Raw genomic sequence first — 71,760 nt, forward strand, 5'->3', positions numbered from 1 at the left:
GGACCCTCATAAGACATCGTGGTGTGGTCGAAGGACTCTATTCAGGAACTAAATCACTGTTAAGGATCCTGAGCAGATTTAGGTAAACTCACTGGCATAGTGTCATGTTACATTAGTTTCTGTGAAAATATGGTCATTCCTTGCACAGAAATGTGTACAATCCTTACTAATAATAGGCCTTGGATCAGTAAACCCATCAAACAAGTAGTGAATCAGGAGAAACTAACCTTTTATCAGGGGGACATCACTCAAAAAGGAGACGTCCAGAAGTGTGTTCAGAGGAAGATAAAAGCCAAAGTATAAAGACAAAGTGGTGCAGCCTGGATCTGTGGTTGGTGTGTGGTGTGTTCTGATGTGTCTGACACTGAAGGAGTTTCATCTAAGGTTGCCGAGACAGGACAGAGGGTGTCAATCTTTTAGTCTCATCAATGGGAGGAAAAGTCCTGGTCCTGAACGCTCTGGGGGTAAATACCTGAAAAGCTGTGGTAGACAACTACGTGTCATTTACTCCTATATCTTCATCAGTCTCGTTTGGAACAGCAGACCTATACTTTGGGGGTTGAGAATGCTCTAGCAAACAGAACAGAGAGTTGGAGTGAATGGTTCTCTACTGCACTCATCTTCAACAGGTTCTCCTCAGGGCTGCGTCCTTTCCCTGTTTTTATTTGGAATCATTTGGCTTATTATAAGGACAGGTAGAGTTTGCGAATGAGTCAGTAATAGTGAGCCTTCACACACTGAACGAGTCTTCTCTTGCTCCCATCGTCATTAAAGGGGAGCCTGTGAGTATATTACTTTTACTTCCACATTTTAATTCGCTTCCATCAAGGCGGAGCTTCGACCTCCCTAGAGGCGACACAAAGAGATTGATGAGCTCTTTAATTCCATCAGCTATTTGCTTTTTAAACCGAATGTGAGTTGGCCTGTTACTGCAGTAGCTGCAGATGTGATATGGCGCCCCCCCCCCCCCCCCCCCCAGGTTTCTGGCTTTTTTTTTCTTACGCTGCTTTCTCTGATGGTTTTTTGGTGAGAATGACAACAGTGAGTTGGCGTTCACCTGTGTACTTTTTGTGTTTAGTTGTGTATGTATTGTATGTATGAATGTATTGTATTGATTGACGTTTTAGTCATAGCTGTATTCTTTTTGGATCTACTATTATTGTCTGATGTCTGAAAGCCAAATTGCCCCTCTGGGACATTAAAGCTTCACTCTACTCTACGCCTGAGCAGAATTTTATGGAAGAATAAGCACCGGCTGTGTCTCCACCTCAGCCGCATAAATATAAACAGTAGTGGATGTTGTGCCTGTATTTTTTTTAAATTGTATTTTATTTGAGAGCAGAGCAGTTTTGCGACAGCGAGAGGAGTGAGGTAAAATGTTCCGGGTGAAAAATTATAACCTGTTTCATACCGTGACAGCATCAATTAAGCTCAGCGTCCCCCCACCCCCCACTTTTGGCAGCCTCTCGCAGGGCTCTCTGGGCAATAACAGAGGGCCAATCAGAAATAGAAAAATCGATCGGGCGCCGGCTGGCTTGGATGCATTTACAAGCAGCTGTAATGACTGCAGACTCATTTCTTCAGCTGCTGGTGCAATCACACAGCAACCCTTTTTCTGTGGAGCTGTGAGCAAAAGAGCAGTATTATTCTGTGGAGTCTGTTCAATTAGATGTGCTGTCTGCCTCTCGGGGCACGGCATGATACTCTCATAATGTGAACTGCTCTCTCATTTCAGTTCTTCTCTCCTTACCTTTCTTTTGAACAGGAATTGACTTGCACCAAATCTAAAAATAAGCCTTTCCAGTGCTGCTGCTTAGCTGTTTAGTGGTCATGAAGGGCGCCAAATGTGGCGGTCTAAGTGATTGATGGGGGCCGGGGCCGGACAGGTCCTTTGGAACATGCCAGATATTATAGATATTTACTGTTTTCAGGGGGAGCGCTGGTGTTGGTGATCAGCAGTGAAGTCTCGTGGGGCCAGACATGCCTCTGTGATTTCCTAATGAGAATTAATGACTGAAAACAAGTAGTTTGCAAGTGTGCTGGTGGACGGTAGTGGTGGGACAGGTGGTCAAATCTAAGTAGCAAAAGCACAGTGGAAAAAAACTCAACTAAAGGCGTGGTTCTCAAAGGTGTTGCCTTGTAAACAAGCAAAGTTGCACTGTATTTATATTCAGCGTTTCTGACCAGAACACATAGTGTGCACCCTTGAGGGCTAACAAACATGTTGAACGCATTTCCTTGCAGCGCAGATTTTTAAAATATTTTCCATCCTGCATTTTCCGGTGCACTGCAGCGTTTCTTATATTAGTGTCAAACATTTAAGTGTATCACTGCACTGGCGTGTGTTCATGACATACAAACAAAAGAAGGGACCCATTCGTTACAAAAATACAAACAAAACAGCCTGGGATAAGCAGTGTGGCTGTCAGCTGGAAATAGAACTGCCTCTGTCCTTTACACATGCCAGATCTGTTGCAGAATACTTGCAGTACATCACAACAGAGTAGACGTGGTCTTAAATGAAAGCAGTGACAGTGACTGCATTGAAGCTTACAAGGCTGTCGCTGATCACTGAGCGATGTGCTGCTGTGCGGGCGGTTAGTCCCCCCAGTGAAGACGTGAGCTGTTTCTCACTGTTTTCACTTACACATTAACCATATGGGGGGGGGGGGGGGGGGGACGTGGAGAGAAGGGAAAGAAAAAAAGGGATAAACAAGTCAAGAAAAGGGAGATAAAAGGAGAAAGTGAAGGAGGAAAAGATGAGCGCGAGCTACAGCATAAAACACAGATGTGTTCAGATAGCGTGCCGTCCCAGAGACCATAATTCTCACTGATTAGTTGCCTTGTCTATGGAAAATATGTTAGGATTATTGATTGTTTACACAGAATGGTTCTCATGGTCTGCAGCTCCCCTTGGCTCTATGGAGCAGGCAGTGGAAGCTCTAAAAACCCCACTGTACACTACCTACTCAGCAGCAGACAGCAGACAGATACAGTTAGCGGACTAGCTGGTGAACGGAGTGGAGTGTTTAGCAGCTAAAGAGACAGACATTTCCCTCAGGAGTTGGACTTGTATTTACCAGGTGGTCAGACACACTGACTCCAAGTGAATGCTAATGTTGCTCTGCGACTGCTGGATGTGTAAATAAGCTCTTTGCTAAGAAGTTTGTCATGTGTTTCCACTGTCCCCAAGTGACCAAATTTTTTTTGCAGATTTAAAGCAGGTGGTACAAACACTGCTATTTACCTATCATCATCTGACAGCAAGTAATCCCACAGATGTCTTGTGTCCGCCTGGAAAGATCAAATGGGGATATTTACTGGTTTTCTTAGTCTTTTATTGTAAAATTGAATATTGGAACGTTTGGACTGCTGCTTGGTCAAAAGAAACAACATGGCTTTGGATAGTAGTAGTAGTAATAATAATAGTAATAATAGAGTTTTTATCTTTTTACATTGCATACATTTTATGTGCAAAATACTTAATCGAGAAAAATAATCTGCAGATGAATCGATAATGAAAACAATCTGAATTTTTATCAAGCAGCATATCTGGTCCTAAACTGTTGTACCCGCAGTCAGATTGTTTTAAGTACGATTTAATCAAATATTTGTATTAAATTGCTGTAGTTCTTTTTTTTTTCCTGTGGAAGAGTAGCTGTAGCCCTGGTGATAGCTAATAGGGATCCAATTAGAATGAATAAATAATGACATATTATGATATACAATAACACATAAGAATTTAAATGTGGAGCAGGGCAATTGTGCAGTGCTAGAATAAGGAGTGGTATTGATTTTCATCGCACTACAACAGAACATTTCTTATCACCCAGGTGTAGTAAAGAGTCGCACTTCCAGCAGTTGTAATCCACAGCTCCGTGGCAGAAATGAGATCCAGCGAGGATGTGATGCCTTGCTCTGTATCAGCAGACTGATGTGTGAACTTCAGCAGCCGAGCCCGCAGGAGACGAGGAGGGAGGCTGCGGAGACGGGGGCATGAGAGAGTCCTGCAAGCGAGACGGGGAGTTGTCCGAACGTGTGATCTTTCCATTGGGGCCCCGAGCGAGCCCTGCGCGCCGGCACTGTACAAGTCACTGCACTGCATTGTGGGATATATCCATCACGCAGCTCGCGGGGGCCTCTGTCGGTGCGACATGATCGCTTGTGAAGGGGAAATTCTCGCTGAGCTGGCTGTTTGCCTTCCTGACAAAAGCATGGGGCGTGCCGGTATTTTTAGATACTTTCTCTCTTTTTCTTTCGTCACCAGCGCAGGAAATATGAAAGTGAGACAGCTGTAATGTGGGGAGGCGGTATGGCATACTTTTCCAGTCACCCCTTGTATTTCCCCTCAGTGAAGCGTGAAGAGATTTAGGTTGTTTCCCAAGCTGCCTCCACCTCTCTGCATATCATGTGCTGCATGCCTCTGCCTTATATGGGAATTGTGGGCCCTTTTGAGTCACATACGTAAATTCTAGACATTGTGTTTCCTGACGTAACATTACTCCAGCTCCATCAAGGCGTCTGATTTTCCAGACTGAGTTGAACATTGTAAAGCCTCCTTTTGAGCAGAAAACCTGCTGAATATGTGGAGATGTGTCATCAACTATGTTTGATCAAATCTCCCAAAGATAGACAGAGAAGTCGCACGAAATAGTTAGATTATGCTTGTGGGAACACGAAGTGGAGGCTAAATCCTCTTTATGTAAGTATATTAGAGAGCAATGTCCTTTGCCTTATATTATGTGATGACTTTTAGGCTAGAGCTCCGTGGCCCCCACCCCAGTCTCCCTGTTTTATCTAACCACACACCACTTCTACTAGAGGGATACGCATCGGAGCCCCAATCAACGTAATCGCCAAGTGTAACACACCAAGGGGATTTGTGGATGTTCTCAGGACAACTTTTGCATTATGTAAAGATAACGGGATTTAATATAGGCAGTGCAAAAGAGCAGCACAAGACATGCGATGAACAGTGAATATATCTTCATTCATAATTCTGTTTCTGTGTGAAGATGAGGCAATATGGCAGACCCACAGCTCACCTACACATATACGATCTGTAAACACAAACGCTGCCAAAGTTGTAGTTATTTTTATGGATTCATTCAGTACATTTGTTATATATGAGTCACACATTTCGAAGGATGTGTGATCACCATGTGTTGGATGCAAGGTGGCACGTCAGCCAAGGAGTAAATGGGGGTGGGGGGGGGGGGGGGTTGACAGCTGCCTGTGCTGGTGTGTTTCACTGGGTGATTAGAAAATGTCGTACAGTACGTCGGATGTCTGTAGGAGAAACGTTTTAAAGAGAGAGAGTGAGATACGGAGAAAGGAGGATGTTTGAAAATGCAGAGGAAAGATGGAGAAGGGGAGATGAAAAGTGAAAGCCAGAGGGGTTGTAACCTTGTCGTCGGTGTGTGTGCCAGCAAGCAGCTGGAATAGACTGATGCTCCTGCCTCTCCCATCTGCCTCTCACACCCCCGACTCTCCTGAGCTCCACATGATCGGAGCTTTCTCTTTTGTTTTTCTCACCGTGACATGACTTTCTTCCTCTCTATATCACCTTTTTTTTCCTCTTTTTTTTTTTTTTTTCTCGCCCTTGCTATTTTTGCACGGATTATCCTCACTGTTGACACTCTCTTGGGTCCTGCTTGGCCTTAAGAAAACTCCTGATGGCTGTCCTGTGTCACTTCGTTAAACCCAAAGTTGTGGCTTGCGTGCCTGCACGTAATAACATTTACTGTAAAATTGTCAAAAGCCACTTTCATTGACCATCTTTCTGGGAACAGTGCGAAGGAAAGAATGATGACTGATGGGATAGGATTTGGCCTGTGTGACGAACTATCCGACCTACGTCACTGTAGCGTCTAACATGAAGTCACTGTAGCATCACAAGCTGCAGCATCACTCTCAATTATTACAGTTTTAGGAGGGAAATGATATTTTGTAAATGTAGGTATGACTCTGTTTATATCTACATACATGATAAATATTTGTTTCAGATCTAGTAGCATTCATGCAGTTTAGAATGCTAGCTGACATTATTCCATCATTTAGCCTAGCAATGTTAACTTAACCTTTGGTAATTTGAGGTATATTGTGGCTGGTATTTGCTCTTGATTATACACAAAATATTTTGAATAAAACAACATTTCAAATATCCAAATACTCTCAAGCTAGTGATGCCCATGTAGCAGCTTATCTCTTCTTTTAATCACTCATTTCTCATCACAGAACACTCCTTGACCTGAATAAGCAAATAATTGCCTCCAGTGATAAAGAGAGGAAGTTGATGCTGGGAGAATAATTGCCGTCTTCATCCTGGGTCGTGTGTGTCCCGGCAGTGTGTGTTTCCGTGACTGCGTGCAGACGGGTACATGCGGTTCCCGCACGTGGCTGGGAGTGTGTCTTTGGGGCTGTGCCGGTGCAGTGTGCTACCCTGGGACATGAGCTAAAATACACTTTGCTGCCTCGAAAGCCCTTCACCCTGGAGGCCTCTCTCAGTAAGGGATGTCCCCTTTTTTAGAGCCCTTGGAGAGCTTAAAAAACAGCACAGTAACCCTTTAAGCACTGTGCTTGTGGGACAATTCACCTCACAGGCAACGTGATACTGTTGGCAGGCTGAAAGGAGAGAGGTTTGATTCAGTGTCCTATTTAACTTGCCCTTACAATATCATTTACACTGGAGCTATAACTAAACCTAACCACAACCTTTTCAAACGGTCCAAGCTGCTGAATGGACATTAGAAGAATGAAATTTCTCTCTTGATGCATGCAGGTTTGTACTTAGATTAACTCTCTAATAAAAGCGTTGCAGTTAAAGGGTATGCATGCTAGAATGTCATTAAACCTGAGTGCTTGCGTGTCAGGTGTACAAAGGTTAGAGGCTGACTGCTCTCAGCCTCCATTACTGCTCCCGTGTCTTGTCCAGGCAGCCAGGCAACTAAACCAGGACACCGCGACAGCACTCATGAATCCCAGCACAACACAACACATCTGAACCCACTTTTTGGTATTTTAGTAACAAGGAGAAAGGCCAGAAGGCCGGGTTCTAGTGGCCCTGTTGCCAGTTTGCGTTGGCAGGAGCAGGACTGAAAGATCTAGAGCAGCGATACCAGGGGAGCTCAGGCAGCAGCAAGCTAGGCCCAAGGCATTTAGCAAAGATCAAGGGCTGTTAGAGAACGACAAACCGACATTGGAGACGCTATTGGAAGGGAGGGGAGATGGATGGAGGAGGGAGGACAAGAAAAAGAAGAGGCTAAATGAGAGGATAGGGAAGACGGGTGTTGTTTGTCAGCAGATCGATAGCAGCTGAGGATAGAACTATAACAGGAGTCTCCTTCACCTCTGCAGCAGGAATAGCTACACCTATGACCCCTGAGGGGAATCTGTGGATCCTGTAGATTTGTTTAGGGGTCAGTTTGACAGACACAGTGTCAATTAAATCATCGATGGGAATGTTGGAATATTATTTTGGTGTAAGAATAGACTCAAACCAACATGGTCCCATTGACTTTCTTGTGAAAACACAAATCATTGTAGGGCTGGTATGGAGATTTATGAGTGTCTGACCTCTTCTTGAAGCCCCTTAAAACCTCCTTAGGCATTATTTATGGGTATAAGACTATTGAAATTGAATCTGCTTCATCAGGACTGTGTGGGTGTGGTTTGATCAGATTTGATTGACAGTGGTCTGGAAACATAATCATGACGCTAAAGGCTCTCTCCTTTGCAGATACATGGTTGCTAAGCTATTAGCCTGATGAACACTGCTCACATAGGCCTAGTTTCATACTGAACTGAACGAACAAACTGAAGAACAATGAACTATATGGTCAGGGATGGTCACTCTTTGAACTGAACAAACTTCATTTCCACCTCTACTTCATGTGACTGTGCATGCTGTATCACTGGTGAGAACTGCTCCACTAATCTGCCTATAATCCTTCATCCACAGGATTACCGTGATAGCTGTATGGCTGCTATACTTTAGCATGTTAGCATGGGACTAAAGGGTCCCGCTTGGGTTTAATTAAGAACCGGGGTGTGCTTTAGTATGTGTAGTCACCAAACCCTTGAAAAAGTTGAATGAAAGGGCCTTTAATTTTAGTGTAAAACAATGTTTTGTCCAATGACAAAGAAATAGTCTAAGGTTATGAAAGGTTTCAGCACTTTTTGGTCAATACTGACAGCCATGATAATGGTTGGTATTCATCTTAAAAAGCCCCCTCTTCTTTGAATGCATTTTCACATTATTGCAAGTTGTATTAGAGCATGGATATCTGTCATAGCTTCCTGACAATTGGATGGATTATCTTAGAGAAGAGAACAGTGCAAATGTCTATTGTGCCTAAAAATATCAATGTGCTCTTGAAGAACCTGGCTTCTGAACTGTTACTAGCTCAGCTGCTGAGGTCAAGTCATCTGCCAAGAGGAAGACGAGCTCACTTGTGGCTGTCTCTCCCATATGGGAGCGAGGCTGCTGCTGACATAATAAGCTGTCTGGGTGGAGGGCCACGATTCGGCCTGTCAGCAGCCCGAGCCTCCTGTCTTCGGCCCGCTCAGCGTGCAGCAGACACTATGGATTTTCATATATTATTATGCTCAGGCCCCCCGTGCTAGAATTACACACTCGCTAAAGGTCATAGCACTGCACGGAGAAGATACTGAGACGAAAACAGACGGAGGAGGAGAGGGAGGGAGGGGGAGAAACAGTGGCATTAATTATCCATCAATGTTCCTCTTGTTTTGTTTAATCTTTTTTTATCTGCTCTCCTCTTCCTTTGTGGCTCCTCTCTTTCGTTTCCTTCTGTCAGCCCTCCACCTTAACTAAACGCAGCCTAACCTAAGGCCCATATCCTCTCGTAGACTCACATATTGTGCGATCACCAAATGTTGTAGCTCGACTCCCTTTGATGCACCAGCCGTGCTGTCAGTCGGCTCGTCGCCTCCTCGAAACCGGGCCCTTCCCACACAAACACATGGTGCCCTACAGTCGGCGCCCAGCTAGAGCTCCCTCCTCTGCTGCGTGTGCACGGACAGATGCAGCGCTGACCTGAGCCGTATGCTGCTGAACACAAGTCTTTCTCACAGCAACAGCTTTGAGTGTTCTCAGCACTCGACCAAATGCTTGATTTACTGCCTCCGCCGAATGTGTTGTAACTTATAAAGCTGCAGTGTCTCTAAAAAAAACTAAGGCTATAATAGCTAGCCCACACTTTTCTCTTTGTGAACACCTCGCTGTATTACTGTGCACTTGCACGTGACAGTGCTTTTAAAGGATTGCACTGGCTTCTGTGTCCCACTCCAAAATGGGCACAAAAAGGTGTCCAAATTGTGTAGTCGCAGCACAGTCTTGAATTCATATTGCTTTTGTCTTTGACTCAGCAGGACAAATTTCACTCGCGTCCGAGTTCCTGATGTGCATTTGCTGTTATTATATGCAAAAGTCCAGTATAATTTAGCATTTATATGCAATAATGTCTCAAACATGTAGAGAGAGGGGAACAAGTGGAGCAGCTACAGCTAAGACTGAACTGGTTCATAAATGCCGTTACCGACTGTGAAGATGAGCTTCCCAGTGTAAATATTTCATTAGGATTGGCTGCGAGGAGGCTTTCCACAAGCCCGGCTTCTTGAAAAACATTATATAAATGAATATCTTATCTCTTATATCTGGCTTATATGGCAGGGAAAGAGTAAAGGATATGTTTGCATTCATTCCCGTATGCTGACACATTTGTGCATGTGCATGTTTGATTTTCTTTTCTCTCCGATTAAAAATTAAACAGCCAGAGAGGATTTTGTGGTCGAGGACATCATGAGAACAAGGCACGCAGAAGAGAGTTGCATGATTGGAGAGCAGTGATACAGTGCTTTGAGAGGCAGATACATCTTGAGAAGGAAACATGGCTTCTTGCTGAACAGGAATGAGGGTGTCAATGTGATCACTTCACAGTGTCAAGATGGCTTTTATCACCAATTGCCTTACTTTCATGGAGTCGTGGGAATAGGTCTACCTGCATGATTTAAGGGCCTTTAAATAGTCCCAGATTTTTTTGAGAATTGATCTGTATTCGCTCGCTTGGAATCCAAGTAATGGATATGTGGAGGCACTCAGGTTGCTTGAAGTTTTCAGTCACCTAACCGTGATTGTTACTTCTAGATGGAGGACATTATTTCTTGTCTTTGTGACCCAGATGGAAATAGCATTTGCCCTCCAATGTATGTGTTGTAAATGGGGTCAGCCTCCTCCCAAATAGAGGTCCGAGCTCCTGAAAAGAGGTCTGCCGCTGTTTTCCTGCAGGGTCAGAAGGAAAGTGTTTGTTGAAGCTCTATCAGAAAATGTGGCATGCTGGTGGTACCATACAGTGGCATACACACAATGATGCGAAATGTCATTCTATTAGTTATTTATATGGCATTAAAAAAAAAAAAGCATTAGAAATACCACCAGCAGATGGCGTCAGCTGACTCTTTCCTAGTATCATTGTCATATAAGGTGAATTTTGTCTGCTACCTGTTTTGGCTGGTGGGTGGAAGTGGTGAAGACGCTCAGCCAAAGTTGATGAGTACAATTTTCTTGGCACAGCGTGCTCACTGCTGTTAGGGAAACAGATTGTATTTTGGTACTTAAGATTTCCTACCATAAACCAAACCCTGGATCAGATTTTTCAATTGAGCACACACGGCATCCAATCTTAGGTAGCAGGACCGGGATTCTCCTCTTTGTTGTGGCCCTATTCTGTTATTAAAGATTACAAGACAGGTGTATTTCTTTATAAATGCTATCTTTATATGTTTATTGGATTAGTGTAATTATTTATTATTGTAATTATTTCTAGTATAGCCGCTCAAAAACAGAGACAAAAAAAAGTATACAAATTGAGTGGGACACTTCCACCTCAAATCTTCTTTGTTTTTTGATAGTTGATGATGACGTAATCTCCCTTACTCTCTTCAGTTATTTTCAGAAATGTGTAAATAATGTACATTAGAGCTGCAATGATCAGTTGTTATTAATCGACAAAAATGGTTTTTGGCCTTTTGATTACATCATCTTGGGCTGTAGGATATTGTGACGGGCATTTTTCTGATGTTTTATAACAATACATAACAATTCATCGTTTAATCAAGAAAATATCCAGCAGATTAATGAAATGGAAACAATGGTCAGTTGCAGCCTTAATGTACATGACACCAGCTTGGTGTTTAGTTTCATCCTTTGTGCACTCAGAATAAGTGGGTATCCTATATTCAACGTGTTAGAGAAGTAGAGAATGCATATTTAGGTGGATATGGAAAGAGTAAATCCTTTTGCAGTTCTCTGAATTTGATTATGATAATCTCTGGAGTATCATTTTTTCCATTAGTAGTTATTTCAACACCGATTTACCCAAATTCTCCTTTCCATCTATCTGTCTGTCTGTTTGCCTGTCTGTCTCTCATCCTCTATCTCTCTGAAGCGAATACCACATAAGCCTTTTAAGCCTTTGCCTTCTGCACTGTGACCCTAAATATTACTTCATCACATTCTCCCCTTGCCGAATCATCAGTAGCTGTATGTTGTCTACATTAGTCATTTGAAATGAAAGAAGGAAGACCATAGAGTACTGCAAGGTGTGTGCATATATGTGTGAAGACACGTGTATGTGTTCGCTCCTTCTTTTGACGGAGAGTTATTATCAGGATTTGGACACGCTCTGAAAACTCTGAGTGCAGCAGGAGAGGGAGCTCCACACTGAGGACCAGTCCTCATTCTTATTTTTAACCACTCCATTAATGTCTTTTCCTTCAATAACTCTCTGCTTCTTCATCAATCCTTCCTCTCTTCTCCCTCCTCTCCCTCTGCTTCTCACTGTCTCCTAAGATGCAAAGACATGAATTTTAGACCTGATGATTAATTCGTATAGATCGGCAGCCTCTACCAGACTGGCAGTGGCAGTTAGGGCACAATATGGAGCAAATAGGGGATGAAAAAACAGGACTGATGGGAAAAGTTGTCTTTAAGGACCACGTTCAAATCCATTATTTATACCTTGAACACATTGTAAGTTTTCAAAGTGAGTTTTAGGTCAATTTCTTAAAGTGGCTATAATCAATACTTTTATATTAACAGTGGATCACATGGCTACATTTATGTGAAAGGAGTCAAAGTGACAAACCCAGAGAGAATGATCACAGTTGTCCATTATGCAGTCCCCGTCAGCTTTGCAGGGCATTTTAGCATCTTTCAGCTGTTTTGGTTTTATGGTCCACGGTTTCACGGCTCTCATTATCGTTGTTTTCTGACAAAGCCAGCAGAAAAAGCTCTGATGATCCGACTGTACGTTACCTGCCCAGCACCAAATATCAGACAGACACAGTGAGCGCGACTAGCTGGTGAACATAGTATAGTATAGTATTTAGCAGCTAAAGAGCCAGATGTTCAATTTTATTGCCCAAACGACTACTTGATATATCGGCAGATTATTTGATAGAGCAAATAATTGTTAGTTCCAGCCTTAGTCAGCTTGCGTCCATGATTTCATTTCGGTGTCGTGAAGATGGATTTAGCAGAGATGTAGAGCTGGACATCATCAGCGTAGAGGTGGAGGTGGAGACCATGACAACGGACAAGGGGGAGCATTTAGAGGATGAACAGGAACCAAACACTGAGCCCATTAGTCCTTTAGCATACTGAGCCCTAAAAACTTGAAGCTGTTCTTCAGACAACACTTAAGTTGACAATGTAGGAGCTTCCTGCTTGCCCTTGAATGCACCAACAAAGAAAGTTTTTCAAAACTATCACTTCAATACCACATTACCATATCATAACTTGTCACCTACATCATAACTGACACGAAAGAGGAAAAAAATGCGTTTACAAATCTTCCGCGGGAACAATCTGAGAGAGAGAAGGCAGACAATGCACGGCTATCACGCCTCTCCAGTGTGACAGAGAGAAGCAACTGATCACCAGGATGGATGTTTCAGCAGGAGAAAAGCGAATTGTTGGGCAGAAATGAAAGGAAATTGCGAGGGAGATACAAACACGAAGAGCAGTAGGGGAGGAAAAGAAAGAAAAAGAAATATGGATGGAAGGGATAAGCTGCCCAGCGTCTCAGGTGGCCTCTCAAATTGCTGCGCTTTGAGAAGAGGCAACGGGAGGCTGAAAACACTCGAGTGAAGACGACAAAAAAAAAAATCAATGCTGCCTGTCAGTTTTTTTGATCTCTCGCTTTTTTCTCATGGCACAGCTCTATCTGCTTTATTCTAGTGCTGCATAGCACTTCAGCAACCCTTCCTGTTGTTGTCTATCTTCCCTTCTCTCCCTCCCTCTTCTCTCCCTAATGACTGACTATTGGCAGGCGATATGAAGGCGGCATTTTGTCGTCTTATAAGCACATTAAACAGTCTGGAAAAAGACTGGCTCTCTAAAATGTTAAATTGGACTTTGGACTCATCACTTCTCTAACTCTGTCCGACTTTCTCGTTTTTCACATTCCTTCTGTCCCTATTCCAGTTTCCCTCTCTCCATCTCAATCTGTTCTCCACCAGCTAGAGATGGGCTGACGTACTGTAACAGGCATTTTATTAAAAACCTGATATCGGCCAGCCAAAGTCACCAGTGCCATCTACCTCTGTGATGATGACGGTACCTCCCTGACCACAGCTAGTCAATATGCTTTTAATATTTTTAATTTCACATGGTTGCCCAGGGAAATAATTCCAGACTGGTGTGGGAGGAATTCACTCAACAGTCTGTAAAACCTCGAGGAGCAGCTAAACCAGCTCAAAGAATGAAATTACTTTTAGTGTCCACTGATGTGCTATAAGGTGCTTCTGATGGATTTCTGGGCAATAAAACGGCCTTATAAAAAAATCCAATTATAATGTTGGCACAAAATATCATTGGCAGCTTAAATGAAAAATACATTCAGACTCAGCCTTCAAAGGTTTTATCTTAAAGTTTTCACCATGTAGCCCAAGGTCGTGCCTCTCACATGTTGTCGTTACATTGAAGTCACAGACCTAAGCGTCGGTTTTCTGGAAGATAAACCCTGCGGATCTGTCAAAAACTCAAGTTTAACAACACAGCAGTTTTACTGAAGCTTTGGAGATATTCCTACTGTCATCAAAAACTCCATCAGGGTGAAAAACAATATTCAATCTGCTCCTCAATAAAAAAGGCTTTTTATCACATTTCCCAAGGTGTCTATTTCCTAATCCAAACACGGAAGCCAGAAGTGACATATCTCCAAGCTTGATTCACATGACGCGAGCCAGTGATTTGTACGAGATGTAGATGTAGGCTCTTTTTTGTGTTGGACAAAAAGGATGCATGCCATTTTTGTTACTGAAGAAACTAATCTCATTAGCACCTTATGTCCTTGGACCTGATTTTCTCTCACCTTAGCTCCCTTTCTCTATCTGATTGTATCTTTGGTGTTACATCATTTATCTCCATGTTTTTGTCTCTCTCCGTCCTCTGTCTTCCCCTCCTCTCTCCTCTGTGCAAGAATCATCAGCCCAGAGGTTGATGACCCGCTTAGTAGCTCTGGAACAGATGTTCAAGGGGCAGAGTCTGTTTATGTGTGTGTTCAACGTGTGTGTGTGAGTGTCTGCGTCTACTTAGGATGGGGCTGGACAGCAACAACTACCAAGCACCGGGCACTTAGACTGGAGGGATGGATTAGTTAATAGTGCAGGCTTCAGGATGGAGGGATGAACCACAGAGGGATGGTACGAAGGTTTTGGGGCCACAGGGGGATTAAAACAACTGTGGCTGGTGAGGAGAGAAACATTTTTACTGGTCACATCTGGGTTGAAGAAAAAGAAGAAAAAAAAGGGAGGGAGAGGCGACTGCAGTGAAAAGGTCAGCGTGTTAGAATAAGATTTGTTGTGCGGTCGTAGCTAATAGAGACTGCTGGCAGCCTGTCTGTCAGTTTACACTCACTTTCTGTGATTTGGTCTCCAAGGGCTTTGTCGAACCTGCAGAGGGCTGTCGGATGATCCAACGCCTCCTCTCGCAGCCATGCTGGAGGTCCATAACCCACAATGAGGCTGACTGTCTTTCTTATCAAACAACGCAGCAGCCACATGACATTTCTGTAATATTAGAAGAGCTCGATGCTTTTCCAGCATCACTAAAGATGCCTGAGAACTTGCATTGTGATAAATAAATAAATAAATAAATAAACTGGATTGAGTTTGAAATGTAAAAAGAAAATATGAAATATTACCCACACTATAGGTACTAAAAGTCAGGGTATCTCAGCCATTGCTGCTCAGGTTTAACCAGTTTTCTGTGTCTCACAAGTCACCCAATCTTATGGAAGTGAGATTCAGATTAGATTAGCCTTTGTTGTCTTTATTGCCTTTATTGTAATGGATTACCACTTGAACATAGTGTTTCACTTGTGCACTGAGCGGAGACTGACAGTTAGGCGTGGATGAGAGTATAAACAACAGTGTAATTGTTGAGAGTTGCTTTGCTTGTCAATACAAAAAAGCACATCATGTTTTTTACAACAAAGGTTGAACCACTCACAAAGAGAACCTCCCATCACCTCTGAGATGACATGAATCCTTACCACAAAGCTTTCATTTGCTGCATGAGGTCCTAGAGGAGGGGATCAAACTCTGATCTGATTGTTTTGGTGTGATCTCAAATACCCAAATAATGGTTGAAACTGTCCAGCATTCAACATGAGCAACGTGTTAAAATGGCCCTAAATGTGTCATTAGTCCTTTAGCATACTGAATACTTTTCTTTTTATTCACATACTTTATTCTCTTTTGTTAGGAGCCAATTAAGGTAATGGTTTGCTGTGTATGTCTTTATGTCATCAGAGAGCATTAGTTGCTTTAATCTTTGTCTCTCCAATTAAATCTCATCCTCTCTTCCAAGCTTTTCTTCTTATACACCCCAACCTGCACGTCTACACACACACACACACACACACACACACACAGAGTGTACAGACAGTTTGTTTCGTGGCTGCGTTCTCCAAATGATAATTGGACAGCGTGGGGTGGCTTTTATTAATTTCTACAGGTTCTAAGAAGTGTGCACGTCAATGCGTGTATGACAGGTGTGTGTGTGTGTGTGTGTTTACCAGAGACACAGCGGTGCACTCAAGTCTGTTTTCTGCGTGTTCCACTAAAACACACAAATGACTGTTTTATAGCGAGACTGATTTCACATATAGGTGTCAGCGCTGCAGACGCCACTCAATTACTCCTTGAGGAGAAATGAGTCGGTGTCTGCCTTTGTCTCTAGATTGTGTGTAGGGCTAAAGACTGACTGAGCTGTGCTGGCTGGCTCAGTGGTGTTTGGATAGAGCGAAAACAGAGAAATCTGACACCAGTTCTGCCACATTAACAGTGAAATGTAAGGCAAATATGTACAATTTTCACATGAAGGCACTAGAGAAAGAAAAAAAAAAAAGACATACCTGTCAATCATGATTTACAAATAAAATGACTCAAGCATAAAATGAGATGTGCGCTGTCAATTAAATGGGGCAGAAATATAATGGTAGCAACTGGCATTTTCTTGTGTTTTTAGGCAAAGAAATGGGCTTTTTTAAACGACAGGTGGAAACGCAGTCTGGATATAAGCTGCAGGGCAAAGGGGCCGTTATATTGTTTCCTAATCCTCGGAGTGTGCAGCGTTCACCACTCCCCAAACAGAGAGGAGGAAATCATAATTGATGGCTACAATTCTCCCTTCAGGGAGAATTGGCTGCAAGCATCGCTGTCAGTGCACAAGCATTTAGTCAGAGGCCTTCAGGATGAGGGACTTAACACAAGTCTAATTTTATTAGCTGAGTAAAGGGACGACAGGGCGGGGGTGGAATTTTTGTTTCTCTGTGTGTGAAGCTCTCGGCAGGCAGTGATAATGACCCGCAACACCCACGCCGTCCACCTCACATATGCCTCACACATACTGTTTGACTTTCTCAAGTTCTTATAAACACACACAGGCCTGTGCTTGTTCTCACTTTCTCACGCACACACACACACACACACACACACACACACACACACACACACACACAATGTTGTTGGTGTAATTACCGAGCATGACTGAGGAGAGACAGGAGGTCAGCGAGGTCGGCCAAGTCTCATCGGAAGTGTTAAAGCCCCAGTGATACTGTAATTTAAATCAGCATTCACACACACACACACACACACACACACACACACACACACAGAAGCAACTACTTTGAACACAGGCCTAATTAGCTGTCTAGTACAAGGTAGCAAAGTCAACAAGCACAAGTTTGCTGCTCCTTTCTTACACAAAGCTGTTACATATATATATGACAGTGTCATATCAGTATGTATTAGTAAAGATGTCATATTCATTGATAAATAAAAGCACAAGATTTCTCAACATGTTGCCAACCCTAACCTCCTAAAGGTCTGAAATATTTTCAGGTGAAAGTTAATCATATTTTAAGGGGTTTGTATTCCAAACAGCATGCAGGTGTTTATACCTCAAATTTGGGGTTGAATAATGGGTAAATGAATGGATTATTATAAACTATGGATTTTTAAAGCACCATTTGCATGGCTTAAAGTGAGGCTGTTACTTTGAAAAACAACACATTCTGTCTCTTAGAAAGTGTAAAGTTGAATTTAAAGGCAATGACAAGCACCTTTACTCAATTCAATGCACTCAGGGGTTTTGCTGCTACAGCCATATTTGGTCTGGTATGACCAGTAGTTTAGGCTGGCTGATGTCCTCATTTAATTTGACCAAAACCCATGAAAACCATCCATGAATTCTCCCTTCAAGGTATAAATTAAGGGATGGTTTTCAAAGATTTTTCACTTTTTAAGGTAACCCCTTAAAATCCTCCATGCATATAACCCATTAAAAATGCATTAACATATTATAATAGATATGCCCATTAAAACGACCTTATTGACATTGCTATTAATGGGTATATCAATGGAATTTTAAGGTAAAAATATTAAAGGATTTGGTTTCATAGTGACGCATCAATGATGCAACTATGTTGTGGTTTGTCAGGCACGTTGAGCTGAGGTGAAGATTAGGACACACACACACCACACAGCTGATTTGACACACAAACGCACAGCTGGCCAGATAAACCCATAAATGTCATCAGTGGGCTAGCGCTTGACGTCACAGGGGTGCGTTTGGGATTATTTAACGTTTTCGGAATGTGATGCAGCAGTTTAAAGACGCTTGGCGTTGCATAACATCCCGTGTCATGGGAATTGGGACACAGCACTGTGACAAAGCTCGCTTTGACTTCATTTAGAAATACACAGAGTCATTATGTGAGTGGACAAAGTCATGTTGTCAATTTGTCAGCGTCTCGCAGGGAACTGCATTCTCTTATTTTTCCATTGTTTGGTTGGTGATTTAATTTGCACAAACTCAGCTGGCTCGTAATAGATTAAGCATCTTTTTTTCTTGGTTTTAGAGGGCATTTCCTTCTACTTTCAACCGTATTTGACAGTCACCTATATCTTGCTTGAGGAAGCCTACTTTCTAATCCCTCATATTGTTTATCTGCCGCTGTTTGCTGACCAACTGTATTTCACTTCTCATTTGTCACAGGAGCTCGTCCTCCTCTCTGCTTAATAGTCGCTGACCTCCTGTTTCCTTACCTCTGATTGACAGGTGTGAAAAGCGGCCTGGCTAGTGGTGTCGTCACTGTTGTTGTCAAGGAAACCAAGAGTCCTGTCCGGTTGCCATGGGGAAACAGAACAGCAAGCTGCGGCCAGAGATGCTGCAGGACCTCCGGGAGAACACTGAGTTCTCCGACCACGAGCTGCAGGAGTGGTACAAAGTATGTGGACTCACACTGGCCACACAGTCTGGACACTTTCGGTTGATACCAACGCACGTATTATAGTATATAAGTGCTTGTACATTACTTGAGTATTTCCATTTTATGCCGCTTTATACTTTCATACCACTACAATTCAGAGGGAAATGTATTTTTTTTTTGCTATATTTATTTAGCAGCTATAGTTAATAGTTGCAATGTGTAATAATAAACAGATATTTACATAAAAGTATATCATCATCTTATAAAATATGATGCATTGTTATAAAGTAGTTCTAACAAAGTAGTTGAAAATTAGCCCCACCCTGACCTGCTACAACGTGCAAATGCTGCTTACACATTATTGCATCAGTAATATTGTCTAATAATAAAAGATATAGAATGATTTTACTTTACTTTTATAGTTAAGTACATTTTGCTCACCGTACTTAGTACCGTGGTATTGCTACTTTTATTTACACTTGCATTAATTGATTTTTTTTGGCTAGCTGTCAACACAACCTTATCACCTTATAAAGTTGATGCCTATTGGCACATAGCAGACATGGAACTTTGGAGTTGGGTTTCTGGCCAGATTTAAGTCCAATATTTACTGGTCTCCAACAACTCCTGAGGGAAATACCTGAGGCTCTTTAGCTGCTAAATGCTCCACAATGTTTGCAGCTTGTCGCTAACTTTGTCTGGTTGCCATTTGGTGCTGGACAGGTAGTGTACAGTTGGCTTGTTAGAGCTTGGGCCATAAAACCAAAACCATTAACTAAAATAGGCTGATTATTAGTATTACTATTATTTTTACTACTATTGTTTATTGCAGCTTTAAAGAAAAGATCTAGATACTGTAGGAGTGTACATTTTTATGTTTTTCCTTTAATTCTCACCTTCTGAAATTAAAGTTGAGTTATGCGGAAAAACTTCACTATTGGGTTACGGCGATCATTCACAGGAAACTAAGTTATAGTGACTTTTTGAGGACAACTATGTGTCTGTGTTGACTCTGAGTTCAAAAGTCAACAGTATGCTGGTGTTGGTACAAATCTTCACCCATGGCAGATAATGTAACAGCACTATGTCCAGTGACCGCATGAATTATCTCATCTTGTGCACAGGGATGTGTGTTTGTGTAATGGCTATATGGCTTTATGCATGGATTAGACCTATGGAACAGCTGTGTGAGCCGTCCTGAATAAGAGCTGCACATGTTAAACCGCCACCTCGCTGACCCCGGGTCTCTTCACACTGACAGTGGTCATGCTGGTGTTGGCTGTCAGCGGATTAACAGCTCGTGGATGCTGGAGCTGTCGTACAAACTGCGCAGCATATTCCACCGGATGTTGAGGTGCCCGAGGCCTCTGAGAATTTATCCAACTTGTCTTTTGGGGGGATTTATTGGGAATAAATCCGAGCCTTGCTAAAAGTCGTGACGATCTCTCACAGAAAATGTCAGACACTGAAATGGCAATGAAATAAAAGTTTTATTAGGAACAGAACCATGTTGACTTTCCACCTTCACTTATGAGAATATTTGATATGATGATCAAGAAGTAGTTCCAGCCTTCAAATCAGGACAATGACACTGTCACCTCGCTGCCTCTATCTTAAAGGCCTTCGTAAAAGAAAAGAGCTTTATTCCTGCTGAAAAAAGGCCAAGACTGACATGACTTTTACTTCCCTTTTCTTCTCAGGCACAATGCTGCTTTATCAAATGTGACTCCTTGAAAAGAAGATAGAACTGCTCTCAGATATCCAAGACTAAGCTCCTTATCAAAACGTACTTCTTCAGTCTGTTCAGAATGAAGCATTGTGTGAATGAAACATTGACTGGTTTCCTGACTGCTCCAACTGGCTTTGAAAAGGTTTTATTTTGGTCTGCTGATGTATCGCAGGGGTGTATTATATTGTCCTGGAGTGTTTAAGGACTTTTTTTTCACCCTTGTCTCGCCTCGTGTCTTCTTTTCCTCAGGGGTTCTTGAAGGATTGCCCCAGTGGAACGCTGAATGTGGAGGAGTTCAAGAAAATCTATGCCAATTTCTTCCCCTACGGGGACGCCTCCAAGTTCGCTGAGCACGTCTTCCGAACGTTTGACACCAACGGCGACGGGACGATAGACTTCCGGGAGTTCATCATCGCCTTGAGCGTCACGTCACGGGGCAAGCTGGAGCAGAAGCTGAAATGGGCCTTCAGCATGTATGACCTTGACGGAAATGGGTACATCAGCCGCGATGAGATGCTGGAGATCGTACAGGTGAGCAAGAACACTGGGTAAGTGTGGTTGGGGGCTAAGGATGAGTCCAGGCATCTGGACTATGCAACGGGTATGGGGGATTTTTCATTTTTGAAACTTTCTGATGTTTTTGACTGTTCATCCTCCAATTACGCTATACCAGCAATCTCACACTGAAACAGCAGTGTAATCCTTGGAAACAGCCTCTGCGAGACATTCTTAAAGGGCCCCTTTAGTAAATTTAGTGTTGAAAAGAAGTAGAAAAGTAGAATGGTCAAAATCTGTGCATCAGAGGCTAAGATGTCCTGACTTTCAGTCCCAGGTATTGGGTCAAACACCCAAAAACAGTGGATCCTACATTTCCCATAAAGCAACCAATAGCATCTCCAACCAGCAGCTCTGTGAGGCAGCTGTGCATTGAGCTAAATGCTAACATCAGTATGCTAGCATGCTCACAATGACAATGCCAACATGCGTGATGTTTACCATGTTCTTAGCTTAGCATGTTCAATAAGATCAATATATAATATTGATCCCAAATATTAGTCACATGGGGACTTTGAACATGACACATATCTGCGGTGACAGATGTCATAAATCTCTTAGTCACCAAATTGAACTTGCTTTGAATAAACACATATGGTGCAGCTGATAACATGATATACTTGAAGAATAAATTTGGCCTCTTTTCTTCTCGCTGTCACTGCACCTTCAAATTTTCCCAGAAGCAAGCTCGAGGCTCGAGCACTAATATGCAAATACTAAGAGGCATACTTAATGTGCTGACTGCAATATTGGCCCAGGCAACAGTTTGCATGAAGACTGTTAAGTACAGTGCTACATTAGTGCCGTAATCCTGTCGTCACTCTCGAAGAGAAGAAATCGACTCATATGTTGAGATATTAGACTGAGGGTCTCACTGTATGGTCTGCGTGTGTGTGCAAGCGTGTGTGCACTACTGGGTTCTCATGGATTAGCGAGTTAAATTTAACCAGAGTTTATCCCTGAGTGTGCAGAATATTGGGATTATCCTCAGGCTCACTGAGGTTACGCACCGTTGGATGAGAGCGGAGGGGCCCATTGTGTCATTGTACACAGAGAGAGAGAGAGGGAGAGGGAGGGAGAGAGACTGGCATGATAGGGGAAGTCAGATTTGTTTTACGCCACATTATCGGACAACAGACTGAATCTTCTCCCGACACACTCGAATCAAAAGACACGTCCGCCAAAATGTCAACACCGTGTTTTCCTGATTTGTAGATATTCAAAAGGTTTTTTGACTTAATCTGGTATAACGGCCTAAAGGTATAATGTATTGAAAATGGAAAATGTATACCATAATTAAAATAATGTATAAATCATTCCTAAAATCGTTATGTAAAAACTGAGAATAGAGAAAGATAATATTTCCCAGGACAAGGTTGCAGTATTACTACAGTACAATATTGGGCTTCCTGTGGTCCTCCATAGTTTCCCCCCAACTATTCCTTATTTTGGCCCCATTTTAGGAGAGTATGTACGCCCAGCTGTTCTCTTCACTGTTGTTTGGAAGAATATATGAACTCTGGTTTTATAGTCCAAGGGATACAATTTTAGAACTGGTATGTCTTACCCAGAAGCACAGAGGGCTTATTTCGTGCAAGCTACCTTCCCTTCTGAGGGTGCTGCTGTGATGCTGATCTACAGTCAGTTTTACACCCTATGCTCCCAACGGAGAAGATTTAATGGGCACGTAAGCTGATTGTAGATCCGTGTCTGAGGCTAGCTGATACTCGGAGATTCTCTGTGCTCACTTGCAGAGGTTAATTTAATGCTATCAGGGGATGGGATGCGCTCGCAGATAAAGATGTACCAGATCAATACAGTAAGCCCTGCTCTCGAGCCCCCCCACCCTGCTGGCACATGGGGTCAGTGTCACTGTGGTAAGATGGGGTGGTTCTATAGTCATACAGAGCCTGCGTGAGTATTTGTGGAAAAGCTGCCCAGGGAGCAGCTCTTAGCATCAGGAGTAACAAATGAAAGCCACAGTGACTTTATTTCTCAGTTCAGTTGGGTTTCAGTTCTCTCCTGCTGAGTCTCCTTAACGGGTCCCTGCAGGCTTGAATTCACTTATCTTTCTGTTCTCCCGCCCCCACCCAACCCAACCCCATCTCTCTAATCCTTTCTCTCGCTCCGTCTATCAGGCCATCTACAAGATGGTGTCATCTGTGATGAAGATGCCAGAGGATGAATCCACGCCGGAGAAGAGGACGGATAAGATCTTCAGACAAATGGACCTCAACAACGATGGTGAGAGGAGGAAATGGCATTTGGCCCATCCCTCAAGACATTATCAAACAAAAATAAAGCCCGCATCCTCCAATAACACATATTTACAACACAATATATACTTCTTTATACTTTCAAATAACATATTTATGTGAACAAATTCAATTAGATAAATAAGAAAAACAGCCATTTTCAGCTTTGGCCGAGTTTCTTTTTGAATAGTTTACTTGGCTGAAGAAGTATTTTTCAGTGGACAGGAAGTGTATGAAAGATTGTAATCTGAAAAGTAACTAGTAACTAAAGCTGTTAGACAAATGTAGAGAAGTAAAAAGTACGATATTTGCCTCTGAGATGTACTGGAGTAGAAGTAGCACCATATTGACTTAACAAGCATTTCTGTAGTCTGCGAGGGTCATATTCCTTCAAAATAAATGGCTCTTTTCTTTGTTTTCTCTTCCTCCTTCTACCCTGCAGGCAAGTTGTCCCTGGAGGAGTTTATCAAAGGTGCCAAAAGCGACCCCTCCATCGTCCGGCTACTCCAGTGCGACCCCAGCTCGGCCTCCCAGTTCTGAACCCCCCACCCCCCCCGCGCCCCGCTACGACCCTTTCTTCCTCACCCTCTCTGTTGCTATCAAAACAGTCACTCAAATCAATGCATGATGGTTCTCGTCTCTCATATCATATCATCAATTTTTTTTTGTTGTCGTTGTGTGCAAGGATGGAGGAGGGGGAATTTTAAGGAGGCTAAGGAAAGTCATCACTGTCATTTTACTTTCATTTTTATATTTGGGGAAGACAATGAAGGGACATGCGTACGTTTAACGATCAGGGAGCCTGTGACAAAGTGTGGATGTTTTTTTTTTTGCTGGGTGGGTGGATTGCTCAGTTTCTACTCCAGCACACATGTATATCATGTATATACTGTACGTCTATGTATATCACGGGATGAAGTACATTTGTCTTCATGTATGGCGCACACTCTTTGGCATTGAAAGGCAGTATTATGTAGCGTAGCTTCCTGCTCTGATCTGACAGGGTGGTCAGGGTGGAGGTGGGTGGGGGTGGGGCGTTATTGGGATTTGACTGCGATGTGGTCTTTCGCTGAGAAAACAGGCCTGAGATCCCATTAGGTTTTTATTGATATCTACTGGCATTTTGTTGATTTTTAAAATTTAAATGTTCTGTTTTTTTTTCATTTGTACATACTGTCGTCCTCCTTCATGTTGTTTTATTTATTCATTTGTATTCTTATTATTGTGCTTTTACTTTGACATGTTGTTAAAGATGACCATACTCCAGTTTACAGAGACAGAGAGAGAGAGACAGAGAGAGAATGTGAGATTGATCTCTTTGGGATTTGGGGAAGATTATGAAACAAAGGTGTCCCATAATGCATTTGATCAACGACACCAGTAGCACGTATCGTTTGAGCCGCCATGTGTTTATAAAGTACGGCTGTGCTTTGGGTCTGAACGCGCGTGTGTGTGTGTGCATGTTAATATGCACTGTATGCTCAAGGCTACCTTTTACAGTATTATCATGTTGTGTTGTTTCTTAATTTGTAAGTAAAGTTCTTTAACAACGAGCGGTAGACTTAAGATAGCCGTAACCTGTCACCACACTGCATGATCCCACCAACCGGACGATGACGAAAATCCACAAAAAACAGTTGACGCACCATCAGCGGCGTCTTTTTGTAGCTCTGCAGCCTCCTCAGCAGTTGTACCAGGCAGAAACGATTGAATAGTTGTCTTGCTTTGGGACAAACCCTCCTCCCACTCTCTTTCCCTCTGACAGACAGAGAACTCACTAAGGGCTCGTTCATCACACTCTAGCTGAATGCTTTTATAACCTCCTGGATTAGTCTGCTTACGGAGCAGTTAGATGAAGGGACATGTTTTCAGGAGACAGGAGCAAGTGCAGACACTTGTTCTGATTAGAGTTTTCAGTGTTTCCAGACATATGTAGTAATCCGACAGAGATCAGTGGCTGTGTTTACATTCGCACTGGGTCAAATCCTCAATTAACATTTGGGACACCTCGTCTAACACGTTTAATTCATATTTGGAGCACAAAGACAGAAATGAAATACAAGGCTTTAACCTGTACGATATTAGAGTTTGAAAACACAGCCTCGACTGAACAGAACATGCTTCGGAATAAAAGCCTCCACCTGAAATGCTGTGCACATGTAAACAGAGCCACTGGCTGCAGGAACACCAGCACTACTCTCGTGTATTAAGGATTTAAGGCCCTTCATTGTCAGATCACTCTTGCCACCTTCTGTTTCGGGAAGTTGAACGCAACACAAATTCTGTTTGTGAAGGGGCTAAGCGCTGGGCAAACTGGAGAAAAGAAGTAAAACTGCATATTGTAGATCCTCATAGACCCATTCGAGATTAAATCTATAACTGGAGACCTTCTTTCAGAAGGCGACCTGTTTCCTGACGTCACAGTTTGAAGCAAAACTACTATTTTCAATTAGATCAACAAGAAATTCAAGCCGGTTAACGGAAGACCATCTAAAGGCACTGAAGGATAATTGTTAATATGAAATATATTACGCTTATACTGGCATTTCTTTACTTTTATAGACTGATAGTATAAAAGTTTTTGGTATTTAGAAGTGGGGGAATGAAACTAAGTACATTTACGAAATTACTAGACTTAGGGACAATACTAGGGTGCTTTATTGGAGTATTTTCATTTTATGCTACTTTATACTTTTACTCCACCACATTTCAGTGGGAAATACTGCATTGCATTTATCTGACAACTGTAGTTTTCAGATTTTACACCCAAAACATATAATCAGTCTATAAAATACATTGTATTGTTATAGGTTAAACTGCCCAAAATCATATAAAACAGAATTAACTACTTTTTTTTTTTAATTACTTTTGGTACTTTGAATGCATTATTTGTAATTGAGTCTTCTCATTGTGGTAAACTTCTTCCACCGCTGGTATTTAGCAAAGCTGATATTCAGAATGCCTAAATTTGACCATGTCACCCTACCCGTCCGCGGTAAAAAGGGATTCAGTGTTTAATCCATAATTTTATTCTTGTGATGTTAGAAAATCCGTTTGAAATGCTTCATTGAAATCCAGACTAATGCAATTATTTCAGGTGTGTTAGCAGCTCAAGCTTTAGACAGGCTTCCTTTACAAACTGTAGAAGGTGAGGAATAAGACCCTCGCACGCTCCCATCACACTGGGATGACTCCTCAGTTATGCCATGCGAGATCAAAACATTTTTTTCTGCAGCTCGTCAGAGAAGAACCTCTGTCGCACCAGACTTAAGTGACAAACGTCTGATTTTATTCTTAAAAATGGCCAACATCTGCCCACTATGTGCGTCGCCCAGCATTTCACTACGTCGCAAATTGAATTATTGTGCGCAATGGTGGCAAAGTGAACTACCAGTGAGAGCCTGAGAGCTGTACTGGTGCAACTGCATTCACATGATATCAGGAGTTACTGAAGGTTAACCTGTACCAAACATTTGCACAGGAGCTTCCTAACCAGCCTCTGCTTTGGGGATCCTATAGTGTCACTGCCTTCTGCTGGTAGGATAAGGAACAACAGTTGCAACCCCCCCCCCCGATCTACTACAATTTAATCCTTTTCTATTCTCATTGCCTCTGATGAACTGGTACCTTGTGTTGGATAACTACACCCCCCCCCCTTCTTTCTTTCTTCCTCCCTAACTTCCCTTTCCTTCCTCCCTATTTTTCTGTTGCATGAAAACCTCACGTGAGGTTGTGTCATGTTTGTTCCGTTGGACCTGAAAGCGAAATATACCTACGTGTTTCAAAGCTGCATGTGTGGACTGTTTCCTCATTTCCAGTTATGTAGGAATGCACTAAGGAGCAGAGCATTTCACCGTGGACAAGGCTAATGTCTGGTCTGACAACTGAACATTACCGTCATACACTTCAGTGTTGCAGCCTGTCAAGGTACACTGTAGGTCCTCATCAACGTACACACAGGCAGGACGTGGGTGAATGCGTCTGTGCTAACCTGTCAGGATGCCTACAGTCGTGTCTGAGTGCAACCAGTCATACCTGTTGGGTCACTAGCTGCTGACATTACCACATACTAAAATGAAATATTTTCAGGTTACAGAGTTCAGATACAAAACACACTGAATGGCTGCATAATTATGAATAAAAACTTTATTTACTTAGGCAATAAATACAAAAACTAGTTTAACAGTACTAGTTTCTCTTGACCTAACTGCAGAAAAAAAAAAATGCACACACACACTTGATTGTCAATTACTCAAACATGCAACACACACCAGATATTCACTCCTCTGCAACAACAGGTAGAAGGCTGAAGGCACACCCACACACACACACTCTGTACACTGTATTGCTTCACTTGTGAGGACCCTTACCTATCTCTACAGTGTCTGCCTCCACTATATGTGTAAAACCAAACATTATGAGGAACAGTTCAACATTATGAGGAATACACTTATTCGTTTTCTTGTCAAGAGTTAGCAATAGCACTCTTATCTCTTCTCTTAAATGTGAAGCTAGAGCCAGCACATGATTAGCTTAGCCTAGCATAAAGACGGGAAAATAGCTAGCCTGGCCAAAGTTTAAAGGAACACCATTCACCCAAAAATGACATGTTGTGGTTGTAAGTTTAAATTGTGGCTTCAGTAAACAAGATACAACATGTTAATGAATGAGCTTTAGAGTTGTTGCTAGGTGTTTTTATCACTTCGGAGAGAGAGCTAGCTAGCAGTTTCCCCCTGCTTCAAGTCTTTATGCCTAGTTAAGCTACTCATGTCCTCACTACAGCTCCGTACCGAACGCACAGGTGCAAGAGTGGTATCGATCTTCTCATCTAACACCAAGTGCATTTCCCAACATGTCGAACTATTATTTCAGCTCTGAATGAAAGCCCTTGCACAAGCGAGGCTTGGCACCACGTCCTCACTTTGGAGGATTTGCCTCATCTGTCTATCCTGATAGAAATAATTTGACAAACAGACACACTCACATAACCAGGATCCTGTATACTGTGCAAACAGTATGAAAAAATTCATACATCGGGTTTGAGCTCAGGCACTGCACTGCTAAATAAAACGTCTCCAGCTCTGAGTTCATAGTTTTGAAGTACTGACTACATGATGTTTGAATCCCAGTGTTGTAGCTAGAACTACAGTATATACCCTCACAGCACTTGGTCTCCAACACGCTCTGGCATGTCAAACACATGCTAAATCCAGAAGCTGGACCTTTCCAGCGCGCCCCTCGCCAGCAGTTGATGCTGCTCCGGTGCCCTTTGCTGGCTGCCAACCCTCGTTTCTTGCCGCTCCCTGTCTGACCTTTCCCTGTGCGGCTGGCGAAGAGGCTGCCTCTCCGAGGGAGGAAGACTCCGATGCTGACGGGGAAGATGCTGTGGAGGGTGAGGAGGTCGGCGCTGCTGTCTTGGATGTTCGGTGGTCCGTCTTGGAGGTTCGTGGTAGCTTCTTGGAGGTTCGTGGTAGCTTCTTGGAGGTTCAGTATAGTGTGTTGGAGGTTCATTGTAGTGTCTTGGAGGCTCAGTATAGTGAGAGGGCGCACCTTCCTCCATCGGCCTCACCACATTGATCTACACAAAGACAGAAATTATTTCAAGACTAAAACATTGCTCTATTGAAAACTTATGCACCATCTAAAGGATTCCGTTTATAAAGCAGCACAATGTACAGCATTGTGAGTCGAAATCTCACCGCTCTGCCGTAGTCTCTGGTCCTCTTCCTGTTAGGGCAGCACTGCAGACCCAGAAATGAAACGCAGACCGCAAAGCACCGGGCGGAAAACACCATCTGGATGAGGCAAGTCAAAATCAGAGGCACCCAAAGGATCAGAGTGGTACTCTGGGGAGGGATGGAGGAGTGGAGTTAGTGGTAACCACCAGCTGGACCATGAAGAACACAATCTGAGGCAAGAGCAGCCTCACATAATCAGGGCTACAGTGTGAGTAATGATGGGATACAGAGCCTTATTCTCCTCAGACGGCTGTGGAGCGCTGCAAAAACAGTTGCGGTTTGCACAGGAGAGTCAGCGTTGTGAATGAAATATGCAGAGCAGAATGTATCAAAGTAAAAGTGCACAGAGGGAATTCGACCACAAAGAGCAGGAAAGTTTATACTTCAAAGTTTGGAGCTTTCTTTGGAATTCATGATGAAATATGCAGGAAGCACAAAAAAACAAAAAAAAATAACAAAACCTTGCATAACTATCATTACTGCCTCTAAGCAACTATGAATATCTGAAGCAGAAATCCAAAACACACTTACAGGTGATGTAACGCACCCTCCGGCAGCCATATTGGAGGTCCCTAGCTAATAGGCACAACATGGTCGGCAGTCTCAGTGGACTACAACAAAGTTAGTTACCTCTGTGCTGACTCTGATTCAGAACTTAGTTTGAGGATACATTTGGTTCATTATGACTTCCATCTTTCATTCTTAAACTTTATTGGGAGGTAAAACCAAAAAGAGAGCACACCCAAAATGATACCAATAATCCCTCATTTCAGGAAAACTGCACTGTTCGGCCGTAAATTTTACTGTTCACCTTCATTTTCTCTTCCAAATAAGTTTGGCTAACCTGGGGCTCTGTTTAAAACTTGTCTGACTGCTTGTCCTGCCCATTTTTACATCTTTTTAGCAATGCAGCAGTGTTTCCAGATCTCAGGAATTAACTCAGTGTACAGAGTGTTGTTATTATTGATGGTTGCCAAAACTACAGAACAAAGGCCCGGGTAGTAATAAACTAAAAGGACTCATCCTTTAATATCAGCTACTTACTTTAGAATTTGAACAGCTTTTAATTGCTATTGCCTGCACACAAGCTAAAGCCAACGAGACAAGTCGCTCTAGTTACACGCTCATAATTCAAATAATAAAGTTTGCTTGAGGACTATGTGGTTAGTCGAGTGATATACATGAAATTTTTATCGGTAACTGCAAGTCCCCCTATTTAGCATTTATAAGCACAAATATTTAATAAATGATTAATATAAAGTAGTTGTAAGCAGCTACAATAACATTGTAAGCGTTAATTAATGTACAGTATTTGTCAACAAGTATAACTTCTCCTGTGAATACATATTCTATATACATATTACAACTGTCTTTTACTATATTGTCATCCATTATTATCTGTTTATACAGCAGCCTCCATTGATGATTGCCCACGGGAGGACACTTAAATCTGCTAACAACTACATTACAGTGCATTATAAACCACTTATTAAAAGGTTTGTATACTTCTTTAAAATGCTAAACATGGAGGCTTAAAGTAAAGTGCTACCTATTTATCTGTGTATTTGACTGTCTCTGCTTCCAGTGAGAGTCAAACCCTCCCATCGTCGCTCTGTACCACAAAGTGAATGACAGAACGTAAACAATAGCTGCCAGCGGTTGCTCATCTGTCTAATGCTGTGTTTGTGCTGTTAATGGGTGAAATCCGACACCGAGCGCTAACCTGTGTGTGTCTACAGCGGGACAGCCATTAACCCCTCGCATCGAGTATAAATCCAGCTTAAGACAAAAGGTCACTTAACTGTCAAATCGTAGACTAGAAGCCGCGCTAAAACGCCAAAGTCGTGCTGATGCGTGGCTGCAGCGGTGAGGCTGAGCAGGCCTGACAGTCCGTCTGTAGCACACTGTAACAGGACAGAGCCTGAAGTGGACCGACAGGGTCGGGTCAGCACTTCTGCCATCAGCCCCACCGGCTGCACAATGTGACTGAGTGAGTGACAGAAAAGGCAAGACACCCAGCCTCACACTCCCTCCTCACACACAGACACAGACACAGAAGGGACACAGCCACCATGGTGTGCCAAACCGCTCTGTTGTGTTCATGCCACAGTGACGGTGGTCAGCTGTTCAAAGTAAAGCTGCTGCAGAAAAGGTCACAGGTCACGCCTCGATCTCAGCCGTCTGCCGCGCACACCAATACACTCACATAGATACGCGTGGGGTCAAAAGGACACTCGTTGGTGATGCTGGAGTAGCCAATGGCATCGGGGAAGCGGCAGTGAGTCAGGAGGCTCCGCCCGCCGTGAATGACGGCCCTCACCACAGACACGGAGAGTCCGATGGCTGAAGCGGCTGCCATGAGAGCTGCAGCCAGACCGGCCGTGAAAAGTGACCACATCTGCGGAGAGAACAGAGGGAGAGACGGAAAAAACAGGAATCAAAAACTTGGCGCTTTAAAGCACCCAGCTGGGAAACTGGAGCATCTGCAAGAGTAAATAGATAAAAGGGCTGCCAAGAATAAAAACATTAATACAAACAAAGCAAACTTTTTAAGGCAGCATTTATAGTTCTGTGTCACACAATTTATCCAGTAGCTTTAGTTTAGAGGAACTCTGTATTCTGTCACAGCTTCTCACTGGGCTTCAACACAGTCCAGTGGAGGCTTAAAGGGGCACTCCACTGATTTGACATGTGAAGATCAGTTTACTCAGTTTCTCATCAGGAGAAGTACGACGCAGCCTGGGAAAACAGTAACCGTGACGATGTCACCCGGGTTATCTTGGTTTGGGTTTGAGACTTAAAGGTCTTAACTAAAAGCCTGTGTTGCAAACTCGAGGTGTGGAGTTTGAAAGGGCATTTAGCAGACGGGGAGGGTCTTATCGAAAATGCTTTATTGTAGAATCTGTAGGATCCAGTGTTTTGGATCATATTCCATACTAGGTACTACATAAGGATATTTTTGCCACTGCTGCTTTTTTTTTTTTTTTTTAAATCAGTCTCTTTTGAGCTCCGCAACTTAATGGAACACCTGGCAAAGTACTCAAAACCACTTCTGTGGTAGTTCCTGCTACTGTAGGTGTGCCCAAGACCAAATTTTGCCATGATGACACATGCAGACACTCACAAGGTGAAAACAATTACCACACGCCGTCACAGCTGGTAAGAGATGTTTAAAAAGGAGTGACAGATGGACTAACTCCTTGTTGGTTTTGGTCCTTTAATGGGATTTGGCGATAATAAGAAAAACAGAGAATAATGTCAGCCTTATAGAAACTAAAGCTATCAGCTATACGATAAGAAATGATATAGTGGGTAGAAAAACAGTGATCCTATCCCTTAAAGTTTACAGAGGGTGAGACAAGTACAGAAAGTCTCCAGACCTTTAAAACTGCTTTGTGAGGATGAGTGAGTTGTTTAGTCAATACTTGATAAGAACAATAGAAAACGGTGGCAATTTGTCTGGAAGATAAGAAGCTGCAGTAGTCTGCATGTGTGATAAAAGGACTGTGTTTGTTAACATGAGGGGAGTGTTGAGATTACATGTGATGCCTGGGTGACTGAACAAGATAACAAGACGGATGAGGAGTGAAACTGCTGCCTTGCCCAGCTCACTAACAAAGGAAACAGGGGGTGGCTCATCAGGGCAGGTTTGCCTGGGCTTACTCATTCTGTTCAGCTCGCCGCCTCGTCAGTCCCGTCTGAGCAGCCCGACAGCTGACTGAATAAACAGAGAGGAGAAGCCGTGCTGCACGACCGCAGGGGGAGAGGAAAGAAACTGAAACTATTCCAGCACTGCAGAGCTGCATTCAGACACCTGAGGCCACATGCAGGTGCTCAAAGGGGGTTTTTAATGTCCTCTAGACTACAAAGACAAGAGACTAAAGCTGAGAATAAAGTGCAAGAAATATCAAAGAGAAAGCAAGTGTACGTGCCGTGCAGGTAGATCTGATATCTGGCAAAGTGGGAGGATCAATGAAAGGACTAGAAGAGAGGAAACATCAGGGGAAAGGACTGACAGCAGCACTGTCAGAACGTACACTCCTGTCTGTTTTTTAAAAAAGGAAAAGAAAAAAAAAAAAAAAGAGTAACAATTTATCAGAAAATCATAAGTGACACTAACCATGCCTTTACTCTTCTTGTTTTTAGACAGGACGATAGCCAGAATGCCAACAACAATTCCCTGCAGAGACGGGACAGATGAGATTTAAAGAACATTTGCAAACACAAAATGAAAAATGATAAGGCTTGACATCACAGATCCTCCTCCAGTGCCAGGACAATCGAGCCAGCGAAACGGGGAAGAGTCAAAAGATGACTTCTCTCAACACGGCAGCTGTGCCATCGCTACAAGCATTTCAAATATGTGTTTAAGTACCTTTGTGTGTTTTGAGAGTTGTTTTAGCGAGGCCCGGAGAGAAAAAACATATACCAGAATGGCCCTTTAACTTTACATCTAATTGACAGTATTGATTGGAATCAATCTGAGATCATCAGATAAACCCGTGACAGACAGTGATGATTAAAACGACTATTTTCTGTATTTTCAAAATGGGAATGACATATTTACATTAAGTGTATTTCCTATGTTCATGAAAAAAGGTGGTTTCTTCAAGGGTGGTTTGTTTAGGAAAGTTCCTGCATGATTTTTAAAGGGGCTACGTGGAGCTATTTTAACACAAAATGGCTTTCATAGCGATAATAAAGATAATAAAGAACCCTTCATGATCAATCCTATTTTCTTGGGGAATTATTTACACGGTGCCAAGCTATAATATTCCCAGAGATGTCACCAAAGCCCCTTCTTGATAGTGCAGGACTGCTTTAGGATCAGTGCGACCCTTGTATGTCGATGCACTCACTACAAGGCCGGAGGTGAGAGCGAACACGTTGGAGATGGCGTACTCCATCGCCCGGGCCTGCTTGTGGAGGTTGATGTGTCTGAGCACCACGCCGTGCACCAGCGCTCCCAACAGGAAGTTAACATGACCAATGAGGACCATGCTCAGACCCATCTTCATCAGGGTCTTGGGCTCCTCCAGGCTGGCGCAACACAATCCTGAGGAGGGGAGGGGAGGAAGAGGAGCCCGTGAAACATAAAGAATCACAATACAGGAGTTGCAGTGATTTCAGGTAATGTTACATCATCCATTTTGTATTGATCAGAGAGACAGGAGCCGGGTCAAAGCCACTGCAGAGAGGTCACCCGTATTAATGATTAGCTGCTAAACACATAACTACAGTGCAGGCTGTTCAGACTGGAGCTGTCCCGGACAAGTGGATCAGAGCTGACTGAAGAACACAAAGAAGAGCGGAAACACATTTGACATTAATTGAAAAAGCTGGAGTGAAGTTGACTGACACCTCCTCTACTTGTGTATGTGTGTGTGTGCCCGACGTTACACACACACACACACACACACCTCCATTTTAACCTGGCCACTGCTCCCATCCTCCTCACATGACGAGACGATTTCACGACTGAATATTTGGGGGATTTCTCACTCACACTGTTCACCCTCGGGTGCCCGAACCACGTGGGCCAAAAGATGCGGGTTTCAAAGCAGATCTGAACTTGCGGTTTTACACATTTAAACCCGTGTGAAATAGCAGGACTAACGCTCATCGGCTTTGGTACAGGTGTTGTCGAAACGGTTTGCAATCTGCTCGGAAACGTGTTCATCACCTCCGGACTGCTGTGCCACGCCACTACCACACCCAAGACAAACGGCCGGAACGTCTCGAACAAACACATGTCGCCAGTTTATTTGAAGAAACTTCTCAGGCGCATTCGTTACCTGGACCGGCCATCTCTGTCAGGCCACCATTCGTTCAGACGGACGGTGGGCTCGTCGGCGTGTCCCCTCTCCTCTCCTCTCCAAACTGACTCCAAACTGTCAGTCAGCCACGCGCACGCAAAGTGACACCTCGACCCCACTCTTTCAAAATAAAGCCTCTTCTTACTTCGGAATTTATCACCAACAGTGTATTGAGTTTGATGAACATGCTGCACATGTACGTTTTTAGAGTGGCGTTTCAGACGCCCAGTAACTACATTTTCTCGCTCAATTGCGTGCAGCCAGTGAGTTAGGTAAGTTAGGAAAATGGCAAGAACTAAGCAAATTGTTAAAAGAATATTACCAGAGTTAACATTATCAATACTATTTATCTGTGGTTTATTCATTAATACTTGAGATACTTTTTCATCTCCCAAAATGCTCCTTATATACCACTCCAACAGTTATTTTTTTCTTTGAGAATAAATGAATGCTTTTATTTTGAAAGTCAAGCTGCTAATGACCCGTTGTCGGTTGAATCTCAGAAACTTTAATGCTGCAGGTGCACCTGTTAGCAACACACGGACATGCCTTATACATTAGCGTAGGCCACACTACAGTCAACTGACTTTAATCATAAAGGATTTGTTTTTCTTTTTTTTTTTACATTAAAAAGTTATTTTTGCTAAATGTGGTGCGTTATAAAGACATTAACCTGTTATGCTAGTTCCGGTGTCAACACCTGGATGAAAGCCTGGAAAAACATGACAGACAACTGTGCTATATATATATATATTTTTTTTTTTTTAGGTCTGATGACCCGATGGAAGTTACTAAAGAGTACCACAGAAGCTGTAGTCTAGGACTATTGCAGAAATGCGGAATTGTCTTAGCAGTAGAAATAATACATATTCACAAAGTAAGTGAACTCTGGATTGCCATGTTTTCTGAGGGCAATGTAGTGTGCCTTTAGTGCCACCAGGTGGAGAAATGTGAAGTAGGAGAAAGCAGGTCTTTCACACACACAACGTGCATTTGTTTTCAGGGCTTTGACAATCTTTTTCAGGGAATACAAAAAACAAATAATTTCAGTTTTGGTCATTTTAATTATTAAAATGGTCACAACAGTGTTCTTCTTTTAATAAGGATCAATTGCTTCATGGTGTACAGCAGCCAAAATCATTCAGCTTTCTTTTCGTGCTGAAATATTTATTACACTTGGAAAAAATAATTGTAATATCATTATTGAGCATAGGATTGTTTATGTCAAAATACAATATATTTATATTACATAAATTAGATATAAAATTACTTTTTAAAGGAAAATACCCTCAATGGGAAAAAGAATCTCTATCTAATCTAGTAAATCAATTAGGGGCATATGAAGAAATGTTGATTCCTAACACTGGCTCTCCAGCTATGACGTAAGAGATGACTTGCAGCCATCATAGTCCATGTGAGAGTGGACCCTTCTTGGTGTGGACGCTGCCTCGATGTTTGAGATTAACCACCCGGAAAGCAATCAGATAGAAAATCTCACAGATGTTGAGCACCACACATATGACGGATGCCCCCACCATGAAGTAGGTGAAAATGGTCTTCTCAGTGGGCCGGGATATGTAGCAGTCCACCAAATTAGGACAGGGCTTGACATCACATTGGACCTTCCTGGGCAGCTTGAAGCTGTCATAGATGTAGTGGAGCAAGTAGAGAAAAGTGACCTCAAAGGTGGTCTTCATGAAGAGGCTCATGAGGTAAGTCCACCACAGACCGCCATGCTTTTGGCCCGGATTGTCGTACAGCCGAGTGTCCTCGCCGTGCTTTACTCGGTACTTGCGTTCACGCTCTTCCCTGTAGGCCACGTGCAGCACCACCATGAAAGAGGGGCAGGTGACGAAGATGAGCTGGAGAGCCCAGAGGCGAATGTGAGAGATGGGGAAGTAGTAATCGTAGCATATGTTGGTGCAACCCGGCTGGAGGGTGTTGCAGTCGAAGTGTCCCTGGTCGTCGCTCCAGACCCGCTCGGCGGCCACCACAAAGACCAACACCCGGAAGACGAAAACCACTGAAAGCCAGATACGTCCAAAGGCGGTGGAGTACTTGTTGACTCCACTGAGAAGACCCTGGAGAAACTTCCAATCCATGAGTTTAGCTTTGATTGGCTTCTTAGGACCTGTGAGTCCCTAGAAGTCTGTCTTTAAATGTTGGAAAACTTTATAAACTGGGGAGATAGAACACAACAAAGAGACAAAGTCAGATATGCAATACAAAAAAATATACATAAAATCAGCTTTGAGTTAGTGAAATATTCTGTAATCTGTTCCAAATATTTCACTGCATATTTTAGATAGATGTTCTCTTTTCTGATCAAACCAGTTTCTTGAGAGCTATGAAACCCCAAGTCCCTCTCACAATCTCACATTTTCACTGCCTTTAACAATTGATGAAACACTTGTTCAACACATGAAACCTTCCACAGTGCAGAGGAAAACTTGGCTTCAGCCTTATACACTTTTAGAAACATTCCAGCTGAAGCTCAAAGGTAGAGTTGGTTAAATGTTCTTTCATCCTGTCTCCACACTGAGTTCTGACCTAAAATTTTGTGTCCTTTGCTTTGCAGAGTCTTAAAATGAACATGAAAATATCCAAAATCATGACAAAAATGTCTTAGCTTACCCTAAGAAAACAGGTCTTCCACTCAGTCCATCGTGTCTCCTGTCTGGGAACTATGGGAATACCTTCCGCAGGCTTTGGGAAACCTCTCTCCTGCAGTGGGTCTCTGATATTGACTACGTACAAGAAACAACTCTCGGTCATAATCTGGAGGTGTGGCCACATCTGGCATCCACCCAGAATTTAACTGTAAACTTCCAACTACTCCTTGTCAGCATCAATTTATCTTAGAACTGTCACTAAGATGAGCCAAGAGCTCCAAGAACAAGGCCTGTTAAACTCACTTTTACTGTGGCAGTTGTATTGTGATGGGGTACCCTTAATGAAATTGGGGGAATACAGCAAAAAGTCCAAGAAAAGACACACCGGTGGTTTGACCGAACAAGGAAATAGGGTTGCAGAGTGTGACTTTGTGGAAATAAATGATATGGTATAATGAATAACACGTAGACTTTGGTTCACCCCATTTAGGTGTGTTTGTCTACTGTGATCACCGCGTTCCTTAATGGAACAACTTGGTATTAGCTCCATTAAGCCACTGTGATGTGGACATATGCCCTTTGTAGCCTTTGATTAATCAGGATTAAACAGGGCCACCACCTAACATTTGTTTGTGCAAGAACCTACGAAATACACCTGAGATATGGAGCTCCGATATCGCAAAATCAGATATAACAAGGGCTTGCCTGTTCGTTTTCTCAGGTAAGAATGTGCTGCAGTCACTGCCTTATTAGTACACTCAGTTTTATGATACTGCTCTTTACAAATCTACTCTCTGCCTTTTGAAGGAAAGCAGGATGTGGGGTTTTTTTTTATCAACTTTTGTCAATAATGCTACTCCCTTCAGTAACCATGAGAAGATCACTTTGTACCCAAGACATTTTGGTATGTCACGTTGTGGTTATTTTTGAACATGTGAAGATGCCTTTGCTGAAAACACATTTTACAGAGCTCTCGTTTGAAAAAAATGATGTGAATGATACACAGGTAATCAGTTTAATATGTAATATTAATATTAATAGTTGTCCATACAAATATGTGGCCAACCAAATTTCACAGGAAGGTTGTTTATTTTAGAAATTGTAATCTTGTCTTGTAATGTCTTTAAATTCATGACATTATGTGTGCTCATACAGAAGTATTTGCCTTTAATTCCAGTTTTTGTTAAACAAACACACACTGCAGCACTCAGAATAAGTAAAGCAATTTTATTTTGTGGCCATACAGATGAAATAATCTCACATAACAAATAATCATATAAATAGTCGAAGTACAGTAAATCACCTTTAGTGTATATCAGTTATTTTAGATCACAAGCCTTTAAAAAAAAATACATACATGGTCAGCTCAATAACATTAAGGGACAAAAACATTACATAATTTTTATATTAAAAAAAATAAAGACATGACCTTTATGAACAACATTTTCTTTAAAACCACTAATCTTTTGCAGACAAATCTGGCCAATAGTGCAAAAGCTACCTAATATAGTTTTTACCTTGTTCTAGTCTCACAAGTCAAACTCAGTAACATGATACGAGTCTCTCAGGAGACTGCTATACTGTACACTGGGGCTGAACTCTCTTTGCTGGCTTCTCCGTTGTCGACCATCTTGGCCTTCTCCAGGCCAGGCTCTTTGTACGCCGAGTTCTCCTTCCCAGTCAGAGGAGTTCTGGTCATCATGAAGGAGTTTTCTCTCACTGAGCGAGGTCCTCCTCTGCAGCACTCCCAGAACCTCTTCCCACACAGGTAGAGGATCTCGCAAAGAGTGAGGAAGATGCACACAAAGCTGGTTACCACCATGAAGACGGTGAATATTTTCTTCTCTGTGGGCCTGAAGAACACATGGTCAGAGAAGAGACAGGTAGTGTAAGATGAATTGATTGATTCATTGATTTAGAGAAATTAGCTTTACACGTCGAGGTCAGAGGTCAAGTTCAGCCATTGAAATTCCAGGATCTTTAAGAATTTAGAGCCTTGGAGGTACCCTTACCTGGCAATGTAGCAGTCCACCACATTGGGACATGGCTCTTCATTGCATTTCACCAACGGTGGGAAGAACGTGGCCTCGTAGATGTAGAACAGCAGGAAGACAAACACAACGTCCACCGTTATTTTAAACAGCAGGCTAAAGAAGTAGGTCCACCAAAGACCGCCTCGCTTCTTCCCCGTGTTATCATATAGAGGGGTACAGTTTTCTCCGTGCTTCAGCCGGTTTTTGCGCTCTCGTTCTTCTCGGTAGGACACATGGAGCGTCACAAGAAGAGATGGGCAGGTGACAAAGATCAGCTGGAGGGCCCAGAGTCGGGTGTAGGAGATGGGGTAGTAGTGGTCGTAGCAGACATTCTGACAACCAGGCTGCCGGGTGTTGCAGTCAAAGTTCTTTTGCTCGTCACCCCAGACCTTCTCACAGGCAACCAGGAAGACCATGAGCCTGAAGATGAAAACGATGGCGAGCCAGATGCGACCGAAAGCCGTGGAGTATTTGTTCACCCCACTAAGGAGGCCCTCAAGGAAGGCCCAGTTCATGGTGTTATTTCAGATGTTGGGTTGGACGACCTTGAAGAAAACGGAGCCCCAAATACCCCCAAAAACGTGGCAGGCACTCTGCTGACTGCTCAAATACAGACGACTCGGACACAAACTGAACTGAGCACTTCAGGCACAAAGGCTCTTTAATATACTACTTATTACTACTGCCTTCTTGGCACAGGTGGAAGGGGAGGGAAGAATATTGAACAGAGCAAACATAGACTCATTCCTCTGCTCCAGTCGCTAGTGGAGTTGGTGATAGCAAACACCTTGATTGAACAGGCTGGAGAGAGATATCTTCATGTATATTTCATTTCCATTATATTCATTGCGTAAAAAACAACAACAGCACACAACAATTAACTGCACAATTAACCTAAATAGTGAACGTAATACCTGCAGGAAGTTTGTGTAAAATCTGTATAAGATTCTGAACAGACTATTTCCTATGGATATTGCTAAGTATCAGACGATTTTTCCTTATATTTGTAGGAACACTATTCTATGTCCGTATTATGATTCTCTTTTAATTTCACTATCATACATACAGTATGTTTTAATAGTCCAAGCAGCCTGGCTTTATAATAAATAAATAAAGATATAAACTTCTAAAATAACCCTTAAAGTAGTTTTCTTCACAGAAATTAAGTAAATGCATGTATATTATACTTTACATAGATAAATATTCTTACACCTTTAAAATCAAGAGGGCTTCACAAACCCCCATGGAGCTTTGGCGACCCCTGATGGGGGTCAAGACCACTGGCTTAGCATAAAGACTGGAAGCAGGGGGAAACAGCTTGCCTGGCGCTGTCCAAAAGTAAGAACAAATCCACCTACCACCACCCTGAAGCTCACCCGTAGAAAGATCCAGATGGGATACAGAAGATCAGTGTTTCAATACCTTCAACCTCCAGTTTGCACCCTCAGAGTGCTGGTTCTCCATGATGAACTTTTTTATATATATCGTCCAGCACTGGACACAGCCTGGCTCATCATCTCTACAATGGATGACATCTGGAAAGAAAATATATACAACCACATCAGCCATACTCAAATATCCCCTCGGGTTTGGACCACAGACCATAGCTGTGAAGCTGGACAATCAAATCTAGATATATTAGATTACTCAGCAGTTGATATTCCCTCTCTCCAGCAAACAGGCTGTCTACGAGGTACAATAAAGCAAGGATGCAACTGAAGCTTCTGTGTCAACAGCCTTGGGGAGTGGGAGGCCCAAGGTAACCTCCAGGGCCCCGAGAGCCAAATATAAGAAACGTTGCCGAGCTTTGTGGGAAAAAAAGGCTAAAAGCATCATTGTGCTGGAGATGTTGATTCTTAGTGGTTTCAGCAGTACTAACAATCCTTTAACATTAGGAGTCAGCAGCTATATAAATCATTTTGATGGTTAATGGGAAGAATATTACATTCATTTTGCTTCATCAGTGGTGATGTGGCCTACTAGCCACACAAAAGTGTGATCAAGTCCATTAAAAGACATGTCCACTGCGTTTTAGTGAAAATCCTGAGCAATCCCACAGCGTCTCATCAGGTGAAATCCTTAGCAGTGTTTATAAGTAGGTTATGGGATTTCAGAGGTGTTAGGTCCAAAAAGCAGATTGCTCGGATTTGATGGGGAGCACATCACAAACACTTTTGACTTGATTATCATTACTATTATTAATTCAATTGTCAGCATTATAATTACTATTTTGTTGTTGCTTATTCTTTTGTTGTTTCATGTAACTTCTTCTATAAATGCTTGCTGATGAGAAAGGCAGCTTGTATCTGCAGACACACGCACTTGTGTTGGGTGGTGCTGCGTCAAGGCAGACAGTTTTAGTGACAATTTCTTTTCTTTAGCCAACCAAAATAAAAGGATAACTGTTTGTCTGAGTCCCCCAAAACGCTGCGTAAGCAAGACACATGTGTAAGCATGGTTGGTATTGCAATTTCCAAAAAATTGTGATCGAATGTAACCTTTACTTTCGTTTGACTCCCCCCCCCCCCCTCTGTCATGTGGTGTTTATATTTAGCTATGGTATTTTCTGTGCGTACAGTATAACCGGAAATCATAATTATAATTCTCGCTAGCTTGACTGTGGTATCGGGTGAGGGGTCATAAATTGAGAGAGAGACTCCCCACATTTGCATGTACACTATTTCCCCACTGCATAGCTGAAAGACAATATGACCCTGCACCGTTCACCCTCTGCTCGTTAATTCACCGTCAGCTCCGGGCCGAGGAGTTACTTTCTATAGTGGGGCTGGGTGGACCGCCACTTTCTCTACAGTTTTCCCTATCTTCCCTCTCCGTCCAGCCGGCTGCTGCTATCTCTCCACAGCAACGGGAGGTAAGAGAGAGGTGCTCCGCGGTGGGACAATCTGGTGCTAGCTATCAGCTAACTTAGCTAGCTAGCGAGCTAACTTGTTAGCAACTGGCTATGTCCCAGCCCCTCGACCTTAACACACCAAATGTTTGCTTGCAGCCACATAAGACCGTGAAGGTTTCGTATATGGCAGCCCATCTGAAATACTGTCAATGTAACCTCCAAGGTGCAAGTTTTAGATAAGTTGTTTGCCAAGACGAGACAGACTGTAGTGTCTAGTTGGCCAGACTCAACAGTAATGTTTCCTATGTCCTTCAAAATAAAAGCACAATTTGTTGATTTAGTTGATTAATATAAAAGTTAGTTTCTATCCCAGCCAAACACTACAGTAGATACATGGTTTTAAGGGAAGCTTGGTCTTATCTGCTCTTAGGAAAATATAATCTGAAGCAACGAGAGGTTATTTTTAGTTTTTGTTGTATTATTATTAGAGAAACCATACAACTTTCAAAATGAGCTTTTTCGATGCCACAACATGTTTTATTTTGAAGGTTACATGGCATTACTTCCGCTTTGTGTTTGCGTACTGGCTAACTTAACACAGCAAGGAGGCAAGTGGCTATCGATGGGAGGCTGGTGCTCAGGGGAACCAACCAGAGTTGATGGTGTTAGCTTAGCCAACATAGCCTGTTAGCGAGTCATCTGTTGTTGTAGGTATGCCGGCATGCTAATAGATGCAGCTTAACCGCAACACACTGCAGCAAGTCTCCTGTCCGACTCTGTAGAGGTCCAGCCGAGCTGAACTCCGCTGAGCCATGCGACAGTGGTGTGTCCCCGCTGCGACCCCTCGCACTGAACCACTCCCGGGGCGACTGTCTGTGTCGCCCCCTCCATCAGGTAAGATTACCTCAGTGACGGGAAACGGTTTAACTTACTTTTTAAGCCAAAGCTGGCTTGCTGCTTACTTCTGAATCTTTTAGTTTTGCACAGAAAGGACCCAGATCAGTAGTGTGGTGAAATTGACTTACTGTCGCTCTGATAGGCGCCCGTCTGTCCTGTAAACACAACACTTGAAGCCGAATTCTTTGTAAAAAATCAGGCAAGTTAACGTTGTCCTGCTTATCAACAAAGATACATATGTGACAGTATTATACTTGAGGCATCTTAAAATCATCGTGTCTTTATGGTTAATTCGGCATACATCCCATTTAACAAAATCAACTTTTTGAAGATAGTTGGCTCTGCTTGTTGTAGCTCTCCACTGTATATGTTGTTGCAAGTCTTGATGTGTAAAATCATAAATCATAGTCTATGTCGAGTTGGAGAGGGGGTTCTACAGATTTATAAAACTCATAAAGTTATGTTGTCCCAGCTGCCTGTCTTTTTAAGCAAGCAAGGTCATGTCAAATTGCTAGATTGTCTAAATGAGTTTAATGTGATCTTCACACTGTAGTCTGTACAATTGATGGAGAATGTTAAGGCTAGGCTTCCTACGACCCTGCACAGGACAGGCAGGCATAGACAGGGACGAGATGGATTGATGGATATGACTAGGCTGAGTGGACCTGATGTTAGGTTATGTATGCCAGGGTGATCTTACTTTAATTCCACCCTGGACAAATGGAGCAAGGTTAGCCCCAAGTGTCTGTGCCAAGTGTTTGAAAGAGTGCCAAAATTTTGAATGACCCAAGGGTTCTACAGAGGAGAATGCAGTCTGTTTTTTCCCCCCCTAAGTTCAGTTTTATAAAACAGTACTTTGTTTACTCAAAGTTATTTGGCATTAACATGACTAAAATAAATTAGTCTGATTTGCATTTAAAGTGTTAAGATAAATAAACCCCAACAAAGGAAGTGTAATGTTTGAATTCAGCTTTGTGAGTCTTTTTTATTTGGGGTTTTCATCTATTAATAATCCTTTCATCATTTATCAGTTTGTCTGCAGGTTCTGAAAAAGTTGGTGACATGTTATCTAAATTTAAGGTCTATCAAAGGTACTGAGTAGAGATAAATATAGCAGTATATGCCTTGGTAACACTTTGTGAAGTTTATCTGGTGAGAAATCAACCCAAGCATGCAGACCTTTGGTGTATTAATAGGGCTACAGTTGGTTCATATTCACTTACAAAGTTGGTGTTGTATTTCATTCAAAATGCCAGTCTCAAATTCACTTGGATCAAACGTACACCCCCTCTTTGTGTATGCAGATGCCAGAATGGAGTGCTGCGAGGGGGAGCCACGCTACACCATCGAACAGATCGACCTCCTGCAGCGCCTCCGTCTGTCCGGCATGACCAAACCTCAGATCATCCACGCTTTGGAGTCCCTAGAGAGGCTCGACCCGGACCACCGCCCGTCGCACTGTGACTCCCACCCTGCCCCGTCCAACAACACCCCCACCACAGCCGCTCCGGCCCCGTCCTCATCTTCATCCTCCTCCTCCTCCTCGCTCTCCCTAGCCTCTGCTACCACGCAGACCTCCGGCCTGGACGGCGCTGCTCTGTCCCCCAGCAATAGCTACGAGGCCTCGCCTCCGCCCCTCTACCCTCCCAGTGTGGCAGTTCAGCGGTCATTCAGCTATGACATGATGGGAGAGGAAGAGTGGGACCTGGAGGAGAAGGTGGAGGAGTACATGAGGTGAGCAGGGACCAGATAGGATGGTGGAGCTTAGTGTTATCAGGGAGCTGGGTGAGGACGAGTTGGAAAGCAAGACCAAAAGAATGGTAGAGACAAAGAGAGACTATTATAACATCAGATAATGACAGCTACTGTCTCCAGAGGTGCAGGCTTATTCTCCAGAATTTTAGTCGAGTTAATTCAGGTCAGGTGTTTAGGGATGGCTGAAAAAAGAGGAGCACCAGTGAATAAGGTTAGTCAGAGCAAAGGCTGATGTTTTAACCACCGTGTAATAGTTCCAATGCCATGATGGGTTTTCTGTTGCTTTGACAGGAGAGACAGCAACCTGGTGAAAGAAGAGATCAAAACTTTCCTCAACAATCGCAGGATCTCTCAGGCAATCGTAGGCCAAGTTACAGGTACTCTGCTGCTTTGCCTGTGAACACAAAGTTATTACAGCTTATTAAACAGCTGCAGGGATACATGGCACTATTGGGCAGTTATGAATTCTGCTGAAATCTTTGAGAATCTCATGATTGATTTGAATTTGATTCTTCATGTCACGATTGAATTCAAACAAGATACAAGATTGATTCTTGATTGAATAAGTAGAAAAGGGGAACTATTTTCAGGATCGTACTCCATCCATTCACTTGTGTTTTTCGTATGGTAAATTGCAATATGAAACGTACCTGGCTGCCAAGCTAACTGGCTGTGATGAAGTTCACCATCTGACCGAACAGGAAAGAAGTGTGTGGGAGTATGTGACCTTATTAACATGTTACAATCTTCTGCACATATGAAATGAAAGTGTAATTTGCAGAGCACCAACACTGGCCGTGTCTAGATTCGTCTGGAGAAACAGAAGTTGGTCATTAGTCATTACAAGTTATTCAATTCAAAATGGGCCCAAAAGACAAATGTGCAAGAATCATTTTTTGTAATGTGCAAATCGATTCAGAACCATAGCCAACCATTTTGATGACTTATCAGTAGTTGAAGTCATCTTTATGCAAAAGTGCTCTGACATCCAAACATCTGCTGCTCCCACTCCTCAAATGTTTTCTCTGTTTTTATATCATTTGAAGTTGAAATTCTCTGTGTTTGGACAAAAGCAATTTCGAAATGTCATCTTGGGTTCTGGAAACGTTTTTGTTTTTTGTTTGTTTGTTTTTTTTTTTAATACATTTTGTCGCCTAAAAGATGAATTGATTAATCAAAAAAATAACTGACAGATTTGAATAACATTAATAATTAAAATGATTTGAGTTATAACACTATGTCTATGTCACATTATGCAACATATGGTACAATGTTTAGTACAACAACCCTTTTATTTAGTGAACTAGGTTAGACATGTTTTCAAGCCTGTTTGTGGACTTTTTAAAATGGGTTGTTATAATAATGTAATGCAGTAGTCAATAGGTGAGTTGGTATTGGTAAGGCAACCTACCTATTACTTGTGGCCTCCACAGCCAAGGCTCCACTTCTAAGCATCAGTACACTTTTTTCCCGCCCCCTCCTCACGAAAAAATGTTGCACCAAATCACATGTCTTTGATTAAAGTATTGATACTGGGGTGGCTTCATTAGCCTAACAGGAGTATTTCAGAGCTGGCCCACAGCCGATCTCAACAGTGCAGATGCTGCCGGTGCACCATGAAATGAATCAATGTCTTTCATGTGTTAAGATAACACGTCTTGCCTCCGGCACACAGGCATCAGCCAGAGTTACATCTCCCAGTGGTTGCTGCAGCAAGGCCTGGAGATGAGCGACTCCAAGCGCAGAGCTTTCTACCGCTGGTACCTGCTGGAGAGAAATAACCCAGGTGAGACGCGGGGGGGGGTTGACGTTTGTAGGGGTCAGACCGGAAGCACAGGGGCTATGTTTCAGATACAGTGTGGGATTTGCCTATTACAGAGGAGAGGATCATTACAGGGGTGATGGATGTTCGGTACAGGAAGACTAATTATGAGAAAGTGCAGATCAGCTACTCAAGGATGAATGTCAGGTTAATGATAATAGATAATAGATAAGATAATGTACGAAGGAGGGCTTGTAGAAAAGAGATAATAATTTTTGTGTTATGTGAATGAGACTCATCGCTTGCTAAACCCCCCCCTCCCCCCCTCCATCTGTTCTCCTCTTTACCTCCATCCTCCTGCATGGTAAACTCACAAACCTCTAATTCCTCACACTAACTCCGCGCCGGTCCTCGAGGGCTGCGAGGTCAGGGAAGGACACGAGACAAATCTATAATTTCAGAGGAAAGACAAATGATAAAGGTAGTCCTGTCACAGGAGATGCTAATCAATAATATTAAGGCTTCTGGTTTGGAAATGAAACTTTAGTGGGTGAGTGCGGTTTGTCTGTACAGGCTAGAGTAACAGCTTGGGTTGGTGCTGACCTCTCCATGTCCTAGGATACAGATACTGGTATGGTTTTAAACAGCTGCACCATACCAAACGAGTAACCGCTAAAGTCGCTCGGAGCTTTCATTGGTTGGTGTCACATCATTACATTATCAGTTATATGAAATAAACAAAGCAGTCGATGGACCATGTGCTGACCTTGCTGTCTCCCTTCATTTTGATCCTTTATTTTTTTCCCCCCTACCCACCCAAGCTTTGCCTTAGCCCCTCTGTAGTTCTCAGCCCTGATGCTGAAGGTACTCTGGTGCTGGTTTTCATTCCTACATGGCTAACAAACAGGTTATTAACAGTGATACTAACAAGAACTAATCTTCTCAGTGGCCACAATGCTTTGCTTCTGATATAGGCTCCTATTGACCTGCCCATCGTGAGTCTAAAAAGTAGCAGTGTTGTCAGTCAAATTGACTTTTAATTGGCACTGGAATACATTATAAAGCAGTCATTTGTTTTTAAATTTATTATGACTGAAAACTGCCAGGCATGTCTACAGGAGTGTGTCAGTTAACTCTCAATTTCCAATCACATTAGCCAAAACTGGTGTTTATAATGGAATCCCTGGCTGTGGCCTGCCTGACCATTGGTTTTGTCCCGACTGAAGGGCTGAGGTGGAGTGAAAGCCAGCACAGCGTGAGTCCCATGCCCAGGGCCAGGGGAGGGGACAGAGACGGGACGGTAGCAGGGGCAAGTGGCAGCCTCCCCAACATCCTCCCCAACCCCAACACCAACCTCAACCCCAACCCAGTGTGGAGCAGGCAGAGAGAGCTGCTGATGCACTTGCTGCCGTGGTACACTGCTGCTGCTGCAGCCGCCCAGGCCCAGCCAGGTAACCGCGCCCTCCCTGCCCCCCCCCCCCCCCCCCCTCCCGGCTTCAGCAGCTCGCCACAGGAGACGCCTGCACATCAGCTGACCAGCACGCCATTTACCCCACAGCTACTTGGGATTTTAAAAGTCTTTTCTACATTTAATTTAGAAAAGCAAAAAAAATGTGTTCTTGCCTGCTGTAGGCAGCAATGTGTGGTATAAAATGTTTTTGTATCCAGATGCGCGCCGTCAGATGTTATACACGTATCAACTAAAAGTAAGATTGTGTGTGCAGGAAGCTGTTTAATCCTTTTTTCTGTGGAGTTTCAGTCAGCACCATCACACCTGTAGCAAACACTACTCCTGTGGCAAAAACCTAAATGATCTTAAATGAACTCATCATTAGGAATTAGCCTTACTGCTGGGAAGTAATGAAATAAATGTGATACTATAATAAATCACTGTAGGCCATCATACCGTTCCTGCTGGTTTTCCGTCACACTTTCATGCTTTGCACGGTATGACTGAAACAGGTAATAAATTAGTGTTAGTTACACTGTAGAGTCAAGATGGATCTTAAAATTTCCACCTCCCTGGCAGGTGTAAGTTAGTCCATATTAACTGTTACCATGGCGATGTTAGAAGAGCCAGGGGAACATTTTCTCTGATATTTACACCAGGAGCACATTTACTGTGACTGCAACCATTTACATTTAGGATGAAACAGACATGAACGCTTTGCATTGTGTCGCACAGCGACCGTCACTTTAAATAGACAATGATGCAACTGTGATCTAATGCTGCATTCACTGGACAGAGGAATTGCTGCTGGCAGCAGGTGGATGCTTCTAACTGGTTAATGTTCAGTTGTTTTGCAGTCTTTTGTTTTTATTATTAATGTCCGTATTTCTGTGTGACTCTGTTGTTCAGCTGGTGCGACAGGCAGCTGGAGTCTAAACCCATCACTGTCTTCGTTTACATAATCTCGCAACAGTTAACTTGCTGCATGTGCTCTCTCCTTCAGGGGCCACCTTATCGATGCGGTCTTTGGTGAAGGAGGAGCCTGACTGGAGGACAGGGATCATGGCTGGCGACAGAGCAGGGATGGTGGGCGCGCCTCTGAGGCTGCGCAGAGGAAGCAGGTTCACCTGGAGGAAGGAGTGCCAATCCATCATGGAGAGGTGAGCGAGTGTTAGTGCTACATAGAGAGCAGAAGTGAAACCGGAACTTCCTGGATCTGTTCCCGAAGTAGGAAAAGCTCAGTATGTCGCGTGGCCCGCTTCATGTTTAGATGAGGACGGTACTTTTTCTCCTGCATCTAATATCGCTGCTTATTCAATATATATGTTTTTAGCGGCCTTTAACAAAAAACATTTCCCACAAGCCCTAGATGTCACGACTCGACAGAAGAGGCGAGTCCACGAGCGAGTGGAGGGGTAGCTCAGACGTGTCTGTAATAACTGCAGCACAGAGAGGACTGAACGCTGTAGCCGACGTACTGAAAATACAAATACACAAATCATTTGTTTTCTTCCACCCACGGTCTGAAACCCAGAGATATTCAGCTTACAATCACGTAAAATAAAGAAAAGCCGCAAATCCTCACAATTTTAGACTATTTAAACACGTGAATGTTTGGCCTTTTTGCTTGAAACATTGCTTAAATGCTTCAACGGTTGATGAACCGTTTTCGTTTTGTGAATGAATTGCCATGACAAGATGGATACTGTTTCGTTTACGTTTCAGTGTTTGGTTTGCTGTAAAAGGCAAACTCCAATGTCTCACTTACACTGACTTTGTGTTTTGCATTGAGCTATAAAAAAAAAAAAAGCTGATCAAGAGCAGCTGAGGTCTGCAGGGAACGTCTCTGTGTTGGCGGGCTTCAGATGAGTTGAACATGTTCACATATGATAGGAATGCAGCATCACTTGAGGTAACTGTAAATATTAACAACCTTCCCAGGGTGAAATGTCCTTTCTGTGACTTCCTGCTTTTAGTGCGGCGCATTACCATCTCATTCATTATGCCGTGTATTATGTCTCTGATTCTCTGTAACATATTTGTCCCAGACAGTCCTCTCAGTAACTCAGAAAGATGCAGAGAAAGAGGAGTAGGCAATCCTCCACAGACCTGCCCGCTGTGTACAATTGATTTGTCTATTACATGGTTGCTGTAAGTATAGGGTGCAGTCTGGGCACTCTCAGTAATAAGACCACACAGGCCCTCTGACAACACTCACCAGCAGTGCCCCCAGATTACGCAATTCTACTGCAGTGCTGATCCTTATGAGCTAGTTTAGACCCAAGGACGGTACAGCAGAGGTGAAGATGATGTGGAGTGTGGAGTGTGGAGTGTGTGTGTGTGTGTGTGTGTGTGTGTGTGTGTGTGTGTGTGTGTGTGTGAGACAGGATAGGGCAACTCGGAGGAAGAGAGGGCTGGAAGAAATTGATCCCTGTGTGTTTTGTAATGCTAGATAATGATTCTTTTTCAGCCTCGGAGGGATGTAACGAAGCGAGACATGAGTGAGAGAGGACGGAGGGGAAAAAATGGTTACTTTGATCTTTACCTGGATATATAAATTTCAGTTTTTACCGGAGAATCTTCATATTTATAGGCCTAGGAAGGGATTTAAGCATGCAATGCTTGAATTGCAGAAATTAATCCACTTAATGCATCCATTAATCTATTCCTTTACAGTGAGGACCTGCTGACGCTGTTCCACTGTATAAACACTGTCCTTCCTCTCCTCCGGTTCAATACAAAGACTAACAGTTGATGAGGTGTAAAATGAGGGCGTAACTAGCACCGCTCAGACTGGTGCCATCTCCTCATTAATGTGTAGCCTGTGATGCAATATGATTTAAGTGTTTCCAATGCTGTGGATGTTTGCCTCTTACAGTTTCTTCGTGGAGAACCAGTACCCAGATGAAGCCAAGCGAGAGGAGATCGCCAACGCCTGCAACTCTGTCATTCAGAAACCAGGTACCAAGAGGCTGTTTGTAAACTGTGCCCAAGCTGGTTTGAATAGCTGCCACCCCTCCTGTTCAAAATGGCATTCCGCGTACTTGATTTGAATTTGTTCCGAAAAGATTAGTCCATTGACAGGTAATTCATTAATGGCTATTTTAATAACTGATCATTCATTAATCACAGATACAGTAAAAAAAATACTAAATATTTGTTGTTTCCAGCTTCTTAAATGTGAAGATTTGCTACTTTTTCTTTGCTTCACATCATTGTAAATGGTTGACCGCTTTAGACCATTTTCTTTAGTAAATGAATGCTATTTTATTACAAAATAGATTTTCTTTCACATATTTAGTGTGAAGCACATTGAAACAAATGCAGTATATACATTTAAATGTGTTTCTCTGTCAAGCACAGAATTCTATGGTCAGTACAGATGAATTAACACGAAGATAAATTTACACATGATAAATACGCTTTGCATTCATTTTGATGTAAACACTTAAGCGGGGTGATAATTTTTGTTGAGCAGAGCTACTCCTCGATGAAACTAATTGTGTACATACAGTACTTTTGCATATCCCTTTTTTAAGTAGAGTTATTATTGATTTAATGTAACTTGAAACTTTTTATAAACATCAAACAAGTTTCAAATTGTGCAAAAAATTAGATTTAAAGTGTAAATGAATTCACATACAGAAGTCAAAACACAAGATTCACTAGCATCCGTTTTTAGGAGTTTCATTTGCTGGAAATGTTACAACTGAAGTATGGAAACCATCTCTTTGTGACTGGTTTATTTGACCCTTTAAAACCGCACCAGGTTTGTCTCTGTGAGATTCAAGTTACTTACATTAACTTCATGACCAGTGCGGTCCCACTGAGATGCGGGTGTTGTGCATTTCATCCCGCAGGCTGTAAGCTATCCGAGTTTGAGCGCGTGACGGCATTGAAGGTGTACAACTGGTTTGCCAACCGTCGGAAGGAGATGAAGAGGAGAGCGAATATCGGTGAGGACCTGATAGCTTGCACATTGTCACTGTTCATGTATCTTCAACTTTTCATTAGCTTAGAAAAAAAGCTGTGTGACCCGTAACACCCCATGGGCTTTTTGAATAGTGTACTGAGCAGTACTCCTTCACCTAATCGCCAAAAGGTGGAGATGCATGTCTTTTTTTGTGGACAACGTGTAGAATCGCAGGAGGAGGCTTTTGGCCATGTTTTTCCTCCATTAGTGGAAAACGTACATTTTATATTTCCAGTGTTTCCGTCTCTCACCTCCGCTGTCCTGTCTGACACAACTAGAAGCTGCTATTTTGGAAAGCCATGGAATTGAGGTGCCAAGTCCGAGCTGCCACTCAAATGGAGAGGAGGGAGAGATGCAAGAGTTTGCAGATCAGGTGAATCATCGATTCTCAGAGCAAGTAAGTCGACTCGGTGCTGCTTAACCAGCTGCTTTAGAAGACAGAAAAAAAAACAGACAACTTGTTGTAGCACTCGTTAGGTGTGATAATTGTAGTTTTAGCACTTATAATCACTAGGAAGCTGTAGTATCTCAAAAAAAAAAAACGGTGACCTTCAAATTTGTCCAAATATGTACATGAGGAAGTACAGGTGTAACAATGGAGGCTCAGTTCTATTTTGGTGTGCCAATAAGCCATGCCAGTGGGACAGCATGGACAATACCAGGGCCCTGGTACCCATAAATAGAATGCAGCCCTGTGAATGTTATCAGTTATGCCTGTGTGTGATAGGCCGGGGGTTTCTGCCACGAGAAAGGTCTATTAGCTGCCACAACACTAGGTGTTCTTCAGTGTGTCTCTGTCGACAGTCAGCTGAAGGTGTCCGTGTTGTCACTGGCATCGTGACGTGTTGTGTGTTGTGTCAGAGTTAGGTGATCATACGGAGCCAGTTTGCTACACAGGCTACAAATTGAGAAAAGACAGGGAGTCTCCAGGGCAGCAGCAGAAACATGAGCCGTCTGCTGGCTGGTCACAGCAGGCAGGGAGGACATTACCACAGTGTGTAAAGCCTCACACGCAGCCTCACTAGCCTTAAAGGAAAATCCCAGTTTATTTCCACCTGCTGTATAAATGTGGCCACTGTGACTCTATGGGTAACTTTGCACTACTCTACTGCTACTCTCTACTTTGTAGAGATTTGGGGAAACGAAGATGCACAACACCTCCTACAGCTTTCCAAATAAGCCAGATTTTTAAAGTAAACACAGAGAGTAGCCCTTGTAATCCAGACGGACTTAATCACCCTGCATATTCATCCACGCACGTTGGTTTGTTTACATGTGTGAGGCTGACTTACGCTGCTGTTATACAAAGTGGAATGACTAAAACACTGCATATTAGCTTTCCTTAGAGGGCCGCTGATCTCTGAAACGGAGCTGGCAAACGCAAAGTTTGCACGACCCATAGAGCCACAATAACTACATTTATGGGAAATATGGCAGGTTGGAATAAACCAGAATTTTTCTTTAACAGGCTGATGTGTCCAAAAGCAAAGCTGCTAGTGGGGACAATCAGGACTGATGAACCCAAGCTGCTATACAGGCAAGGAAGGGCCCCCTTTATACCAGCCAGGAGAGGATCTCATCAACTGGATACAGAGAGTGAATCCAAATGTTTCGCTCATACATCCATACTTCTCCACAGGAAGAGACATCCCTCAGGATCGTTGACCAACCAGACCCCTCCTCTTTGGCTACTACGGAGGTTGCAGCCCTGCCCAGCCCCACCCCTCAGGTCCTGGATCCGAAAGAGGAGGATTCAAAAAGGGAGACTGTGGACGAAGAGTGACCAAAGCTTGGCGGAGTTTGGATCATCATATTTGAATTTTAATCCGATGAAATAGGAAAAGATTAAGTGTCTCCTCCTCCACCCATGTAGGGCCTTTGGGGCCTATGGCACCCAAAAATCAAAGGGAGAAGGGTGCTGAAGCTCGCTGAGGTGCCTCTGATGGTAAGGAGGCCACTGTATTTATCAACAGTAATCCTGCTTATATTAACAGCAATATACAGTATATATCTATATATATATCAATATATAGTGCATTCCAAGATGGTATTAAAAAGCCTAAATTCCTTAGAGGGAGAATTATGTAAAGGATACCTCGCCCATTTTAAGCTAAGCCTCTTTTTCTTTGCTTCATGCCTTCTCTTAGCCTTTTCAAGGAGTGCTTGTTTGATGGACTGTGCTGAGCCTGCAGGTCAGGTGTGTTTGGGTGTGGGGATAAAGTATGCTATACAGGATCTAGTGGGGATACTCTCCCTCTGCTCGCCTGAATGTCTTTGACTCCATCTGGTTCGTAAGACTCTAACCTCAATCAGTCGATTGATTTAATCAGTCGATCAATCAACGAGTGCTGTTGCTATCAAATCTGTAAAGCCCTGAGGGACAACTGGAATCTCAGGTAATCCCAAAAGAAAATGGTGGATAAAGACAGTGAAGAGTTGTCTTAACATACGCTTTGTTTTCTTCAACTTGATTTTTATCTTTAACTGTGTTTAACCAAAACAGGATGTGTTATTTATACCTTTTTATATTAGCAAAACAAGCCTAGGACAATATATCATAGTGTCTCTTTGTCATCCGTCTTCTTTGTTATACTGAATGCTGCTGTTTGATCATTTTTGTAGTCTATCCTCATTTCAGAGTCTGTCTCAACTCTCAACTCAGCCAGTGAAGCTAGACCAGTTACACAAGTCTACTCAGATTTAGTTTTTTATTTTATTTTTATTTTATTTTCTTCGTTTGAAAGAACGCTAAAACCAATGTGATCAAAAATCATAACGCGTCGGCCGACATGCTACAAGCACCTTCTCTCCTATTGGAATAAGCTAAAGCTTAAGCTCATCTAAGTTTGTATGACTGCGAAGCTGCACTTCAAAGTGGATCTCACTATAATTGAAAGACTGTACCTGCGTTTGGGCCTAGACATGTACATAACCCAGAGGATATACACCTCTATGAGTGCTTTCCTTCAAATTCAAGTAGCACTATATAGAAACTGTTATTTGTCAAACTTGAAATATGAATAGCTGACTTAAACTCTGCTTTACTTAGTCCCCCCCCCCCCCCTATATTTACTGGCCCACGGCCTTGGGAGTTGCTCCCTAAATGTCCATGAAATGGACAAAGACGCTTGTTCTCAAACTGGCCCCCAACGGGGCGCTACCATGTTACCTCCTAATGCCAAAGCTATGCCAAGGTAGAGATGAGCTGCGGAGTAAACTGTGCTCACAGGAACAGGATACGACACAGTCACGACACTATAGATATACAGTACATAGATGTTTATTTGCTCAGTACAACACTAGCCAACTCTAGCTTACCTCAGAATAACTCTGTGTCATGAATGTGTTACAGGCTAACTGTCATAAAAGTTGACAGCGGCCATTACTGTGACTGTTTATGATATGGACAGTGTTATGTAGCATTTATGACGGTGGGGGTTTGCCCTGTATTGTTAATGTATACTCACCTCAAGACAGTTCTCTCGTCCGGCTTTGGACAAGAACCCCAAAGCTGCACGCTGTTTCTGATTATTACGCTCTGCTTTTATCTGACAACGAGAAAACAGTAATAACAATAATAAAATTGTAAACAACGGCCGTGGCATGTCTGGATTTATTCGGAGGGGTTTAAGGTTTGGGATAGGAAGCATTCAGCTGGCGTCGAGGTGATGAAACAAGTTGGTGTCTCCCTGTCAGCCCATGCCAGAGAAGTGAGTTATTCTATTAATAAATGATCAGTAATATGTTAATACGTATCAATATTTCATTTAATGCTAGAGCAAAAGATTGTGTAGTGGAAGCTTCAGTGTTTTCTGACGTATTCAGGAATATATAGTGCCAGTGTTGTGTGGTGGTTATCTGGCAGAGCAGAAGCTCCGGGTCACTGAAGATGATGTCTGATAACAGAACGAGAAGGTAAGTCTGGGCAGCTAATGTTATATACCTCTAAACTTCCTGTTCTACGTATATTGACTAAAGTACTCAGCAGAAAAAACATATAAAACCTGAACTATATTGGACATTAATCACTGTATCAGCTTAAAGGGAACATTTGATGTGCTGTACATGAAAGGATGTCTTATTTAAATATATGCCCCCCCCCCCCCCCCCCTAAATTTATCTCTGTAATAATATAACTACAAGATCAAGTTGAACTCCTCTGTGCATGTGACAAATTCAATCAAACTTTACTGGTGTTACTGCATTTCTACAAAGTGGTAGAAGCTTAATTCTTACCACAAGATGGCAGCATTGTCACTCATGTATGAATCAGAGAAATGTGGCTGCAAAGGAAAGAAGAAAAGTGGTGCAGCCTGACAAAATCTCCTCCGTCATGATGGGAGGCCACGGCCTCAGCTTGTTTGAAACAGGGCTGAGTCACATTTCAGCATGTGCGCACACACCGCTGGGACATTCAGGCTGAATGTTAAAGGGATGCTGGAGAGGCAGCATCAAAGGTGTGGGGGTGAAGGTCATGACGGAATGACGAGCAAATACATGGAATAATGTGAAATGTGACTAAAAATGAATATCACACTTCAGGAAATGACAAGCCCGGCATCTTCCCTGGTTTTTGTGGTGTTGCAGGCTGAATTGAAAATAGATGCACCTTTTTAATGACACCTTTTTTTTTTTTTCATGTCGTTACAAGTTGCTGCCACTGAAAAGTAACTTCATGAGCTGTGTCAGTGTGACTTCCACCACCAGGCATAACAGTTTATATCATGCTGCTGTTGTGCACAGTGTTGCACATCAACATTTTATTGCTGGTGATGAAGTGTCATTACCTTCCCCTTGACAACACTAAACACCTTTTTTTGTCCTTTTCGTTTACATCTTCCCAGATATATCTATATCTATAGATATATATATATATATAGAGAGAGAGAGAGATAGAGATATAGATATATATCGTGTATGAATTCAAGATGCAGTTCTTTGGACTTCATGGTAATGTTAATTATAACAGTGATTATAAAGCATTATAAGGTGATAATAATGTACTACAACTATGGGAATTATAATACACATACAAAATCATAAAATGCTTTATAATGTGTTATGATTATTTATTGATTATGATGATATTATGATTCTTATTTATCTCTTAAAGGTGCACTCCAGTGCTCTAAACTTTTGGTGTATATTCAGACTGTAACTAGTGGCAGGAGATGAGCTACATCGTGGTGCATAAAAAAGATCATCAGATATATTTAAATAGTAATTCAGACTACACGCCCTCCCAAACTTCAGGCTTCATTGGCTTCAGGCCATTTTAATCATTTATCAGAACTTCAATTGGATTTTACAATGATTTCTCTGGTGTGTTTGTTTGAGAGAAATATGACACATTTAAAAATCTGATAGACTTTTATATCAGCTGCTTGGTGAAAATGTTTGTGTGAGACCTGTAGATGTATCGTGTCCAAATCCAAGTGCAAAGTGAGGAAGTGGAAAGGTCTGCCGACCTTACACGACCTCGGTCGTGCGTCAGCATTCTGTTTCCATGGCTTTTACAGACGCACGCGCATGTGTGTGTGTGCTCTATTGATGATATAAATTGTTCGATTTTTCTTTCTAGGCCTGCAGTTGTTGTTTTTTTTCATGTGGCTCTGTGATGTGTATGATTTCCCATTGCCTCAAAGGTCACAATGCAATGCCTATAATGTATTATGAGCACATTCATAAGACATTATAATGCATTTATAAAACTCTCACAACAGTGTTTGAAAGAAGAATCTGAGTCCTGGGTTACACAGCACATTACAGCCGCCATAACTTTAGCCAGTTGTAAAGACATGTAGAGAACTGCTCTAACGTATAAAAAAAAGACATTATAAAAGTTTCTGAAATGCATTGTAAACATCAATAACACGCTATTGCTTGACTTTGTGTGTGAAGTTGCTGAAAGCGTCCTGAAATAATGGAGGAACTGAAGTGAGTAAAAGGTTCAGTCCTAATAGTTACTGACAAGATGACTCCTGTGTAAAAGTGTAAAGAAAACAGACCATGTGAGCGAGTATTTTTACTTTTAAGTGTGAGTATGTGTTCAGAGTGTGAATAGTCGAAGAAGAAGAGCTATATTCCAACAAATCCTACGTGTTCTGCGTTTAATGATATAATGAATATATTCAAAGTTGGTCCGCATCAGTCAGTTTCATTTATTGTGAGCTAATGCAACAGGAAATGAAGACATTAATTAATCAAAAAGCATTCACAAACAGCCAGAAATAGCGTAACGTTTTTTGGGGAAATTGCAATGTTATACATTGTTCAAAATGCAAGTGGTCAAGATGCAAAATCATCCACAGAATCCATGGATACAAGAGTTTTGCTTCTAGCTCGTGTGGTTCAGAATTTATTCGCAAAAAACATGAAAGTAGTTGTTATAGCACCATAATGAGGTCAGTTTATGAATTTCTGACTGATGTAATGTAATGACAACATGATGAAATTTGCCCCAAATCTCCCAGAAAGCTGTTGTGTGCTGAAAGTTTGGCCTTGAGGCTGAAGTCTGGAGATACTCCAAATGTTTTCAATCCATTCATTAAATGAGCATATCAGTGCATGTGTGTGTGTGTGTGTATGCAGAGGTGGGTGTGTGTTCATATGTATGCATGCTTGCAGGCTTAATCATGCCCTTTTTCAGGTTGAATGCAACATTTATGAGCCAGTTCTTCTTCACCTGTTGTTCCTTCATTCACCACACGAGGGAGACATTGTCCACTGTTGATTTTTGTTGAGCCGTGGCGTCAGATCGAGCTGTTGCCACCGTGTCCAGTTGCAAAAACAATGCTGAACTGGCTCTCCTAATGTTAAACTCAACTCGTTAGGAAAGCATTCTCGGAGGGGATATGAATTTGGATGTTACATCTTCACCAATGACTTTAACAGAGACTCTAAAGCGAGAGTGAAAAGTTTTTTTCAGAGAACTCCTCACATTTGTGTTCGCCTACTCAAACATCCAGGATAAGACAATATGATGAGTGTCAGCAAGTGTCAGCAATCACACTGACGTATTTGCAAGTCAAATTAGCACAGCGCTCTGTGTTTTTCTTGTTGTTTGGCACGCCGTGAATAGACGTGTTGCAGTAAAACCCCAACCATCTGGTCCATTTAACAGTCTGAAGCAAACTCAGTACCGACCAACTGCATTGGGATGTGCATCTTTGCTTAATTTCTCCAGTGAAAAGTCGATCTTAACTCATTTTTCCGTCTCATTATAGCTGTGTTATGATATCATTGAGATGCAAGGAGATTGGTCCACATGTTTCCGGAGTGGCTTAATTTGTAGGATGATGGAAAGGAGCAGAGCCGGCACATTTTCGCTCCAGCTGCTTTTATTACAACCTTTTCATTTGAACTGGATCACCACGAGGCCAGAAACTAAATAGACCTGAAACATAGAGGGCCGGTGTTGAAATGATTAGGTCATTATTTAACCAGTCGATCAACAGAAAATAAATCGAGAATTCTAATAAGTGATTAATTGTCAAGTCATTTATCAAGCAGATGTGATTCTTTGCTTGCTTCCAGCTTCTCAATTGTGAGGATATGTAGCATTTTCTCTGTTTTAGGCAACTGTAATTTAATATCTTTGGGTTTTGGGCTGTTGGTTGGACAAAACAAGCAGTCTGAAAATGAAATACTGGGCTCCGGGAACTTTTCACTACTTTCTTTAGTGAAAGTATGGCAGAGTCCCTGTGATTTTTGTTTATGGGGATGTTTAAACTCTTGTATGACGACTAAATATTGGGCGCAAATTATGGCAATTATTGACATCTGAGAAGACATTAGGTGTCTTCAGTTTAGGACATAGGACACCTCACGAACTATCTATCAAAGGAAAGTGAAGAGTCCCCCAAAGGTGTTTTTTTAATGAATAGTTTCACAGTTTTGAAAGTGATCTTATTCACGTCCTTTATGACAATGCGATGAAACAATTGAGATAATAAAACCTGGAAACAACTCTAAAGCTTGCTATTGAACACGTAGTATCTCCGTGTAGAAACTGAAAAGTACAAATGATGACAGTTTGGGGTTTTAGTTGGAGGTACAGTACATGCTTGGATAACTGGTTGTCAGTGCCTGTATGGGGTCTATAACCTGTGCTCACTGACAGTATCTGGCAACCCGCGCTAAAGCCGAAGCCACACAGAAGAACCAATTGCTAGTCAGGAAACAGTTACAGTATGTAACTCCCCCTCAAACCACAATGTTGTTTTTACATTTCTGTTGGTCTATAGGTTAAAGAAATGAGATACAGCGTGTTCACCAGGGAGCCTTAGAGGTGGTTATCCCAAGCTTCCGGTCTTGAGCAAGCTAACTAAGCTAGGCTAATCACCCCCTGGCTCCAGCTTTGCACAGATGTACGCGAGAGTGGTATCAATCCCCTTCATGAACTCGTGGAACTTCAGGTCAGTACTGTGGTTGCACACACACACACACACACACACACACACACACACACAGTAAAACCACAAAATTGCATTCAAATATGTACATATTCAAACACACAAGCCTGAGTTCAGACCCTTTCAGGCACACAAACATACACACTGAAACACAAAGACCCAAACACCCACACACACACATATACACACATTGAGAAAGCCTTGTCCCTGCTCACACACACACACACACGCACACAGCGGTGTGTTTTGGCCGCGTCAGGCTTTGAGACCGACATGGCTCTTCTATCATTCATTCCCTCAGAAGTGTTTTTCATCCTCTTTTTCCCCCGTGGAAAACAGAATTCATGACCCGTCACCTTTTTTGCTGACTGCACAGGCCATCCGCTGCCTTGGTAAACGATTTCCCAGCTATTTTAGTTGCCTCACAAAACACTTGATGACACAAGTGGCATGAAAAGTATGCAATTCAATTTGTCAGTGGTTATTACTTTGTAGCATGGGCAGTTACAGTTGTGTTTTGATTACGGGCATTTTCATGTCGAGTTAGCCGTCACTCGGACTGCTTTTAAAAGCAGAGGAAAAAGTGTTTATTTCTTCCCTTTGGCGATCTATTAAATGTCCCATCCTGTCTGATTAAATTTCATCTCATTGCAGGCTCACCTTTTAGCGAGGTGTCCTTTTGTGCGGCGAGAGAAAGGATGTGAGAAACGAAGTGCTACACAGACGAAGATAAAGGGAGGAAGGGAAAGGTTACCTTCAGACTGGCAGCAGACTGGAGAATATGTGTGAATGTGAGAGAAAAAAAAAAATCGACTCCAGTGCTCTGATTCCTCTTATAGCACGTGTGCATACAGTGTTGGTGTGTGTGTGTGTGTGTGTGTGTGTGTGTGTGTGTTTTAAATAAGGCCCCGGCACTAGCCAAATAGGTCGTTTGCCCTTGAAAGAATGACACGAGAGTAGATGAGCAGGAACCTTTTCACCATGTCCTATTTCACAGGACAAATAAATGAAAAAAAACTCACATTCACACACTCATACACACACACACACACACACACAATGACTCGCTGTGCCCTGAATCTGTCAGGGCCTCGGGCCCCCTTCCTCCAGTCAGATAAGAATTTCCACAAAGGACTTGTTGCAATATCACCGTGCTTTTTTTCCCCTTCCCGACTTATTCTTCCCATAATTTAGAGCATCCCTTAACAGCACCTGGCAACTTCTCATATGAGCATGAGCAAGTTCAAATAAAATGAGCAAAACTCCTCAGAGGCATCTCCTCTAAGCAAGATGTGTGTTTTCTCTCTCTCTCTCTCTCTCTCTCTCTCTCTCTCTCTCTCTCTCTCTCTCTCTCTCTCTCCCTCTCTCTCTCTCTCTCTCCCCCTCTCTGGCCCCCGTAACTTTTTCTCTTTACTTTTCTCTTTCCAACATCATTCCCCTCAGTAGAGTTTCATACTTCAAAAAAAAGAAAAGAAAAGTCTTTCATGTTGAAAGAAATCCAACCTCTGGTTACTGAAACACCAAACCATCAGCCGTCAAATGTTCAAATAAGACACAAATGACAGCTACACATATATTTTTAACCTTCTTCATGTCATCCAGGGAATGTGTTCTCTCTCTTTTTTTTTCTTAATTATTTGTATTTGTTATATATAGCGACAGCTGAAGAGACACAGGAAGGTGGGAGGGGATGACATGCAGCAAAGGGCCTGGGCCGCTGCTGTAAGGACTCAGCCTCAGTGAATGCTACGCGCTCACACACAGTTACACACAGTCACAGTGGGATTCTGTCCAGTGCAACCTCAGTTTTCCACTGCTGGCCGCTGGAAAAAGCCAAAGCGGGGCGTGACTTAAACATTTCCTGAGAGTTTTTCTCTTGCTAAAATGTTCCCATTCAGTCCTGAGACTCGGATCATGAGCACTTCATGTATGTCCATGTTTACATGCTTTACAACCTACGTTTTCACTGCTGGGTGACCTAAAGGAAAGCTAAAATTTATCATAGCTCTGGTTTTATTTCCGAAGCTCATTTCTATCATACATTTTGTACCCACCAAAGTAACTGTGGAGATCTTGGAACAGCAAAATAGATCTTGTAATGTAATGTTTGGCTAACAATGGGATTTATTTAAACCTGCATTAACGGACTTTTAGCCACTTGATGGCAGCGGAAACAAGCTGTAAGTACAACATGGACAAATTTTCACCTTATGAAGTTGATTCGGCAAACTTGTTAGCATAGCATGTATTAGCATGTATTTGAAGTCATGTTTCAGGCAAGCTGACAAATGTAAGTCCAATATTCACTTCAATATTCACTTATTATAATCCAATAAGACGATATATAAGATTCAGAAATGGGCCATTCTGCACAATGAGTGCTTTTACTTTCAGTACTTTAAGTAAATGTTGATGCTAGTACTTTTACTTGAATGCATGACTTTGACTTGTAAAGAGTATTTCTACACTGTGGTGTTGCTACTTTTACTTGTACTTCTTCCATCACTGTGCACCCACCAACAATCAACACAGCCATGACCATTGTCTTTCCCTAACCTTGACCAAGTACTTTTAGGTGCCTAAACTTAACCAAACCTGAACCACAGTGTCGGTGCATCAAAAAAGAAACCTCTAATGTATAACTTTGTAACGCTCATATTTGTCTTGGAAGGCCACGACAAACAAAAGGTTTTCATCGTTTAGTATTGGAGGACTTGTTGGACCGAAAACCTGACAAAAGCAAGCTGCCTAATCTCTAGATATCTCAACATTTATTCACTTTGTATTACGTTAGCGTGCCGCCCACAGATGCTGGCTCACCAGACGGCACTTCCTCATATGATTTCATGTTTCCGGCCGCCCCGCTGTTTCATAAGGGTTTAGGCTTAGCGGCAGGGGACACATGGGATGAAGCACCTGAGTGTGCTGAGCTTCAGAGAGTGCTACTCTGCCCTGCCATAGATAAGACCCGGTCTCCGCCAGCCTCCCTCGCCACGCGTTCATCCCTCAGTGAAAGAGATTGAAAAGGAAGATTTCCTGGAAAATTTCAAAGCAGCAAACAGGATCAACAGCTTAGACGGCTTTTTCACTTCTCAGCAACTTCCTCGTGCCTAATGTTGTTGCTTTTTTTAGAAGGATGCCGCTGCTATGTGTGAGTGCGTGTGTGTGCATGTGTGGAAGAAAAAGGGTGGTCTTGTGAGGGGAATTTATTCTCCTGTGTATTGGAGTGTAAAAGATGCCAGAATGCTGTCTTTCACTTCACTGATGATGTGCAGCAGCCACATGAAACAGGAAAGTAAACCTCCCCTCACCCACACACACACACACACACACACACACACCCACACTTGCACCGTAACTCTTGCCCTTTTACCATCACACACTTTGTGACATTCATATAAATATACCCACTCAGTACATTATTACTTTAAAAAAGGCCATTCCATTAGCTCACGCCCATGTCACTTTTATGACCACTGCTCGCTTGCATGAATGCAAATGAGGCTGTGAGTATGCAGAGACACAGCAGCCGCACCAAAACCAACAACCTGGAGATAAAAGCTTGTAGCTGCCAAAGCCAAAGCCAGTGTGCATGAGCTGCCTCTAATTCCTCAGTCGCATCATTGTTTGCTTGATAAAGTTGAAATAAAACCGCAGTTCTGTGCTGTAGTAAGGGATGGAATCAGCTTCCTGGATGCATGCACCGAATGTTTTTCCACGTCACTGCCAGAGGCCGTAAATGGATCGATTGGAAGAAGAAGAAGAAGAGGAAGAAGAAGAAGAGAGCGGGAGGAAGAGGACTGGAATACACAGCGCTGCATCCGACAGAGGACTGCAGCAGTCAGGGTCAAACCGCTAAAACAAAAAGGTCTTGGCATCAAACAGTCCAGCGTGTCCTCAGCTGAATCCAAGTCCAAATAAACTGGTGGAGAAAACTGGAGCCAGGACTGGAATGGGTTTTGCTCACCGGGCCAAGGGACACAGACACCCAACTGACATCAAAACCCCTGTGCATTGTTTGATGTTTTTCTTAGCACTTTTGGGCAAATTTGTTCTTCGGTGGCTCCGACTGGTTTTGGGTGACATCTGTATTTTCAACAGTTTGAAGGACGTCATTTTCCAGCAGGCACTTTAAAGTATGGAAATGATTGCCGTACACTGCAATCCTCTGAGCGAAAATCCAGCTTTGATTTCCTCACTGAGCCCTTCAGAAGTTGATTTAGATTACCCAGGCGAAGCCACAGCAAGCAGCCAGTTAGCTTAGCTTAGCATGAACGCCGTAAACGAGGAAACAGCTAGCCTGTACAAAGCTAACAGAAACTGCCTAACAGCACCTCTTACTGCAAGCTCACTAATTAGCATGTTATACCTTGTTAAAGGTATAACATGCTAAGTGGTGAGCTTTAGAAGCTGGGCTAGCTGTTTCCGTTTCTTGTCTTTATGCTAAGCTAAGGTAACCAGTTGTTGGTTCATAGCGTATTGACATGAGAGCAGTGTCAATCTTCTCATACTCTGCAGTGTCAAACTCTTCCTTTAACATTCCTGTTCATTTGTAGGTCAGTTTGACATATTTGAGCTTTTGAGTTGAAGAATTCATGAAAATTCATGAAATATGACTTTTCCTCATTCAGGGTGTACTTACAAGTGCAATTGGAACACAGTGATGTGAATATTGGTGTAGATTTTGTATACAAAGATGCTATTATGGGTCATTTTGACCTTTAGACTTCTATTTATTGGTTTTATAGATACGACTGAGTTTGTGTTAATAGTTTGCACACCCTGCACAGAGATATTGTAGATAAGCATGAGTGATGAGTGTCAAAATCAGCTTAAATTCTCATTGAATTTGGTGTATGGCAACCAAGACTGACACGTCTCATGGGAGAATGATCTGTACCTGTTGGCAGAGGTGTGATACTCTGAACATGTGAAAAAAGATGTGAAGGGTGTGACGCAGGTCTTATTCCTTGTGTTTCCATCTGTCTGCAGGAGCGCACATGGAGGGGTTGGGAAGGAGAGTCACTGCAACAGTAATGTAAACAGAAAGTGCCATGGTATCGATGATACATGTCATCAGATGAAGAGCATTCGACAGCTTCCTCTTCACTCTCAGCTCATCTGAGAGTGAATGCAGCAACACTTAGATTAGGGGCAGTTCAATTACAGTGAAGCAGTCGATGGCAACGAAGTTGTCCCTCCAGCAATACAAGAAAATCACAAGTAAAATGAGAGATGAGAAAAAGAGAATCTAAGACACAAAGTGTGTAGTGTGCCAATGCACATAAATATATATACTGTGAAGGACTAATTATTTGAGAACAGCTCAAAACCTTTTACGTGCATCTGCTGTATTTTTGGGTTGATGTGAACCACAATATGGACTTGGTAATATTTTGCAACCTCAACCATAACCTTTTAAACATAAAAAAACCCCAATCTTGACTGTTGCAGTCTATGAAAGTTAGAATTCTGCTATCACGACAGTACTGGTGTACAGAAAGTCCTATAAGCATTCAGAGGAGAAAGTCTGCAGCTGAGAAGTGAAATCCTGCTGTTTGTTCTGCTTGTTATTTGGGCTGTGGGCTGCTCCTGTGTGCCGACCTGTACTGACCCCCGGCTGTATGCGCGGTACACACTGAGCTCTTCACTGACTGTGCTTTTGGCTTCCTCCATCGGCGCTTGCTGTGAGAAGGCATCTATGCCCTGGCATGCCCAAAGCACCAGACAGATCCATGTTGAAATTTGTAGAAGATATGAAATTGTGTGCGTGTGTGCGCCTGTGTGTGTGTGTGTGTGTGTGTGTGTGGGGGGGGGGGGGGTCGTCAGACATATAGTCAAGTAAATCTATGAGGTTTGACAGAGACGCCCAGACAGGTGGAAGACTTGTCATGCTGCGTGTGCCGTCTGTTTGTGTGTGTGTGTGTGTGTGTGTGTGTGTGTGTGTGTGTGTGTGCACGCATGCTGGCTTGTCTAACAGAAACCTCACTCTCTGACAAGGAGAGATAATTAGAAACTATCCTGAAAATATCGAGCCGTGATCACATCCAGTATCCGGGGGGATTGCAACCATTTCCCTCGTTTCCTACCTCATCCGAAGTCCATTCCCTCTCTCTTTCCGTGTCCCTCCGTCGATTCCTCTGTCATCCCGCTTGACCTTGTATTATTCTAATTATTTTCATTACTGAGTGACTTCAGAGACTTCTGCTAACAGCAGAGAGCCTCGGCTGACCTTGGAGACAGTCGGAGGATGATGGCTCATTTAAACACAGCGGTGCCGGTCCTCGGTTGCCGCGTGGGAGGAGGGGAGGGGGAGTTTGTGGTCTCGCTCTGGGAGTTGGTTTGTCTCCTACACAGGTAATTAACACGCTTATTAACTCCTCGGCTCATATCATAATCAAAACCACTAGGAGAGAGTGGTGGGGGTGGAATATGTTAATGGAATTCACACGTCTTTAACTTGCAGCGTTTTGAGCCTGATGGTAGAGGGAAGAAATAAGCGCTTAAAGTTCAGAGGTGACTGAATCACTGAATCGTTTGATTGAGTGTGCTGTGTTTCTGGCAGATATATGCATGAGGGTCAATTGGGTATGGCGAAGTGTGGGCAGTTGCCATATCTTAGCCTGTAAGTGAGGACAAACTAGATCTTGTAATTAATGTGAGGGTGAAGATAGAGCTGAACATGGGTAGAAAATATATTTGGAACTGTTTGTAGTTGTCATATTTCATGCTCACCTGGGGGAGAGCAGGCTAGTTAAAACAGTGATTCTTTGCATATGAGATATTGCAGTTGAAGTTGAAGCATTTTAAGGAGTTGAAGTGTCGAGAGTTTGAAGTATCAGATGAGGCACTTAAAGGAGTTAAGGTGTCAGTAAAGTGGACGCGCTGAAAGCAGTTGAAATGTATGTTAAAGTGTGATTGAATGAAGTTGAAGTCTCAGCTGGTAAGTGCTAAAAGAAGTGTCTGTTTGGCTGTAAGCTTTTAAATGAGCTGAAGTAAAATCAGTGAAAGCAGTTTAAGTGTTTGGTGAAGTGTGAAGGAGCGAATATAGTCAAAAAAAAAAAACTATAAAACTCACACGGACAGCAGACACGGGTCTGTTTGTACTACATTAGGTGTCCGCGCACAGAGGTGTTAACACATTTGTTGGGGAACCGAACATGAAAGCAGCTTAAGGGTCAGTTGATAAGAGTTGTGTTGCTTGGAGCTGAAGCCATGGCAGCATCAGTTGAATAGATGAAAGCATTTAAAATGTAATTTAACGTGTAGGCGCCGTATGTTGTTGACGATAGCATTCAGGGCCAGTGTTCCCTTTACACTGATGATTCGTTTGGTGATGTACTTCATTTCGAATCATTGATTATATTGACCGAGTAAAACTGTTGTGTCACTCTTCTGTTATTGTTCCAATTTGTCACTAAAAATGAGGAAAGTATCGTTTTGGTTTGAGAATTATTCAGACATTTCCAGGAATGGAGGCTTTACTGAGCTGCCATCCCTGGATGAAGGAAGAAGGTGAGGGGATTTAATGCGCACAGCTCCACAGAATATTGCCAGAGCGATGCAACAAAAAAGACTGTCTTTAAAATTCATCTAATGTATGGCCTTGGCTGCTGGGGTTGGACGGTCTGCCTGACCTTGGTACTGTAGGAAACACTGCAGGTAGTTGAGCGAGTCCATTGAAAATGCAAGGTGTTTCAGACGCCCGAGGCCACATCAGACCTCATCAGGCCAGCTGTCTGGATCCAGGTGTTGTCTGAGTCGAGAGGCCTCACCCTCCGCTTCACCCACGGCTTGAGAGTGAGTGCATTTTCATTCAGGCATGTGACGCGTTGTTCGTGTGTGTGTGTATGCATGTGCATGCTTTTACTAAAGGCCAAACCAGACAAATCTGACTCGACACTCAAGAAGGACCTCGTAACCTCAACGTGAGGAGGGGGTCGAGCCTGCCCAACAATCGGATTACCCAAAACGACAGGCAAGAGGTGGGTTTCCTGATATGTGAAAAGACAACAAACTCCCTAAGGGCTTTGATTGGTGGCCTCTTTGTTGTCTTTGTAAGCTAGCCTCACGCCCCAAAAAATTCATAAGGTGTACGATTGTGTTTATGCATGCCTGGTGAGCAGAGCAGCGAGGTGAGAAACAAAACATTGTGTTTTAAATTAGCAGGTGTGACATGATTTTCCGCCGTGGGGTTGGCTCGGTCGATGGGCTGAATGCAAAACAGCATGTTAGACATACAGTTAACATACACAGCTTTAGCCCTGCCGCGCAGCTGTGCAAAGATAAACAGAACATTATGGCTGTGGATTAAGGACAATGCAAAAAAATGTGAGAGCGAGCCAAATGTCGGATGTGCCTCTTAACCGTGGAGGGCTGCAGAGAGCTGAGTCAGAACGTGAACATTGTTCTTGGGGGATGAACAGGAAAATGTCTCCGCCACATGATTATGAATATTTATCCTGATATGTGGAGCGAAGAGGTGATAAATTGCAAGTCTCTGCGTTCGTTGCGTGCATGAAACGTTCAGAGCAAGGGGCGATGGTGCAAGGGAAGCTGGGTGACTGTGGTGGTGCTTTTCTTTTTTCTTGTTTGCATTCAAACAGCATTCTGTGTGTGAGGCGTCTGTCATTAGCAGGGAAGAGCCAAAACCTCCACACATGCCAAAATGTCCACACACACACACCCACACACACACTCTCATATGCCTCCGAGGGTTGTACTTGATCACACATCTTTGGCTCTTGGGAACATGGTGTTTTTTGTTTACTGTTTACATGAACACTTGCGCACATACACACACACACATAGTGTGCATGCACTAAGCCACACACATACACATAGACCTCGATCAAAGGGAACCCTGAAAAGAAGCTCAAAGGCAGGATTGCTCTCCTCTTCTTTACCCCTCTATTTTACCTTAAAAGAATAGCGGCTTTGAAGAAGCTCTATGTAGCGAGGTATATCATTTACAATCATTAAAAACTGAATGTGGGATGAGTTACGGCTGTATTTTTATAAATGCCCTGGAGGCAGAAAGCAGGTGAGGAGTAGGAAAAAATGTCAACACTCCTGACATTTCTTTACAGAGCTTTAACAGCTAAAAAAGGGCCTCTGATCTCCATCTGCAGCCAGCCTTTGAAGGCCTAAATGCATTTCTAATTACCGGAGCCTAAAACCAAGTGCTAAATCCTCCGTTGGTTTCAGAGATTATTGATAGTATTTGTGCTTTCTAGACACTATTCAGCGGAGAGAGGCAGGAGAGGCCATGGTTTGACATATCAATGGGCTGTGAGCCCCTTTTGATGTTGCCGTGTAACTGAGCCGGGAGGGTCTGCAGCGCCGGATCGGAGGAGTTTTGGCCGTGACGGTCCACCTGTTGTGGTGAAGGAGAGGCTGAGCTGCAAGCCAGAGTTTTGTTCGCAGATTGGACACAAATAAAGGGCAGAAGGATGTCTGCCTCTTTGAAAACAATTAACAGCACAAAATGAAAACAAATGACGCCACGTTTTAAAGAAAAGTTGAAGCTGATGTGGGACGTCCCAACTGAACTCAATTCATAAAGTCGTGCAGCCTCCACAAATTCAGTTGTGTCACTTTAAAGCACCTGTAAAATTTCAAATGCCTGACTTTGGCCACCCCAGTGGTTATATCAGAAATGACACTGTGACCCTCCCTCCATCACAGACTACACTGACTTTCTTGTACGGCATCAGATTGACTTGAAATATGCTACAATACCCTTTTTTTTTAAATGTACACATAGGAGCTGTAAATACTACAACAGCCCAGTCCATTATTGATAGCAGAAGACTGTGTTCATACAAGGAGATGTAGACTAGTATATTCCATCCACTGCCCGTTAAAATGTGTCTACAACACAATGACATTTTACTCAATCTATGTTTGGCACAACAACCCTGCCTGAAAGCCTGAATATCTCCCTCAGCCACTTTACTGTTTGCTTACTGATGACACGGAGCCAGGGTTGAATGCAAACAGTTACCTGAGCAATCTCTCAGAGGTAACACTGGACATAAAAACGTAACGAGCCACAGGGCATTACGTGAAGATATATATGTGTCTATAAACACCTTATTGGCTTTTCATTTGGGTCCGATGAATGCGGCCGGGCCCCATAAATCAATGCTATATCTTTAGCACGAGGGTGTAGAGCACTTACATCAAAGTGTGAAGGAGAGAGGGAAAAGCCCCTCAGTGTAAAGCATGTTCTGCATAAATCACACACACACACACACAGAAAGACAGTAACAGTAACAACAGCACTGAGAGAAAAATCAGAACATCGATGAAAATAACAAATGAAATCCTTGAGTGTGAGTAAACAGATCCAGCCATTCCTCTGCCCCCTGGGCTCAGAAGTGGCCTACTTACTTTAAGCACAAATCACACCACTCAAACAGTCATATCAGACCACATCATTCCTTAGAGGTATAAACCGATGTTTGAGTGCCCCTGGCAGGACATTGGGTCTGGTGCTAAGCAAGCATGCACTATGTTGAGTAATAGTAGGTGGTAGGTGATACAGAACTGTATTAAGCTATAAAAGAACTGTGCAGCATATGTAGTGAAGTGATACATTGATACATTTTTATACTTTTATTCTACAGAAGATATGATTAAACCGAAAACAACTTTTGTTACTTTAAGCTGCATTAATCAACTTTTGGCCACTAAGTGGCAGAAGAACACCTAGACACGTTAGCAGACACTAAACAATGCCGTGGGGCCGTAGAACCAAAACAATTAGCTAAAAGAGGCTAAAAAGGTCAGTAGAGCTGCAGAGTTGGGTTTGTCAATGCCAGCGACCCCTTTTAGATCATTTGATTCAGTGAAAACCCATTTCATTTCCAGTTTTGGTTTTATTTGCCCAGGTTGTGAGATATCCATGTGTCAGACTTCTGCCGACACCCCAAAGGAGGTGAACGGAATTTTGTTTGTGGTGCTCACAGCACTGAAACATTGCATTTAAAAAATTCAACAGCTATGAGCACTTCCAGAAACAATGTCCTAATCCAAAGACTGTGCTGTGAATACGTTTTCTATGGAACTTCTTTTCTACCAAAGAAATCCCCAGACAGATATCTCAAAACTTGGGC

General features: G+C 42.8%; 5 protein-coding genes across 5 annotated transcripts; 2 read left to right on the forward strand and 3 right to left on the reverse strand.

Moving 5' to 3' along the window:
• Positions 1–18,722: 18,722 nt before the first annotated feature.
• On the forward strand, positions 18,723–23,879 carry LOC139298558 (hippocalcin-like protein 1). Its single transcript, XM_070921206.1, has 4 exons — positions 18,723–18,818; positions 20,779–21,060; positions 23,223–23,328; positions 23,782–23,879. Exons 1-4 carry the CDS (start codon positions 18,723–18,725, stop codon positions 23,877–23,879), a joined length of 582 nt encoding a protein of 193 aa, XP_070777307.1.
• A 3,597-nt stretch (positions 23,880–27,476) lies between these two features.
• LOC139299214 (uncharacterized) lies at positions 27,477–34,829 on the reverse strand. The gene is made up of 7 exons (XM_070922117.1): positions 34,761–34,829; positions 34,584–34,643; positions 33,937–34,155; positions 33,198–33,257; positions 31,284–31,475; positions 29,039–29,185; positions 27,477–28,917 (listed from the first exon to the last, which is right to left on the reverse strand). Exons 1-7 carry the CDS (start codon positions 34,827–34,829, stop codon positions 28,543–28,545), a joined length of 1,122 nt encoding a protein of 373 aa, XP_070778218.1. The 3' UTR covers positions 27,477–28,542.
• A 1,467-nt stretch (positions 34,830–36,296) lies between these two features.
• Positions 36,297–36,995, reverse strand: LOC139298645 (gap junction beta-3 protein-like). Its single transcript, XM_070921344.1, has one exon. It carries the CDS (start codon positions 36,993–36,995, stop codon positions 36,297–36,299), a length of 699 nt encoding a protein of 232 aa, XP_070777445.1.
• Positions 36,996–39,069: 2,074 nt separating this feature from the next.
• On the reverse strand, positions 39,070–40,053 carry LOC139299486 (gap junction beta-4 protein-like). The gene is made up of 2 exons (XM_070922395.1): positions 39,518–40,053; positions 39,070–39,358 (listed from the first exon to the last, which is right to left on the reverse strand). The coding sequence occupies exons 1-2, from the start codon at positions 40,051–40,053 to the stop codon at positions 39,070–39,072; spliced, it is 825 nt and encodes a 274-aa protein (XP_070778496.1).
• Positions 40,054–43,201: 3,148 nt separating this feature from the next.
• Positions 43,202–54,127, forward strand: LOC139299485 (homeobox-containing protein 1). The gene is given in 12 exon segments (XM_070922394.1): positions 43,202–43,283; positions 44,591–45,020; positions 45,333–45,418; positions 46,717–46,827; positions 47,220–47,270; positions 47,273–47,284; positions 48,030–48,254; positions 49,257–49,413; positions 51,132–51,214; positions 52,114–52,209; positions 52,505–52,623; positions 53,866–54,127. Coding segments are annotated over 12 exon segments (1,596 nt in total). The 3' UTR covers positions 54,010–54,127.
• Positions 54,128–71,760: the final 17,633 nt, after the last annotated feature.

This window comes from Enoplosus armatus, chromosome 16, assembly GCF_043641665.1.
Source record: "Enoplosus armatus isolate fEnoArm2 chromosome 16, fEnoArm2.hap1, whole genome shotgun sequence".
In the NCBI taxonomy this organism is placed as follows: Eukaryota; Metazoa; Chordata; class Actinopteri; order Centrarchiformes; family Enoplosidae; genus Enoplosus; species Enoplosus armatus.

Bases quoted from the DNA above. Each gene is read 5' to 3' on its own strand.
- LOC139298558 (XM_070921206.1), top strand. From the start codon at position 18,723: ATGGGGAAACAGAACAGCAAGCTGCGGCCAGAGATGCTGCAGGACCTC. The intron at 18,819-20,778 runs GTATGTGGACTC...TCTTTTCCTCAG, and splicing joins AGCTGCAGGAGTGGTACAAA to GGGTTCTTGAAGGATTGCCC. The intron at 21,061-23,222 runs GTGAGCAAGAAC...TCCGTCTATCAG, and splicing joins AGATGCTGGAGATCGTACAG to GCCATCTACAAGATGGTGTC.
- LOC139299214 (XM_070922117.1), bottom strand. From the start codon at position 34,829: ATGTGTTTGTTCGAGACGTTCCGGCCGTTTGTCTTGGGTGTGGTAGTG. The intron at 34,644-34,760 runs GTGATGAACACG...CCGCAAGTTCAG, and splicing joins CGTGGCACAGCAGTCCGGAG to ATCTGCTTTGAAACCCGCAT. The intron at 31,476-33,197 runs GTTAGTGTCACT...TTCTCTCCGCAG, and splicing joins ACAAGAAGAGTAAAGGCATG to ATGTGGTCACTTTTCACGGC.
- LOC139298645 (XM_070921344.1), bottom strand. From the start codon at position 36,995: ATGGATTGGAAGTTTCTCCAGGGTCTTCTCAGTGGAGTCAACAAGTAC.
- LOC139299486 (XM_070922395.1), bottom strand. From the start codon at position 40,053: ATGAACTGGGCCTTCCTTGAGGGCCTCCTTAGTGGGGTGAACAAATAC. The intron at 39,359-39,517 runs GTAAGGGTACCT...TGTGTTCTTCAG, and splicing joins GTGGACTGCTACATTGCCAG to GCCCACAGAGAAGAAAATAT.